Source organism: Phyllobates terribilis, unplaced genomic scaffold (genome assembly GCF_046119375.1).
Source record: "Phyllobates terribilis strain yellow unplaced genomic scaffold, ASM4611937v1 Scaffold_11__3_contigs__length_659146591, whole genome shotgun sequence".
Classification (NCBI taxonomy): Eukaryota; Metazoa; Chordata; class Amphibia; order Anura; family Dendrobatidae; genus Phyllobates; species Phyllobates terribilis.
Genome location: NW_027362771.1, coordinates 225,043,160 through 225,104,107, shown reverse-complemented (window position 1 = coordinate 225,104,107; position 60,948 = coordinate 225,043,160). Strand labels below are relative to the sequence as shown.

Below are 60,948 nucleotides of genomic sequence, written 5' to 3'. Positions count from 1 at the left end.
TGTACCAAGGGAGCTATCCTCGCCCTTTGTCACAAAGACATCCAAGAAGGGAAGTTTATCCTTCTTGATCTCGAATGTGAAGGAGAGGTTAATGTCATTAGAATTAAGATGTGACACGAAGGATTCGAATGATGTCTTTGTAGCTGCCCAAATCACAAAGACATTGTCGATGACACTTTTTTTGTTCTGAAATCCTCCTGACTCTGACCCCAGCTAGCCTGACTTCTGATTTCACTGAACACCTATCTGACCTCGGCTGTAACCCTGACTAAATTGGACCCTGTAGTAAGTGCAGATCCCTTTATGGTGGTTAAAGTGTGAAGGCTGGGGTTCCTCGGGGCTCTGTTAACTGGAATGGCTTGAGCCAAGTCTGTGCGAGGTAGCCTTTTTGGCAGACAGTTTCTGACAGACTTTAGATACAGTATATGAACAAAAGAATTTAGAAACACCCCTTAGTATTTCTAAACACTAAGTCATGCAGTCTGCCGCTACAAACATTTGTGAAAGAATGGGTCATAATAAAGAGTTCACTGAATTCAAGCATGGTCCTGTAATAGGATGACACCATTTTAACAAGTCATTTCATGAAATTTCTTCCCTAACATATATTTCACAATAAACTTTGAGTCATATTATTGAAAAGTTAATAAAAGAGAGTTGAATCAATTGGTGTGTTATACCCCTACATGAAATGTGCAGTGCAGATTATCTGCAACTATCACCGGGTATCCCAAACCACCATGGAAAAGGGTTCAGTACCAGAGAAACTCAATTTATATAAAAATAAAGTACTCAAGAACCAATATATAAAATGTAGAATATTTTATTAAATACAAAGAATCAACTAAAACACATAACATTAAAAGTTACAGTGGGAAACCACAAGATGGCAGCAAAAGCCCATAATAGTGACTACCTCTTGAAGCTCATCAAGAGAATGCCAAGAGTGTGCAAAGCAGTCATCAAAGCAAAAGGTGGCTACTTTGAAGAACCTAGAATATAAGACATATTTTCAGTTGTTTCACACTTTTTTGTTAAGTATATAATTCCACATGTGTTAATTCATTGTTTTGATGCCTTCAGTGTGAATGTACAATTTTCATAGTCATGAAAATACAGAAAAATCTTTAAATGGGAAGGTGTGTCCAAACTTTTGGTCTTTACTGTATGTACATAAAAAATAAATAACATGCCGAACATATCCACAAGATGCATACAGTGTGAATAGTGCATAAAAAGTGCACAGTACAGATCCATGAACTATATACAAGTGAAACCATATCGACATGCACATATACATATGTACATAACAAAAGTAACATGCCGAACACATATACCAAATGCATAAAGTGTAAATAGTGCATAAAAAGTGCACGGTGCAAATCCCTAAACTATTTAAGTGATGCCCTATCTACATCAGGAATATATCTATAACATATATGGTGCAAGTAAAGTGCACCATGCAGTACAAGCATATACTAAGACATAAAAGTGCACAGTGCAAATCCCTAAACTGTTTGAGTGATGCCCTGTCTACATCAGGAATGTATCTATAATATAAATGGTGCATATAAAATGCACCATGCAGTACGAGCATATACTAAATCATAAAAAGTGCACAGTGCAAATCCCTGAAGTATTTGAGTGATACCATATCTACATCAAGAATGTATATGTAATATAAATGGTGCGTATAGAGTGCACCATAGAATACAAGCATATACTAAGACAAGTGCAATAAAAAAAGGGGAAATGTCTATATAGACTAGGATATATGGTGCAAAGATCAGAAAAAATGGTCAAGTGTGTATGAATCTGACTCTAATACCGTTGGAACACATATAAACAGATATAAGCCGTAGACATGCACCATCCCACTACAATACCATTGAAATGCATATTCACAGGTATAAAAAGAAGACATGCATCATGATAGTAGATGACCAAGATACATATTATTATATGTATTACCCTTATATATTGATATACTACATACCTTCACGGGTATTTGCTATATGTTTTTAAGTATGTTTTAACTGGAGTGTGTTCCTAATAAAATTTCTCTATAATTTTTCAATCCTTGCGGTTTGATTTTTATTGCTTATCAAGAATACTTGGTGCCTAGCATATGTACCCCTTGTTCTCTTCAAAGTTTCCAGTCTCTCTTTGGGAGGTTACTGGCAGAGTATTCTTTTATTAAATATGTGGATCTAGAATTTTTTGTCTGTTATCTAGATGACCAAGATACAACACATGAAGACTTCTCATCCCCAAACAAAATTTATGTCTTTTATGAGTTCCAAAGATAACAATTGTGTAAGAGCTTGGGATATCGAATCCGGATGTATGTTTCATCTCGTATCTCTGATTCCTTATAGTGTCCCTGTAAAGTTACCTGCTCAAACAAAACAAATAAAATTAATAAATAATTCAAAACTGAGACAGACATATAAAAGGTGTGATAAAAATGAAGCAGATGAAATCAGAGGAATAGAGTGAAGCCAATTAATTCATTCAAGCCATGTGGTTGCATGGATTTCGGGGTCCAGATCCATTTGGTTTCTAGTTATGCAAGGGGACGACTGACTCTACCTCCATGTACCCCCAACACAACACAGTCAATTCCCCTCACTTTGAGCCCTTTAGGATCGCATTGATGATGTACCTTAAATTGTCTAGGAAGAGTTCGAAGTTGATCAACATTTGTCTCTTCCTTGGCGGCAATTATATCCCGTACATGTTCTCTTACTCTTGTTTTCAAGGCTCTAGTTGTCAATCCGACAAACATTTTGGAGCAAGGACAGATCACACAATATACATCTGCTTTTGTAGAGCACGTGATTGTCTGTGTGATTTTAAATTCTTTACTACCATCAGAAGAATAGAATGTGGTGGCACGCTCGATGTTTGGGCATGCAACACATTTCCCACATACTTTTATTGTAATGACTGCATGAGAGAATCACCTAGGTTTTTGCTACACCTTGCTGTAATGCTGGGTTTATGTGATAAATACAATTTCATAGTTTGATCTGCCAGGAGAATGGGCCAATATTTCGCAATACAATCCCTCATCAGATCCCATTGGGAATGATATTTGGTAATTAATCTTACCTTTCTATCTGTAACCCCCAAACGTGTAGTATGGATAAGTTCTTGTCGATTATGTTTCCGTGCTCTACTGTATGCTTGTTTGATTGATCTGTTACTGTATCCTCGTTCACGAAATCTATTCTTGAGCTCCATTGTTTTTTCTTTGAAATCTGTACCAGAAGAGCAAATATGACGAATATGTAAAAATTGTCCGGTGGGTATGGATTTTATAACTTCTTTAGGGTGGGCAGACTTATCATGTAAGACCGAGTTCACAGAGGTTTCTTTTCTATATAGATCCGTTTGTAAGAAACCATCCTGGTCACGTTTAACGGTGACATCAAGGAAGTAAATTTTTTCACGGCTAAACTTGTAAGTTAGCCGTATATTGAGATGGTTAGCATTAAGTTGTTGGAAAAAAAGAGGTAAGGTCTTGTAGACTTCCCAGCCAGAACATAAACACATCGTCAATGTACCGTGCCCAAAAAGGACACGGTCCATTGATGCGTGCCGGTCTGACAGGAATAGGTCCCTCTCCCACAGCCCCAGGAACAGGTTGGCATAGGAGGGCACAAAGACCGCCCCCAAGGCTATCCCCTGGAGCTGCAGGTAGAGGGACCCACCCAAAAAGAAAAAAATTATGTTGTAAAGCAAATTCAAGTAGTTCAACAATGAACTTAATTTCCATAGAAGTCATCGGTGTCATAGACAGGTAATAAGATATTGCTTTCAATCCATCTTGGTGTCGGATGCTGGTGTATAATGCTTCCACATCACATGTTACCAAGATGGCATCATCATCTACACGCAATGAGTCAATTTTTTGTAAAAAAATCCCCGGTGTCATGAATGTAAGATGGTAGAGCTTCTACTAAAGGTTTTAGTTGAACATCAATGTATTTAGACACATTTTCCACGAAGTTACCCACACCGGATACAATTGGTCTGCCTGGTGGTACCCTACAGTCTTTATGTACCTTAGGTAACAAATATAATGTTGATAATTTAGGTTCTGTCATTATGAGTGCGTCGTGGAATTGTTTAGAAATGACGTTATCCTCATATGCCAGAGCAATAATGTTCTTCAATGCTTCACTAAATGCCAGTAGTGGATTAAAGGTAAGTTTGCGGTAACATTGTTTGTCTCTTAGTAGGTGATAGGCTTCCACCTCACACATATGACAAGGCCAAATCACAATATTTCCATCCTTGTCTGCAGGTATATAAATGACATCCTGAAGCTATGCATAAAGAGCTCACTAAATTCAAGCATGGTCCTGTAATAGGATGACACCATTTTAACAAGACATTTCATGAAATTTCTTCCCTAACATATATTTCACAATAAACTTTGGGTCATATTATTGAAAAGTGTACGGTTTAGGAACTACAGGAACTTAGCCTCAAAGTGACAGACCATGCAAAGCAGGGATGTCAAACTGAAACACACAAAAGGCCAAAATTATAAATTTGTGTCAAGTCATGGGCCAACAAGTATACAGTATAATGGGTCCAACATAGTCCTCCATACATATTAATGGCCCCACATAGTCCTCCATACAGAATAATGGGCCCCACATAGAGGTGGTTGTCTGGTGTCGCCAGACAAATAATACAACCCTGCGGGCCAAATCCGACCCAAGGGCCAGAGTTTGACATGTATGATGTAAAGCTATAGAGAGTTGTCACCGAGTGCTGAAGTGCCTTGTGCATAATTTGCCAATACTCTGATGACTTCGTAACTACACAGATCCAGACCCCTTCTGGCATTAAAGATGTTTTCCAGCCCCAACATCCAAATTTTATTTTTTAAACTAACCTATGCTGTATTGTAATATAAAATACCATTATACATTTTGTTTTTTGCTTCTATATTCCGTTCCTCCTGAATTTCACTTCATTCCCTACACTCAGTTTCTTTACATTTGGCTCTACCAGACCAGGCAGCTTACTGCCAGATGCATACTTTTTTCTAAGCTCACAGCCAGAAGCAGCCTCTCCCCTTGCCTAAATGTCCAAGCCCGCCCACTGCCCACCCACTACACACTCATTGGCTGCTAGTATCCGCCCTGAGATTAACCTCCTTGATCCCAGCATTGGAAGTGACAGAGCAGGGACCTTGCTCCTCTCATCTATATCCAGCACCGGTAATACAATCCACATCATATCCACAGTAGTGACAGAGCCCCACATGTCCCCCACATTACCCCTAACATAGGAATACTGTGAAGTGAAAAGTCTATAGTCATGTGTGTATATATATATATATATCTCTACATACAATGGGGAAAATAAGTATTTGATACACTGCGAATTTTGCAAGTTTTTCCAACCAACAAAGAATAGAGTGGTCTGTAATTTTTATCGTAGGTACACTTCAACTGTGAGAGATAGAATCTAAAAATAAAAACTAGAAAATCACATTGTATGATTTTTACATAATTAATTTGCATTTTATTGCATGTCCTCTGCAGATCAGGACACAGAGTGGAGGGACCGCTATAAATTATGCACTCAGCACTTTAGCATCTATTTTTCCTGCAACATGATAGTCCCCTGAGGATTTCGCTTGGATGAAACGCGTAGGGACGCTATAAGGGAAAGTGCAGGGCCTCCATAATAGGGCTAGTTGTGGACTGCCCTTGTCAGGGCGGGAGCTCTGTGGGGATAGTTGTAAGCTTGAGCCTTAAGGGACAAATAGGGCCAGCCTGTACGACTATTTGATCCAGAAGGAAATCCCCTTCTCCTCCCCCCCGATGACTACTCCAGTCCCTGAGAAAAACAAAGAATGGGTGAGAGAATTCCATTTTATTGACACAATTATGTCTTGATTATATAGGATCTGCACTCGGACCTGTAATGCACATTAATTGTGTTTTTTCTCGTGAAAAAATCTGTCTCCTTTTTCAACTATTCGTTCTAGGAGATGGAGATAAGTGGCTCATCTATGATTTGAGGGGATTATTACAAATCTTTTTTCTCTCCCCATTATCATTTGACGTATATCTGGATCTGCAGGGAGGATCGGTGTCCTGGGGGAGAGTGATTTAACTGCTTCTATCCCTTGTATGCCTTCCGCTCCTTGCAGATTCTATCCAAAAGCTTGACCTTCATAACTGAAAATAGGAGCTTCTGTGTGTAATTTTACACTAATTTGGTAGAGAGACGGTCCTTTGACTTTGTTTATGGAAATGATCATTTCAGCAATGAGACATCTCTTTTTATGGGTGGCATACATGTTCTTAAATATAAATTATTAAAAGTTATGTTTTAGATTCTCACTTTAATGCTGTCTAATACATTTTATTGCATGAAATAAATATTTGATACAATAGAAAAATAGAACTTAATATTTGGTACAGAAACCTTTGTTTGCAATTACAGAGGTCAGTCATTTCTTGTAGTTCTTGACCAAGTTTCAACACACTGCAGCAGGGATTTAAGGCCCACTCCTCCATACAGACTTTCTCCAGATCTTTCAGGTTTCGGGACTGTCACTGGGCAACATTGAGTTTCAGCTCCATCCAAAGATTTTCTATTGGGATCATGTCTAGAGACTGGCTGGGCCACTCCAGGACCTTGAAATGCTTCTTATGGAGCCACTCCTTAGTTGCTCTGGCTGTGTTTTTTGGGTCATTGTCATGCTGGAAGGCCCAACCATGACCCATCTTCAATACTCTGAGAGAAGGAGGTTGTTGGCCAAAATCTCACGATACATGACCCCATACATCCTCCCCTCAGTAAGGTGCAGTCGTCTTGTCCACCTTTGAAGAAAAGCACCCCCAAAGTATGATGTTTCCCCCATTATGCTTCAAGATTGGGACAGTGTTCTTGGGGTGGAACGGATATGACCACATGACCTTGTCCCATGCCTTTTCTGGATCATCCAGATGGTCATTGGCAAACTTCAAACAGGCCTGGACATGTACTGGCGTGGCCTGAATACACCGATACCCCATATGAAGGGGGAAAACTACTGTTTGGGTGCAAGGCAGGGCATCTGAAAGAAACACCCCATAAGTAACCCCATTTTGGAAACTAGACTTCCCAGAATTTTACAATGTTGAACTGTGAAAATGAAAAAATTTGATTTCTCTCACAAAAATTTTATTTTAACCCCAAATGTTTCCATTTTCACAAGGATATCAGGAGAAAATGGACCCCAAAAATTGTTGTGCAATTTCTCTGATAGAATGGTCTGCGGGCGTCATGTCACGATTGGAGAGCCCCTGATGTGCCTAAACAGCGGAAACCCCCCACAAGTGACCGTATATTGGAATTGATCTAGTTTTTTCCTGGAATGTGAATTTTATAATGTGGTAGCATACTTACGTTGTGTAGAGAGCATCAGGTTGGCATACATAAGTTGTGTAGAGTACACCAATCTGGCATATGTGAATTGTGTAGAGTTTATTAGGTTGGCATACGTGAGTAGTGTAGAGTGCATCAGGTTGCCATTTGTGAGGTTAGGAAGAGAGCATCAGGTTGGTGGCATCCTTTCCCTCACTATCAGTGTTGGAAGCAAGGAAGGCATATGCCTCCTCGGCTGAATACCGTGATTGGGACGAGCGGGACATTTTTTCGCATGTGGGGTCTGTGTGTGTACCAAATTTTATTCAGGTGTGTGCATGTGAGTGTTTGGTATAAACTTTTTTATTTAGAAGACAAGAATCTAGAGAGCAAAAGATAAAAATATTTAGTAAAATAAAATTCAAACTTACTGAACGCATGTCAGTAAAAGAAAAATTGTAACTGGAAGTTCCTATTTCTAAGGGACTCTTTGACCTGTCTTAAAATATAAAGAAGTGCAAAAAACAAGGTGTGCTGCCCTCTACGATGTTCATGACAGAGTTTCAACAGTTGAATATATTTGGGTTTTTAAAAAACATATTGGTCCCGATTCATCAAGACCGGTGTTGTTCACGACAATCTTGAGAGTGTGTGCTGGAGTCACATGCTCCTGATTCATGAAAAGGAGTGCAGGACTAGTGGTATTCACTTCCGTGTGCACCTTGCCACAAATCCTACTCAAGTCCCTGCTGGATTAAGAGTTGTGGTGTAGCAAACTCTGTCACTCAGCTGCCTCTATTCCAGTGGAGTTGGGAAAAACTGACGTGAAGATGCCAGAAGTTGCAATGTTTAAGCCAAGCTCTGACTTACGCCTAAATTTTGCAACTTTTCAAAGCTTTTATCCCAGAATTCTGCCGTGAAAGCTTTGATGAATCAGGCCAATTCCATCCACTTGTGAAATAATTAAATATCAGAAACTGTGTGCCACGGTAAAATGATTACTATTATGAGAACCCATTATCGGTCTTCCACTGACAGCATTACTTCTAAAATACTTTACTATGGGGGGAGTAAAAGGTTCTGTACCTGTTGTTCTTGCACTTCTTGGGGTAATTACTTGTAATATTCAGAGTCTTGCTCAGTAAAAGTAAACAGGTCGTTGTTTAGCAGGCTGACCACCACTTTTTGCTGGTTCCATAATTATGTTTTAATCTTTAATTCCTTCTCCCAACACTGCAGGTTATTTCTGTATTTCCATTGTAATGCTATCAATAATGGAAAACAGCTGCCTTCTTGTCCACACAGCTCAACAAATAACTCATTTGTCTCTATCATGGAGACATAATAGGATCACAGCCATCTGTGCACAAGTGGACAGTGTTTGCTCGGAGGTACATTAGGGCATTGCTGGAGGTGACTTATTCCAGGCACCAGGCTTACGATAGTGGCCGGTCTCCAGGCAACCGCAGGATCTTATCATTCTCATTTTGTATTAGACTTATCTATTTGATTATTTGACATTTTCTATAGATTATGGATCCTTTTGTAACTCCCACTTTTCTGCAACCCAGATCAAAAATCTGCCCTTTGTGTATCTTACTTGTTTTGTGCAATTATTCATTTTTTATTTTTGCACTTGGATGATGCCCGTTCACATTAGATGTAAGTTTTCTAAACCTGCCTACTTAAGATGGAGCTACCTGTCTATCTAATACATATAGGGGTGTTCAGATTCTCCGTAAGCAACAGATATCAGAGAAAGTAAGGACAAAGCATTCGATTTCAACATGCCCGCCATCCCTTGGGAAATAGTCTGCTTCCAGGGATGTCAGGCATGCTTTATATGTGTACGAAGAGGGGGGATACGAGATTAGCTATTATTAGCAAATACAAGACTTCCAAAGGGTATAAGGTCATCTCCAAAGACCTTGGTATCCCAGTTTCAACAGTGCGCAATGTTATTAAGAAGTTTGCCAAGCATGGAACCGTCAAGAACCTCCCAGGACGTGGGGGAAAGAGGAAAATTGACAAGTGATGTCTTCGAAGTTTGCTATGAATGGTGGAAAAAACACCACGTCAAACATTCAAAGACCTGAAGGCCAACCTGGAACAGTCTGGGGTCATGGTTTCAACAAGTACCGCACACTAAACTAAGCAGAGCTTTATGGGTGAAGGCAAAGGAAGAAACCATAACTGAAGAAAAGACATAAAAAGGAACGACTGATCTTTGCCGAAGAGTACCTTAACAAACCACAAGCCTTCTGGGAAAACGTTCCGTGGACAGATGAAAAAAAATAGAGCTTTTTGGCAATGCAAAGCAACAGTTTCTTTACAGGCAGCGCAATGAAGGTTATAAGGAAAAGAACACCTTATCAACAGTTAAGCATGGTGGAGGATCCATAATGCTGTGGGGTTGCTTTGCTGCGTCTGGTACTGGAGGCCTTGACCGTATCACAGGAGTCATGAAATCAGAAAATTACCAAGAGATTTTAGAGCGAAATGTCCTAACCAGTGTAAGAAAACTTGATTTGAGTCGAAGATCATGTGTCCTCCAGCAAGAGAATGACCCAAAGCACACATCCACAAGTACACAGGAATGGTTGAAAAAAAAAAAGGGCTGTTTTAAAATGACCAGGAATGAGTCCTGACCTTAAGCCCTTTGAAAATTTTTGGTGTGAGCTGAAATTTGCCATTTGGAAAAATAACCCTGCAAACATTCAATAGCTTGAACAAACTGCAAAGGAAGAGTGGGAGAAAATTTCAGTTGAGAAGTGCAAGAAGCTTATAGATGGCTACAAGAAATGTGTGGAGTCTGTCAGCAATGTCAAAGGGTGTGCAACCAAGTATTAATTAGGGGTGCCTTTATTGCTACACATGCTGTTTATTTTGTTTCTTCTTTGAATTTTCAACATGAAAGTCGAAAAACAATGTTTTATTGTTGAATTACTTTGGACCACTAATTAAAAAATCCTGAGGATATAACTTTGGTACATTTCCATTTATTTCTGAAGATATTGTACAGTCTATGAAAAAATGAAGGGGTACCAATAATGGTGAGCAGTGGTGTACAATTGTACACTCCCATCTAGTTATGTTACATTATCTTATCTTGTATTAGCAGAATGCATGCAGCCATACTTCAGTGCTAAGTAGATTGTAGTTTAAAAACAACATGTCTGCATTGCAGGTAATGACTTATGACATTTTTTCTAAAGCGAAGGATGTCATCTTGAGTACATCAACAATAGTCTAACCCAGTATATATATACAGTGGTGGCCAAAAGTATTGGCACCCTTGCCATTCTGTCAGATAATACTCAGTTTCTTCCTGAAAATGATTGCAATCACAAATTCTTTGGTATTATTATCTTCATTTAATTTGCTTGCAAGGAAAAAACACAAAAGAGAATGAAGCAAAAATCAAATCATTGAGCATTTCACACAAAACTCCAAAAATGGGCCAGACAAAAGTATTGGCACCCTCAGCCTAATACTTGGTTGCACAACCTTTAGCCAAAATAACTGCAAACAACCGCTTCCGGTAACCATCAATGAGTTTCTTACAATGCTCTGCTGAAATTGCAGACCATTCTTCTTTGGCAAACTGCTCCAGGTCCCTGATATTTGAAGGGTGCCTTCTCCAAACTGCCATTTTGAGATCTCTCCACAGGTGTTCTATGGGATTCAGGTCTGGACTCATTGCTGCCCACCTTAGAAGTCTCCAGTGCTTTCTCTCAAACCATTTTATAGTGCTTTTGGAAGTGTGTTTTGGGCCATTGTCCTACTGGAAGACCGATGACCTCTGAGGGAGACCCAGCTTTCTCACACTGGCACCCTACATTATGCTGCAAAATTTGTTGGTAGTCTTCAGACTTCATAATGCCATGCACACGGTCAAGCAGTCCAGTGCCAGAGGCAGCAAAGCAACCCCAAAACATCAGGGAACCTCCGCCATGTTTGACTGTAGGGACCGTGTTCTTTTCTTTGAATGCCTCTTTTTTTTTCCAGTACACTCTATGTTGATGCTTTTTCCCAAAAAGCTCTACTTTTGTCTCATCTGACCAGAGAACATTCTTCCAAAACGTTTTAGGCTTTCTCAGGTAAGTTTTGGCAAACTCCAGCCTGGCTTTTTTATGTCTCGGGGTAAGAAGTGGGGTCTTCCTGGGTATCCTACCATACAGTCCCTTTTCATTCAGACTCCGACAGATAGTACGGGTTGACACTGTTGTACCCTCGGACTGCAGGGCAGCTTGAACTTGTTTGGATGTTAGTCAAGGTTCTTTATCCACCATCCGCACAATCTTGCGTTGAAATCTCTCGTCAATTTTTCTTTTCCGTCCACATCTAGGGAGGTTAGCCACAGTGCCATGGGCTTTAAACTTCTTGATGACACTGCGCACGGAAGACACAGGAACATTCACGTCTTTGGAGATGGACTTGTAGCCTTGAGATTGCTCATGCTTCCTCACAATTTGGTTTCTCAAGTCCTCAGACAGTTCTTTGGTCTTCTTTCTTTTCTCCATGCTCAATGTGGTACACACAAGGACACAGGACAGAGGTTGAGTCAACTTTAATCCATGTTAACTGGCTGCAAGTGTGATTTAGTTATTGCCAACACCTGTTAGGTGCCACAGGTAAGTTACAGGTGCTGTTAATTACACGAATTAGAGAAGCATCACATGATTTTTCAAACAGTGACAATACTTTTGTCCACCCCCTCTTTTAGGTTTGGTGTGGAATTATATCCAAATTGGCTTTAGGACAATTCTTTTTGTGTTTTTTCATTGAAGACAAATTAAATGAAGATAATAATACCAAAGAATTTGTGATTGCAATCATTTTCAGGAAGAAACTGAGTATTATCTGACAGAATTGCAGGGGTGCCAATACTTTTGGCCACCACTGTATACCCCCCAGGGGTAAATGTTTGTCAGCCCATACACTTAGTGCATGGGCATTACAAGTATAGGAGACCCGCTCCTTTCTAATGGGAACATTTTTTATGAGGCCCTCCTCCACGTCTCTTCGAAGGGGCATTTGAGTGCCTCCCAATTTTTGGCAACCCTTGCATTCACTGCATAGGCAAACACAATGGGAGACCCACTTCCTAATAATGGGAACATTGTTTTCAGGAGGCCCTCCTCTAAGTCTCTTCAAAGGGGTATTGGGGTGCGTCCAAATTTTGGGCAGCCCTGCCATTCACTGCATATGCAATAACAGTATAGGAGACCCACTCTTTAGTAATGGGAACAATAAAACATAGCCGGCTAATAGCTCTCTAAGAATAGTGAGGGCCGACTGCTGACCCTTTAAGAATAGTAAAGGCCGCCTGATGGCCCTATAAAAATAGGCTTTGTGACTTTCAGAGTCCCTCCTTCATAAATGAAACACGATGTGTCTAATGATATCTCACACACCACATGGCCAGATAAGGTTGTAAAATGCTAAAATGACATTTCCTGGTGAATGCATTTGTCACGGTTGAAAGCAATGCAAAAGTGCAAAAACGCATCAAAAACGCTAAGTGTGAACATAGCCCAAGGTGTGGAGGAGTATTTTTGTTAAGAAAATTAAATGGACCCCACCCCATTTTTTCAAAAATAAATACCTAAATTTGTAAGGATGTAAAACAACGCCTAAACGTTGTAGACTAAACTATATATGAAAAGACAATTTAAGGTCCTAAGTCATCACTGCTATAGCCCTACTTATGTATTTGAAATCCCCCTTTCTCAAAATCTTTATAATAAATTAAATTTACCCAAGATTATTGTGAAAATCATATACCCTTGAACATTACATTTAACCTTTTTTATCAGGTGGCAAAGAATAAAACAAGCAGATAGGAAAAAACAAACTGAATTTATAAAAAAAACAATCAAAATGGAATATTTCTGTCATGCGCCAAAACATGCAAAATAAAACAAATAAACATTACAAATTATAATAAGGTGTGGAACTGTAATCAGGGCCAGGATTGGGTGTTGAAAAATGTGGGGGATCAGCAACATGAGTGGAGACGTAGAGGGTAAGTGAGGGAAGTGGACTAAAGGGTTGAAATACACCATGGTCCGGAGGGTTTGGTAGGTATGGCTGGTCCTGGCCATAGATACCACCCTACTGCTGTGGTTCATTATCCCAGCCCAGGAAGCTCATCTTTTGGGACAAGGGATGTTATAAAGTGATCAAAAAAACAAGCCTCCACGGAAACAAACAACATGGCTCATACCACTGATGTCGAAATGATGCTGGTTCTGGTTCAGCAAAGGCCAGAATTGTGAGACAGAAAAGATGATGGCTATGGGGACCAGAGTCGACGGAAAGCACCGTGGAACTATATTTGCTGCCAACTATATCCTAATTTGGAAGGCAGCTCACAGCAGGTTCAAGATGATATAAGTATGGCAAATACAGACGGTATATTAGGATTGTCTGAATATGTGTTATTTTGTAGGTGAGCTTTAACACAAATAACTATTGAAGCCAGAACATTATGTGTCTAATTTTTTGTCCAAAAAATATCGCCACCAAAAGCGAAAATTTGGCAAGCAAAACTGTGGCGCACGGGCCACACCATACCCTCCCCTATCCCGATATCACTGCTATCTGCATCCTCAGGATACAGACTGTGCTGAATACGTTGGTGGAAGATGGAGCCACCGGTTTCTACTTCCACAGATCAGCTCGTGCGACTGACACAGCAAACATGACGATATCACTACATCACATCTGCTGTGTGGAGAGTCAGTGCACCGGAGACCAGAACAGACTGCGGGGGAACGAGAGTGAGGTGAGTATGTCTTCTTTTTTTTTTTTTTTTTCGTATGTGCATGGAATGTGTGCCTGCATATAGGGGGCTATGTGAGGACTCATATTGTATATAGGAGGCTATGTGAGGGCTCACACTGTATATAGGAGGCTATGTTAGGGCTCACACTGTATGTAGGAGGCTATGTGAGGGCTCACACTGTATATAGGTGGCTATGTGCGGCCTTACACTGTATATAAGAGGTTATGTGAGAATCATACTGTATATAGGAGGCTATTTGAGGGCTCATATTGTGTATATAGAGAGACTATGTGCAGGCTCATACTGTATATAGGAAGCTATGTGGATGTTGTGTGATGATTGTGCCCACTGTGTGTATGATGTCTGTGTGATGATTGAGCCCGCTGTATGTATGATGATTGTGTCCGATGTGTATGATGTCCATGTGATGGTTGTGCCCGCTGTGTGTATGATGTCTGTGTGTGGGTTGTGCCCACTGTGTGTATGATGTCCGTGTGATGGTTGTGCCCGCTGTGTTTATGATGTCCGTGTGATGGTTGTGCCCACTGTGTGTATGATGTCCATGTGATGGTTGTGCCCGCTGTGTGTATGATGTCCGTGTGATGATTGTGCCCTCTGTATGTATGATGTCTGTGTGATGATTGTGCCCGCTGTGTATGATGTCGTGTGATGATTGTGCCCTCTGTATGTTTGATGTCTGTGTGATGATTGTGCCCGCTGTGTGTATAATGTCTGGTTGATGGTTGTGCCCGCTGTGTGTATGATGTCTGTGTGATGGTTGTGCCCGCTGTGTGTATGATGTCTGTGTGATGATTGTGCCCACTGTGTGTATGATGTCTGTGTGATGATTGTGCCCGCTGTGTGTATGATGTCTGTGTGATGATTATGCCCGCTGTGTGTATGATGTCCGTGTGATGGTTGTGCCCGCTGTGTGTATGATGTCCGTGTGATGGTTGTGCCCGCTGTGTGTATGATGTCTGTATGATGATTGTGCCCGCTGTGTGTATGTCTGTGTGATGATTGTGTGATGATTGTGCCCGCTGTGTGTATGTCCGTATGATGATTGCGCCCGCTGTGTGTATGATGTCCGTGTGATGATTGCGCCCGCTGTGTGTATGATGTCCGTGTGATGATTGTGCCCACAGTGTGTATGATGTCCGTGTGATGATTGTGCCCGCAGTGTGCATGATGTCCGTGATGATTGTGCACGCTGTGTGTATGATGTCTGTGTGATGATTGTGCCCGCTGTGTGTGTGATGTCTGTGTGATGATTGTGTGATGATTGTGCCCGCTAAGTATGAGGTTTGTGTGATGATTGTGCCCGCTGTGTGTATGATGTCTGTGTGATGGTTGTGCCCGCTGTGTATATGATGTCCGTGTGACGGTTGTGCCCGCTGTGTGTATGATGTCGTGTGATGATTGTGCCCTCTGTATGTTTGATGTCTGTGTGATGATTGTGCCCGCTGTGTGTATGATGTCTGTGTGATGATTTTGCCCGCAGTGTGTATGATGTCCGTGTGATGATTGCGCCCGCTGTGTGTATGATGTCGTGTGATGATTGTGCCCGCTGTGTGTATGATGTCTGTGTGATGATTGTGCCCGCTGTGTGTATGATGTCTGTGTGATGATTGTGCCCGCTGTGTGTATGATGTCCGTGTGATGATTGTGCCCGCTGTGTGTATGATGTCTGTGTGATGATTGTGCCCGCTGTGTGTATGATATCTGTGTGATGATTGTGCCCGCTGTGTGTATGATGTCCGTGTGATGATTGTGCCCGCTGTGTGTATGATGTCTGTGTGATGATTGTGCCCGCCGTGGGTATGATGTCCGTGTGATGATTGTGCCCGCAGTGTGCATGATGTCTGTGTGATGATTGTGCCCGCTGTGTGTATGATGTCTGTGTGATGGTTGTGCCCGCTGTGTATATGATGTCCGTGTGACGGTTGTGCCCGCTGTGTGTATGATGTCGTGTGATGATTGTGCCCTCTGTATGTTTGATGTCTGTGTGATGATTGTGCCCGCTGTGTGTATGATGTCCGTGTGATGATTGTGCACGCTGTTTGTATGATGTCTGTGTGATGATTGTGCCCGCTGTGTGTGTGATGTCTGTGTGATGATTGGGTGATGATTGTGCCCGCTATGTATGAGTTTTGTGTGATGATTGTGCCCGCTGTGTGTATGATGTCTGTGTGATGGTTGTGCCCGCTGTGTATATGATGTCCGTGTGATGGTTGTGCCCGCTGTGTGTATGATGTCCGTGTGATGATTGCGCCCGCTGTGTGTATGATGTCCGTGTGATGATTGCGCCCGCTGTGTGTATGATGTCCGTGTGATGGTTGTGCCCGCTGTGTGTATGATGTCGTGTGATGATTGTGCCCTTTGTATGTTTGATGTCTGTGTGATGATTGTGCCCGCTGTGTGTATGATGTCTGTGTGATGGTTGTGCCCGCTGTGTGTATGATGTCTGTGTGATGGTTGTGCCCGCTGTGTGTATGATGTCTGTGTGATGATTGGGCCCGCTGTGTGTATGATGTCCGTGTGATGATTGCGCCCGCTGTGTGTATGATGTCCGTGTGATGATTGTGCCCGCTGTGTGTATGATGTCGTGTGATGATTGTGCCCTTTGTATGTTTGATGTCTGTGTGATGATTGTGCCCGCTGTGTGTATGATGTCTGTGTGATGGTTGTGCCCGCTGTGTGTATGATGTCTGTGTGATGGTTGTGCCCGCTGTGTGTATGATGTCCGTGTGATGATTGCGCCCGCTGTGTGTATGATGTCCGTGTGATGATTGTGCCTGCTGTGTGTATGATGTCCGTGTGATGATTGTGCCCGCTGTGTGTATGATGTCTGTGTGATGATTGTGCCCGCTGTGTGTATGATGTCTGTGTGATGATTTTGCCCGCAGTGTGTATGATGTCTGTGTGATGATTGTGTCCGCTGTGTGTATGATGTCTGTGTGATGATTGTGCCCGCTGTCTGTATGATGTCCGTGTGATGATTGTGCCCGCTGTGTGTATGATGTCGTGTGATGATTGTGCCCTTTGTATGTTTGATGTCTGTGTGATGATTGTGCCCGCTGTGTGTATGATGTCTGTGTGATGGTTGTGCCCGCTGTGTGTATGATGTCTGTGTGATGGTTGTGCCCGCTGTGTGTATGATGTCTGTGTGATGATTGGGCCCGCTGTGTGTATGATGTCCGTGTGATGATTGCGCCCGCTGTGTGTATGATGTCCGTGCCCGTTGTGTGTATGATGTCTGTGTGATGATTGTGCCCGCTGTGTGTATGATGTCTGTGTGATGATTTTGCCCGCAGTGTGTATGATGTCTGTGTGATGATTGTGTCCGCTGTGTGTATGATGTCTGTGTGATGATTGTGCCCGCTGTCTGTATGATGTCCGTGTGATGATTGTGCCCGCTGTGTGTATGATGTCCGTGTGATGATTGCGCCCGCTGTGTGTATGATGTCTGTGTGATGATTGTGCCCGCTGTGTGTATGATGTCCGTGTGATGATTGTGCCCGCTGTGTGTATGATGTCCGTGTGATGATTGTGCCCGCTGTGTGTATGATGTCCGTGTGATGATTGTGCCCGCTGTGTGTATGATGTCTGTGTGATGATTTTGCCCGCAGTGTGTATGATGTCCGTGATGATTGCGCCCGCTGTATGTATGATGTCGTGTGATGATTGTGCCCGCTGTGTGTATGATGTCTGTGTGATGATTGTGCCCGCTGTGTGTATGATGTCTGTGTGATGATTGTGCCCGCTGTGTGTATGATGTCCGTGTGATGATTGTGCCCGCTGTGTGTATGATGTCTGTGTGATGATTGTGCCCGCCGTGGGTATGATGTCCGTGTGATGATTGTGCCCGCTGTGTGCATGATGTCTGTGTGATGATTGTGTGATGATTGTGCCCGCTGTGTGTATGATGTCCGTATGATGATTGTGCCCGCTGTGTGTATGATGTCTGTGTGATGATTGTGCCCGCTGTGTGTATGCTGTCCGTGTGATGATTGTGCCCGCTGTGTGTATGATGTCTGTGTGATGATTGTGCCCGCCGTGGGTATGATGTCCGTGTGATGATTGTGCCCGCTGTGTGCATGATGTCTGTGTGATGATTGTGTGATGATTGTGCCCGCTGTGTGTATGATGTCCGTATGATGATTGTGCCCGCTGTGTGTATGATGTCTGTGTGATGATTGTGCCCGCTGTGTGTATGCTGTCCGTGTGATGATTGTGCCCGCAGTGTGTATGATGTCCGTGTGATGATTGTGCCCGCAGTGTGCATGATGTCCGTGTGATGATTGTGCACGCTGTGTGTATGATGTCTGTGTGATGATTGTGCCCGCTGTGTGTGTGATGTCTGTGTGATGATTGTGTGATGATTGTGCCCGCTAAGTATGAGGTTTGTGTGATGATTGTGCCCGCTGTGTGTATGATGTCTGTGTGATGGTTGTGCCCGCTGTGTATATGATGTCCGTGTGACGGTTGTGCCCGCTGTGTGTATGATGTCGTGTGATGATTGTGCCCTCTGTATGTTTGATGTCTGGTGATGATTGTGCCCTCTGTATGTTTGATGTCTGTGTGATGCTTGTGCCCGCTGTGTGTATGATGTCCGTGTGATGATTGTGCCCGCAGTGTGTATGATGTCCGTGTGATGATTGTGCCCGCAGTGTGTATGATGTCCGTGTGATGATTGTACACGCTGTTTGTATGATGTCTGTGTGATGATTGTGCCCACTGTGTGTGTGATGTCTGTGTGATGATTGGGTGATGATTGTGCCCGCTATGTATGAGTTTTGCGTGATGATTGTGCCCGCTGTGTGTATGATGTCTGTGTGATGGTTGTGCCCGCTGTGTATATGATGTCCGTGTGATGGTTGTGCCCGCTGTGTGTATGATGTCCGTGTGATGATTGCGCCCGCTGTGTGTATGATGTCTGTGTGATGGTTGTGCCCGCTGTGTGTATGATGTCCGTGTGATGATTGTGCCCGCTGTGTGTATGATGTCTGTGTGATGATTGTGCCCGCTGTATGTATGATGTCCGTGTGATGATTGTGCCCGCTGTATGTATGATGTCCGTGTGATGATTGTGCCCGCTGTGTGTATGATGTCCGTGTGATGGTTGTGCCCGCTGTGTGTATGATGTCTGTGTGATGATTGGGCCCGCTGTGTGTATGATGTCCGTGTGATGATTGCGCCCGCTGTGTGTATGATGTCCGTGTGATGATTGTGCCCGCTGTGTGTATGATGTCTGTGTGATGATTGTGCCCGCTGTGTATGATGTCCGTGTGATGATTGCGCCCGCTGTGTGTATGATGTCCGTGTGATGATTGTGCCTGCTGTGTGTATGATGTCCGTGTGATGATTGTGCCCACTGTGTGTATGATGTCTGTGTGATGATTGTGCCCGCTGTGTGTATGATGTCCGTGTGATGATTGTGCCCGCTGTGTGTATGATGTCTGTGTGATGATTGTGCCCGCTGTGTGTATGATGTCTGTGTGATGATTGTGCCCGCTGTGTGTATGATGTCCGTGTGATGATTGCGCCCGCTGTGTGTATGATGTCGTGTGATGATTGTGCCCGCTGTGTGTATGATGTCTGTGTGATGATTGTGCCCGCTGTATGTATGATGTCCGTGTGATGATTGTGCCCGCTGTGTGTATGATGTCCGTGTGATGATTGTGCCCGCTGTGTGTATGATGTCCGTGTGATGATTGTGCCCGCTGTGTGTATGATGTCCGTGTGATGATTGTACCCGCTGTGTGTATGATGTCCGTGTGATGATTGTGCCCGCTGTGTGTATGATGTCCGTGTGATGATTGTGCCCGCAGTGTGTATGATGTCCGTGTGATGTATAGTAAAGCGCTATATAAAATAGAGCAGGGGTGGGAGATTAATTTTCCCAAGGGGCCACATGAGAGACCGTGACTGTTGTGGAGGCCGAACCAATAGGTTCAAATTAATTCTGCTCAATATTAATATTAACATATTAATTATATATTTTTTGTATATTTATATTATCACTTAATATTAAGCAGATTTAAGTATGCTGACATCCCCCTATATACAGTATGAGCCCCCACACATCCCCGTACATACAGTATTAGCACACACCACCCCTACCTACAGTATGAGCCCTTGCATAGCCCCCAATATACAGTATGAGCCCCCACAAAAAAGCGAGATGTCGTATAATGAAGCTACATAAAGATGAGAAACTTCTGGCGGCTCCAACTGTGAATGAGGGAACAAAAAATAATCCTCAGGTCCCAACGAGAGATGAGCAGGACGCACAGATGACACCGCACTGCACCGGAAAATAGGAGATTCGCCGCCTCCAGTCCAGCCGCCAGGTAACACTGATCTGGACACTGGACTGGAGAGCCGTGAATCCATCCGCTTATCTCTAGTCCCAACTGTCCTGTTTACAGTGGACAGTCCTGGATTTGGGTCTGAGCCCTGCAGTCTCGGACGTCTCCCTCTCTGCCAGTGCCCCTCTGACAACTCATCCTACCGGGGGAGAAAGCTAATGCTAAATGGGTGGGAATTGGGGTGTGGCCAGGGGCGTGGCCAAAATGTGCCGCGGATAGCCTCTTTCTGTTCTTCAAAAGTTGGGAGGTATGAATATCTGATGTTTGTATCACAGTATATCGCATACCGTCACATATTATGCTGTATACTGGATGTGATGTACTTTGATACAGGCATCCAATGTTACACAGAGGATAATATGTCACTGGTGTAATATCTGATGTCTGTGCTCATAGTGTGGTATATAACAGTCACATGCTATCCTGTATGTAATATCTGATGTGTGTAGTCATAATATATCTTATTCCAGTACAGATGAGTGAATTGATTCGCAGGACACTGGTCAAACAGTCCCGTCATAGTCTGTGCCCACCAGACCGGAGCCCCGCGAGCCTCCGCCTACCTTCCGGCATCTTTGACTCCTTTTTTGATTATAGTCCTTGCATGATGTCATCTTTTTGGCGTGACACATACATGACATTGCGCCTGGCTACAAATCAAAGGATGAGAAAGAGAATGGTGTCAGGTAGGAGGCTCTCAGGGCTCGTATCCAGCAGCCACTGAATATTCATCTGACCACTGGACCAGGGTCCTGCAAATTAAGCTGCTCATCTCTATATACCAGTCATATATTCTCCTATGTATATTGTACTGTATGTGGTATAATATATTCACTGTGTGCACAGACATCAGATGGGACACACATGATAATTAGTGACTCGTACATCATATACTATAATGTGGAGTTGACGTCTACATTGATGATGTAGAGGAAGGAGGAGGAGGTGCATTGAGCTCCAGACAGGAAGAGGAAGAGGAGGAGCCTGTTGGTGCTGGGAGTTTGTGCTGCTGTAGGAGCTGGGAAGGAGGGAAAAACATCTCCAGGACTTTTTCATCTGACCCCTTCCCAGCTACAGAGAGAGCACGTGACCGGAAGTGAGAGCGCGCGCGGGGTGTGAGCACGTGGGCTGTGGTGTGGCTGTGGTGAGCGGCGGGCGGCGAGGTCCGACTCGGCTCGCGGCCCTCCGGCGAGGGAGCCAGGCGGTGGTGACCGAGTGGACCGGTAGGAGGCGACCGGAGGGACGAGCGCAAGAGAGTGCTGTGATAGCGTGCAGCGCTGGCCGGCGGAGGGCGCCAGGTGGTGGTGACCAGGAGGTGACCAGGAGGACCGGTAAGAGGCGACCGGAGGGGCGAGCGCGCTGTGATAGCGTGCAGCGTCCCTAGAGGAGGTGAGTGAGGGGCAGGAGGCCGCGATAAGCGGCCCTACTGAACCCGAGTGTGTACTGTACTGTACTGTATTGTATTTGTATTATATTTAAGTGCTCCCCCCCCGGCCTTATTTAAATTAATCCCCTGTCCATACTTGATCAATCTCCCCCCTATCCATATTTAATACAACTCCCCCGGCCATCTTTAGTGATCCCCCGGTCCATATTTAATTGATCACCCCCCGTCCATATTTAAATTGATCCCCTGATCACCCCCCGTCCATATTTAACTGATCCCCCTGACCACATTTAAATTGACCCCCCCGTCCTCATTTAATTGATCCCCCAACCACCCCCGTCCATATTAAATTGATCCCCCCGACCACATTTAACTGATCGACCCCCCCAGCCCATAATCAATTGATCCCCCTTGTCCATATTTAATAGATTCCCCCTGTCCACTTTTACTGATCCCCAGTCCCTATTTATTTGCCTTATCCCCATCCATATTTAATTAACCCCCTGTCCATAATTAATTGATTGATTCCCCAGTCCACAAATAATTATTTCCCTAGTCCATATTTATTGATCCCCAGTCCATAGTTAATTGACACACCGTCCATACTTAATTAATCCACCTGACCTACTTAGCTGATTCCCCCGTCCATACTTGATACTTAATTGATCCCCCGCCGATATCTAATTGATACACTTGCACATCCCTAATTGATCCCCGTCCATACACCTATATATAAATAATTGTGTTTTGTACTTGTATATATATACTGACTGTATCCCCATATTTAGAATGACGTCCATGTTGGCCGGAGCCGTGCAGTGTACATCTTGCGCAATGTATGCATTCCGTGAGCAACCGCTCGAGGATCCATACTGCTGCGAGAGATGTGAGCATATCGTGCACTTGGAAGCCCAAATTCTGGATCTAAGTGCTCAGATAGCGATACTGAGGAGCATCGACAACATGGAACGGAGTTTGCTGCTCACCGAGCAGACACTCAATGGGTCAATACTGGGGGTGGAGCATAGAGGGGAAGTGCAGGCTGAACAGGCAGGGAGCTGGATAACAGTTAGGAGGGATAGAGGGAAGAAGTATAAGAAGGCTGGTTCAGAACCGGCATTATTGGAGCACGACAGATCCTCTGACCGCCGGGGGAGTGTATGCCCCAGTAATGAGGGGGAGGGGGGAAGTGTAGGGCAGGCAAGACAGGTCCTGGTAGTGGGTGACTCTATTATTAGGGGGACAGACAGGGCAATCTGTCACAAAGACCGGGATCGCCGAACGGTGTGCTGCCTCCCTGGCGCTCGAGTCCGGCACATCGCGGATTGGGTTGACAGGTTACTGGGTGGGGCTGGCGAAGACCCAGCGGTCATGGTCCACATCGGCACCAATGACAAAGTGAGTGGTAGATGGAGGGTCCTTAAAAATGATTTCAGGGAAGCTTAGGGCAAGGACCTCCAAGGTAGTTTTCTCAGAAATACTACCAATCCCGCGAGCCACACAGGAGCGCCAATGGGAAGTTAGGGAGGTGAATAAGTGGCTAAAGAGTTGGTGCAAGGCAGAAGGGTTTGGGTTCATGGAGAACTGGGCCGACTTCGCGGTCGGCTACAGGCTCTACCGTAGGGACGGGCTGCACCTCAATGGGGAGGGTGCAGCGGTGCTGGGGAAGAAGATGGCTAATAGGTTGGAGGAGTTTTTAAACTAGAGGCGGGGGGGGGAACCAAGGAAATAGGTGGGATGTGAGGCAAGCAAGGGGGAAGGGGAGAAGTGAATATAATGAGGGTGGAGAGGGGGGTGGGGATAGTACAGTTAGATCGTTAGAGAAGAATAGGATGCTAAATAACCCCAAAGTTTTATCTTGCATGCTGACCAACGCAAGAAGCCTGACCAATAAGGCGGATGAGCTGCGGGCGCTTATATCGGAGGAGAGGTATGACATCGTAGGTATAACAGAGACTTGGCTAGACGATAGCTACGACTGGGCGGTAAATTTATTATAGTTTATTTAGAAGGGACCGGAAACAGGGGAAAGGCGGAGGAGTCTGCTTATATGTAAAGTCATGTCTAAACCCCAGACTAAGGGAAGATATAGGAGAGGGAGAAGAGGGGGTCGAGTCCATGAGGGTAGAGATAGAGGGGGCAAAAAATAATAATAAAATATTACTGGGGGTCTGCTATAAGCCACCAAATATAACAGAGGAGAATGAGAATCTGCTATTAGGACAAATAGACAAAGTAGCAAAACATAATGAAGTGATTGTAATGGGGGATTTCAACTACCCGGATATTGACTGGGAAACAGAAACCTGTAGATCTCAGAAAGGAAAAAGGTTCTTGACAAATATTAAGGATAATTATCTCTCCCAACTAGTGCAGGAACCAAAGAGAGGGAAGGCCGTGTTGGACTTAATATTGACTAATAGGCCTGATAGAATAACTGAGGTACAGATAGGGGGGCACCTAGGTAATAGCGACCATAATATTATCGACTTCAAAATGCCCTTCAGTAGGGTTATCAATAAGGGAACAACAAAAACATTAAACTTTAGGAGGGCGAAGTTTGATCAGCTGATAGAAAACCTTCAACTTATTGACTGGGACAAAGTACTTAATCAAAGGAATACGAATAGTAAATGGGAAACCTTCAAAAGAATTCTGAATACTCAGTGCGAGAGGTATATACCGTATGGGAATAATAGGGCCAGAAATAAGAGGAAACCAATATGGTTGAATAAGAACGTAAAAGGGGCGTTAAATAGCAAAAAAGAGGCATTCAAGAGATTAAAACAGGAAAACAGTAAGGAGGCACTAATGTGTTACAAGGAAAAAATGAGAACCTGTAAAAAACAAATAAAAATAGCGAAGGAGGAAACAGAGACGTATTGCTAGGGAAAGTAGATCAAATCCCAAACTGTTCTTTACGTATATAAATAGTAAAAGGATTAAATCGGATAATATTGGACCGATAAAAAGTGAGGAAGGCAAAATCATAGAGAAGGATGAGGATAAAGCTAATCTATTAAATAATTTTTTTTTGACAACTTTCACAAAGGAAATAGAACTAACAGGAGAAATGAGAAGTGACAAGCTTAATCCTCCACTAAGTATGACTAATCTAACCCAAGTTGAGGTACAGAAACGCCTCAGTAACATTAAAATAAACAAATCACCAGGACCTGATGGCATACACCCACGGGTACTAAGGGAACTAAGTAATGTGATAGACAGACCGTTATATCTTATATTTAAGGACTCTGTTGAGACTGGGTCTGTACCACTTGATTGGCGACAGGCGATTGTAGTGCCAATATTCAAAAAGGGAGCAAAAAGTGACGCCGGAAACAATCGGCCGGTGAGTCTGACGTCCGTTGTGGGCAAAATTTTTGAAAGCTTCATTAAAGAGGCAATTACGGAGCATCTTGATGCTAATAATCTTTTAATCCCGAACCAACATGGATTCATGAGGAATCGCTCCTGCCAAACAAACCTGATTGACTTCTACGAGGAGGTTAGCTCTCGAGTAGATCAGGGGGAACCAGTGGATGTCGTGTATCTCGACTTCTCAAAAGCGTTCGATAGCGTGCCACATAATAGGTTGGTATACAAAATGAGAATGATGGGGCTGGGGGAAAATGTTTGCAAGTGGGTAGCAAACTGGCTAAGGGATAGAAGGCAGAGGGTGGTTATAAATGGAATATACTCAGATTGGGTAAGCGTCACTAGTGGGGTACCACAGGGGTCTGTACTAGGCCCAATGTTATTTAATATCTTTATTAATGACATAGTGAACGGGATAAATAGTAAAATATCAATATTTGCAGATGACACAAAGTTATGTAAAACAATTAATACAAAAGAGGACAGTGCAGACCTACAGAGGGATTTGGATAAGCTGGGTAGATGGAGCATTAAATTGCAAATGAGGTTTAACGAGGAGAAATGTAAGGTCATACATATGGGAAGGAAAAATGGAAGTCACCAGTACTCACTGAATGGGAAATCATTGGGGAATTCAGAGATGGAGAAGGACTTGGGCATCTTGATTGATAGCAAACTAAATTGGGAGTGCCCAAAGTCAGGCCGCTGCTGTAAGGGCAAACAGGGTAATGGGATGTATCAGAAGAGGTATAGCTGCAAAGGATGAGAACATTGTTCTTCCACTGTACAAAGCACTGGTCAGACCACACTTGGAATACTGTGCTCAGTTATGGGCCCCAATATATAGAAAGGATATAAATGAGCTTGAAAAGGTACAAAGGAGGGCAACAAAATTAATAAAGGGAATGGAGGGACGGCAATACCCAGAGAGGTTGGCAAAACTAGGACTATTCAGCCTGGAAAAGAGAAGGTTGAGGGGGGACATAATAAATGTGTACAAATATGTTAGGGGACAGTATAGAGATCTTGCCCGGGATTTGTTCAAAAGGAGGGATATTACAGTAACAAGAGGGCATTCACTAAGACTGGAAGAGAAAAGGTTCCAGCACCAGCATAGGAAGGGGTTCTTTACAGTAAGAGCAGTGAGAATATGGAATTCACTGAGTGAGGAGACGGTAATGTCAGATTCACTAAACCAGTTCAAGCGGGGACTGGATGCATTTCTAGATACCAGGCAGATTTCAGCATATACTTAAAAATAAAATAAAATAGTAGGTTGATACAGGGATTTATTCTGACTGCTGGTTTCAGAGTCGGGAGGGAATTTTTCCTCAGGTGAAGATTGGCTAAATCATTTGGGGTTTTTGCCCTCCTCTGGATCAACTTTAGCAATTACAGAACTAACAGGTCGAACTAGATGGACGCAAGTCTTTATTCGGCTTTACAAACTATGTTACTATGACTTGCTCGATCAAGTATGTAGGAAAAAATACACAAAATAATAATTCATAGGTATCTATCTGGCAGACCTGTGCTTATGTGTGGCCACCTTTACTCTGTTTTTAGTAGTGTAGAAAAGCACAGCGTACCTTGGATTACTTCCATTACACCTCTAACAAGCTAAATCTGCTTTGTAGTGGTCAGACATTGTACATATTATGCTTATGTATTACCATTTTTAAATACTCTCCTGAACTGGACCAAGTGCTGTCATTTTTTTCCACGGGCAGCACTTAGACAATACGTTTTTGTGAATATAGCCTATAATAATAATAATCTTTATTTTTTTTTTTAAATAGCGCTAACATATTCGGCAGCGCTTTACATACATTATCGACGCTGTCCCCATCGGGGCTCATAATCTAGATTCCCTATCAGTATGTCTTTGGAGTGTGGGAGGAAACCGTAGAACCCGGAGGAAACCCACGCAAACACAGGGAGAACATACAAACTCCTTGCAGATGTTTTCCTTGGTGGGATTTGAACCCAGGACCCCAGCGCTGCAAGGCTGCAGTGCTAACCACTGCGCCACCGTGCTGCCCAGCCTATGAAGCTGCTGGTAATAAACATATTAAAGGGGTTTTCCAAGAACAAAAGTATATTTTAATCAATAGATCTTGGAATAATAATACGTTCCACAATTGGATGTATTTGAATAAAATGTCCCTGTACTGAGATAATCTTATCAATGTGTCCCTGCTGTGTACTGTGTAATGATTGTGTCTTAACAGGGACATGGTCAGATCATACCACAGCTCCTGGGCAGGAGAGGAAGTAAAAGAGTATATAGCGGAGATTAAATCACTGCACACTCTAGTTTCAAGATGCAAACAAAGGGTCGAAACGTTCATTTACTGTTGCATTATTCCCTGCACCCTAAATGTATCTTATTGCACGTCTTCAAATAGACCTTAGTTTGCATCTTGAAACTAGAATGTGCAGTGATTTAATATACGCCGATTCTGGGGATTCCACATCCTGTGTACTTGCACCTTGACCTACAGGCTGTGTGCACGCTAATCTTCTATATATAAAGAGAGTATATAGATATTACATCAGGGGATCACAGCTGAGTCTTTCTTTGAGCTAAAATATTGTTTAAAAACAGGCAGTGAAATGTTTTACTCACAAAAAGAATCAGCTGTGATCCCCTACTGTCTTGCCTGTATCCTCTCTTTTTCTGCCCCCCTGCCCAGGAGATGTGGTATGATCAGACCCTGTTCCAGCATAGCATGGTCAGACACAGCCACTACACAGTACACAGCAGGAGCACATTTATAAGATTATCTCAGCACAGGAACATTATTATATCACATCCAATTGTGGAAATTATTATTACTCCAAGATCTATTGATTAAAATATACTTTTGCTCGTGGGAAAACCCCTTTAAGGATGGGCCGCTACTCATGGACCACTGCTGTGTGCTTGCCCCCAAGGCTAAAATTTGCCAGCTAGCCCCTGCTAGCAGTGATATTAGAATACACACTATATATGTTATTACATATAGCATCCTTTACCTATAAAAATTTTATATAATCTCTTCCACTTTTCTTTCCAGTGGGTGTAGTGACAAGATTATGGAGCAGTTGCCGGGACCAGTGAAGCCGCGAGCAACAACAGGGTAGGAAGAGTGGTGATGTCGCTCTTAAAAAGAAAGGCCATACCTATATTATGACCGGTTCCAGTTTTTGACCCTAGTCCTAGATTTTCACCCGTAAGTGGCTATCTTTTTCAGTTTTATTTGTTGTAATGGTTTTATTAGGATTTTGCATACTAAAAGTGCTTTTTTCTCTGTCATCGCTGACCTTACAGATCTGACTGGGCCAAAAAGGGAAATACCTCTAGCTCGGAGGTGCTGGAGGCCAGAGAGGAATCTGAAGTGGAGGCCGGAGCTGGGGGCCAGAAAGAAGAAGAGCCTGCGGAGAGCACCAGTATACCACAGCCCCTCAACACCTCCCCTCATGCACTAATAAGCCAGAATTGCTACTGCCGAAGGAGGTTTACCCCACCATCACTGGCGTACGTGACATGGGAATGCCTGTGAGTGATAATGATGAGGAGAGTTTTTGTCTGAGCCTGGCCCATTATTTCAGGCATGTTCCCTTTTCATTGAGGCTGCAGACCAGGGCTGCCCTCCAAATTGTTTTGTCTTAAGCCGCGACACCAAATTCACCAATGGCCGTTTTTTAATTCCTCGAAAGGTAGCAGCTTTCTGAGGACAACAAAAACCGGTCATTAGATCCCCAAGAAGGGCACTCAGCAGACCCACCATCACGGCAGCCACCACCTCCAGTGCCAGCATCACAGCAGTCACCACCACCACCTCCAGTACCAGCATCACAGCAGCCACCACCACTACCTCCAGTCACAGCATCACAGCAGCCACCACCACCTACAGTGACACCATCACGGCAGCCACCTCCAGTGCCAGCATCATGGCAGCCAACAACCTTCTCACCAGCATGTCTCTTGCCCCAATCACCCTTGTCTTGTTGGCATGATGGCCAAAACACAGAAGACAAGGCCAGACAAAGATCTGAGACACAGGATTTGTGTGCTGAGATGCTGCCACAGCCATTGAAAGGTGTTACATAGATGCGTATTATACGGACGCTATACGGATGGCATAAGCATGGTCCGTGTGCTGTGCATTTTTTTCTCGCACACATTGACTTGCATTGGTGAGTCTCGTCTGATATATGCAGCCACTTGCAGCATGCTGCGATTTTTTTTTTTCCTCAGTCCGATCCGAGCTGGAAAAAAAAAAATCACAGATGAACACATAATCATTCAATAACAAGAGTCAGAGTGCAATCTGATTTTTTTTTATCGGATTGCACTCGTGTGATTTAAACGCAGATGAGTATGAGCCCTTAGGCTGAGTTCACACGATGCGTTTTTCATGCGTTTCCGCGGCGTTTTTGCAGTTGCGGAAACGCCGCGGAAACGCATGAAAACCGCATGGTAGAAGGGCAGCAATGTTCCCCAATGGAAATCCGCATGTGCTGTGCCCATGATGCGGATTTTTCCGCAGCGTAAACGCTGCGGTCAAAAATCCGCAGCATGTCAATTAATTTTGCGGAAACGCTGCTCTTTTGCCGCCATTGACTTGCATTAGACCGCATGGAATCCGCATCACTGTATATGTTGACGCGCTTTTCATGCGGTCTAATGTGCGGATGGTACCCGGGTGTGGATGAGAGGACTCTCATCCAGACCCAGGTACCATTAAAAAAAAAAGAATAAAATAAAAAATATATATATTCTCACCTTCTGACGGCCCGCGCTGCGTCCTGCCGGCTTCCCGCGCACTTCGCGGTTGAATGAAGGACCTTCGCCGACGTCAGAGTCATGTGACGGGTCACGTGACGCTGACGTCGGAAGGTCCTACAGTCTTCACTGCCGGCAGCCGGGACCGATGAAGCAGGACACCGGGGGCCATCAGATGGTAACGTATAGATTTATTTTTTATTTTTTGACATCACACACTATATAAATCCATGCCGGTTGCATGGATTTATATAGTGTGAAGTTGACAAGCACTTTCCAAGTGATGCTAAAATCGCTTGGGAAGCGCTTGTCAACCCGCATGCGGAAATGAAAGTGAAGACCGCTTCATTTCCGCATGTCCCTGGCAGGAAACCGCATGTACAATCCGCATGCGTTTTTTCCTGCCAGAGAGATGCAGAAACGCTCAGGAAAAAATCCTGAGCATTTCTGCATCGTGGGCACATACCCTTAGGGTATGTGCCCACGATGCAGAAATGAAGCAGAAAATTTCTGCAGCGTTTCTGCATGTTCCTGGCAGTCAAAAACGCTTGCGGATTTTACACGGGTTTTTTGACGCGTTTTTGCAGCGTTTTTACATGCGGATTTGACTTGCGTTTTTCAAGTGCATTGGGACCTCAAATCCGCATGCAGAAACGCACAAATAATGGACATGCTGCGGATTTTTCACAGCACGGGCACAGAACATGCAGATTTTCATTGGGGATCATGGGGCACGGATTACCAAGCATTTTTAAAACGTTTCTGCTGCGGAAATTCCGCATCAAAAACGCTTGAAAAACACATAGTGCGCACACAGCCTTAGGCTATGTGCCCACGTTGCAGAAATGAAGCAGAAAATTTCTGCTTCATTTCTGCAAGTCCTCTCCCGGAAAAACGCATGCGGAATTCCGCACGCGTTTATCGCGCGTTTTTCTCGCTTTTATCGCGCGTTTTCCACATGCGGAATTGCCTTGCGTTTTTTATGCATTGGACAAAGGCAATTCCGCTTGCGGAAACGCAAAATTAATTGACATGCTGCGGATTTTTGAACGCGGCATAAACGCTGCGGAAAAATCCGCAGCATGTGCATTGAAATTGCGGAATCCCAGTGGGGACCATGGGGTGCGGATTACCAAGCGTTTTACAAGCGTTTCCGCTGCGGAAATTCCGCATCAAAAACGCTTGTAATCCGCAACGTGGGCACGCAGCCTTAGACTCAACCAAAAGATTGTAGAAATAGAGATGGTGTTGCTAAAGTATATCTTATTGCTCTAATAGGCATCTAGTCATTCATCAGAGGCCATTAACTATATATTCTACATGCAGGGCTTGTGAATTGTCCATTATTAAAATAAACAGTATATAAAGCGCAGTGCAGGAGGCGGCAGTGAAGGACACAATAAATATTAATAACAGTATGTAAAATAATCACAGGCTGCAATTACCCACCATGGTTTTTTTTAAACAATGAAATCAACTTTTTCTTGCAGTTGTAAATTTGAAATGACAGTGATAGCTATGATGACATCGCAAGGCACATGACATCACATAGAATGTAGAACGTTCTGCACGGGAGCCATCTTGTGTCACTAGGACCTGACAGCTGGAAGGGGACGAGTCCAGGTAAGTAGCTCTTTACTTTTAAGCTTTGGTATACTTATAGCGCATCCACCGGATTTATCATGGATTGCCGGGAACACTCTGTAATAAGACATTTTCAGGACAACCCCTTGCCTAAATGAGAAATTGCTGACGATCAGTTGATATTAGGTGGGTGGGGGTGGTCAAGTTGGGGCATCGTTATGTGGCTCCATTTTTGGGTAGTTTTGCTATTTATGTGGACAATTTTTTTTATTTTCATTCTCTGTTGTCAGATCTTTGGTTCCTATTGAATTATGGGCTGACATTGGAGTTGTAGTTCACTGCGGTCAGGAATGGCAGTAAGGAGTCCTGTATTTTCTTTTAGTACATAGAGCAGTAGGTAATATAGATAAAATAAAAGGGTTTCTTTAAATCTGTGTCTTACAATTATAAAACGAGGTAGGGGGTTTTGTCTTTTTATACATTTCTTGTTAATGTTGAAAATTGGATCCATAAAAAACACAGTGACCGTTTTGATGATATCACAGGGCATGTATAGAGAAAACCTCGGGACTCAAAGGCTTATGTTCATTAGAAAATATAATATAATAGTAGTCCACAGTAGACCTTCATCAGTGACTGTAATATGAGAAAGAACAAAACATGACACAAACAATTCGCAATATACATAATAGCTAAATAAAAATTGGTCACAGTGTCAAGTTCACGGGTCAAAAAAACATATGTAGGCAAAGATAATAGGATGTACAGAAACAGCACCTACCCGATAGCTGGGAGTAGTATGGGCAAAGGAGAGTGAGGACGCAATGTCTCGCCCATACTACTCCCAGGTATTGGGTAGGGGTTACTTCTGTACATCCTATTATCTTTGCCTGCATATGGTTTTTTGGCCCGTGAACTCGATACTGTGACCAATTTTTATTTATCTATTATGTACATAACAAAATTGTTTAGGTCATGTTTTGTTTTGTTTTGTCTCATATTGCAGTCACTGATGACGGTCATGTTGACCGAAACACTTTTCTTTGCTGTGGACTGCTATTAAATTATATTTTCTGATGAACATAAGCCTTTGAATGCCGAGATTTTCTCTATACAATCACGGTATTGGACCCTACTCGTGCACCTTGGTCCAGTAGTGCAGTGTTTTTTTGCACTATCACAGGTCATGTAACATCATTGACATTCTATGACATTACAATTGGAATAGAATGTACAAATTTCTAAACCTGAATTATTTTGTGTCTTTAGACAAAAGGAACATCACAATTGGAGTAAGATGTATAAAGTTCTGCACGGGAGCCATCTTGTGTCACTAGGACCTGACAGCTGGAAGGGGACAATTCCAGGTAGGCCACTCTTTACTTTTAAGCTTTGGTATACTTATAGCGCATCCACCGGATTTATCATGGATTGCCGGGAATACTGTAATAAGACATTTTCAGGATAACTCCTTGCCTAAATGAGGAGTTGCTGACGATCAGTTGATATTAACGGGTATGGCAGCTAAATCTCCTAGCAATTAGCTGCTATATTGCTGAGGAAGTAATAACCCCTACAGGACACCTATAGTAGGAGGATGACAATGTAATAAAACATGTTTGTTAGGAGTCTTTCAGCTCTGTGCACTGGCTCCTCACTATGGAAGTCTTCAATGTAGCTCACCCTCTATGCAATCCCTATGCTCTTATAAGGCATGTAGAAAGTGGGTGATCAAGTTGGGACATCTTTATGTGGCTCCATTTTTGGGTAGTTTTGCCATTTACGTGGACAAATTATATTATTTTCATTCTCTGTTGTCAGCTCTTTTGTTCCTATTGAATTAGGGGCTGACATTGGAGTTGTAGTTTAACCCCTTAACGACCAATGACGTGTATACATGTCATAGGTCGCCTCCCCCTCTTTGGTGCGGGCTCCGTCGATGGACCCGCACCTTTTCCGGACCATCACAGCTGATCACTAATCTGATCAGCTGTCATGGGCCCCTAACAGCCATGGTTGGATTCACGATTCAACCGCAGCTGTTAGCTAGTTAAATGCCGCTGTCAATCTCTGACAGCGGCATTTAACTCGAGCAAACCGGATGTGCGTCCCTGTCACATGATCACAGGGCACTGATGGTTTGGCATGACCCATATGGTTCTCATTGCCAAACTGCCCGGTGGTTGGTGCTCATAGCAGATGAGCATTTTTGTTACACAAATGGTAACACAAGCGATCAGAAGATCGCAGCTTCTAGTCTCCCATGAAGACTATTGGAGGAGGTAAAAAGTAAAAAAAAAATATGTTTAAAAATATAAAAATTTCAAATCACCCCTTTTTGCCCTATTCAAAATAAATACAATTTAAAAAAATAAATACACATATTTGGTATCGCCGTGTTTAGAATCACCCGATCTAACAAAATATAAAAAGAATTAATCCGATCTGTAAACGGCATAACGGGGAAAAAAGTCAACACGCCAGAATTACTTTTTTTTTGGTCTTCGCAACATTGCATTAAAATACAATAACGGGCGATCAAAACATTGTATCTACCCTAAAATGGTATCAATAAAAACATCAGCTTTGCGCGCAAAAAGTAAACTCTCCCCAAACACCAGATCACAAAAAATGGAGACGCTACGGGTCTCGGAAAATGGCGCCATTTTTTTTTTTACAGACTTCGGATTTTTTTTCACCACTTAAATAAAAAATAACCTATACATGTTTGCTAAGAACTCAGTATGATCTGGGAATCATAATGTCAGGTCAGTTTCAGCAATTAATGCATATGGTAAAAAAAACAATTGTGGAATTGCACTTTTTTTTGCAATTTCACGGCATTTGGAATTTTTTTCCTGTTTTCCAGTACAAAATATGGTAAAAGAAATGGTGTAGTTCAAAAGTACAACTCGTCCCACAAAAAAACAAGGCCTCACATGGCCATATTGATGGAAAAATCAAAAAAGTTATGGCTCTGGGAAGAAGGGGATAAAAAACAAATGTAAAAAAAAATCCCATAGTCCTTAAAAGGTTAATGCGGTCAGAATGGCAGTAAGAAGTCCTGTGTTTTCTTTTAGTCCATAGAGCAGTAGGTAATATACATGAAATAAAAAGGCCTCTTTAAATGTGTATTATAATTATAGAAGGGGACAGGGTTTTTTGTCTTTTTATTAATTTCTTGTTGATCTTGAAATATGGATTCATAAAAAAGTGACAGTAATGATGACATCATAGGGCACGTGATATCATCAACAGTCCATTGCATCACTTGCCTTTGCACAGTGATCCCTTTACAGAAATACATTTCTAAGAAAATGTCTCTTGGGCCTCATTCAGACAACCAGGTTTGCTTTTTGCATCCAAGAAAAAATTCAGACAGACCAATTTTCAACCTGATCCATGTCTCTATTTCTACCATCAATATGGAAATGCTTTTTCTTTTATGCAAAAAAATGATGCTAATAACGTACCGGTAATATGATTTTCCTGAAACTTTGGAAGCACCTGAGAGAATGAGATCTGCCCCTATCACTGGACAAGAAGCCAAAAGCACAAAATAAAAAGATCACTCCTACTCCCTCCTTCAGGAGGACCCAAGGTGGGCAAACCCAACACATGACACACGGGGCCAGAGGCCAACCACGACACAAGCTTTATAGGGAATCTGTCACCCCCTAGGACTTATCAGACCTCTACTATGGGCATACAGGTGATAGAAATGTAAATCTATACTTACCTGTATGGCCCATAGTAGAGGTCTGCTTGCTTTGAAATATCTTTTTATAAAATTCCTATGCTTGGGGTCTGGGGGACGCCAAAAAATTCCTGCCTACCTACTTAATTTAAATATTCCCTCCTTCCCCTGCCATGGCTGCAGAACCCGCGCATGCGCAATGCGCCTATAACGCAAGGCGCGTTGTTTTTTCTCCCTTCCCTATTTTACACTGCTGGGCTCTAGTGCGCAGGCGCCGGGGAGTCACTGCGACTTCCACTCCAGTGACCTCCGGCGTGCTCAACAATAAGGTTCCCGACATGCTGATAGTTAAGAACTATATTGTATATATTTATACACGTGTATATACAATATAGTTCCTAACTATCAGGATGTCGGGAGGAAGCGGAGACCAAACCTTATTGTTGAGCACGCCGGAGGTCGCAGTGACTCCCCGGCACCTGCGCACTAGAGCCCAGCCGTGTAAAATATGCCAGAGAGAAAAAAATGCTCCTTACGTTATAGGCGCATTGCACATGCGCTGGATCTCCAGACCTAGACTGCACGTCACAGGGCGCTGTGCAGGGAAGGGCAGTGGAGGGGGGGGGGGGGGTATTTAAATTAAGTAGGTAGGAGAAAAACTCCCTTTCTTGCACGAGCGTCTGATCCACCTGAGCGACTTCAGCTGAAGTCTCCTCCAGGCAGGGATGGGGATTCCCCGGCTTCTCTGCTGTGCTGACGTCACTCTCCCGTGATGCAATGCATCAAGGAAAGTGAACGGCAGTCTGCGGGTCTGAGCCCAGGCACTGTGACTGAACTGGATGTGTTCAGTCCCTCGTGCGGCTCTGGGTATGTGCTGATTGTGCTCCATAACTCAGTGAGCTGGAGGCTTCTCCTGTGTTTCCTCCTTCACCCCTCCCCCCCACTGAAGCCTCCTGGAGTAGTGATTGTGCCCCTCCCCCATGTCACCACAACATGAGAAACTAAACGCTGAAGAAGCTACAAGTATGTGCCAGAAAAGAGGGGCGTTATTTATTTCATATGGTCAGTGTACGTATAATTGTGTAATTGTGTGTATACATGTGTGAAATGGCTGCATATATGTTAAAAGTGCAGCATGAGTGTGTATGGTGCGTTTTTGAACTGTATGTAAACATATGTGCAGTGTATATATGTAACTATATATATATATATATATATATATATATATATATATATATACTGTATGTGTGTGCAGTGTGTATTTTTATATATCTGTATGTATGTGTATATGACGCGCCCCTGGGCCTGCTGTGTCGCGCAGCATCTCGCGCACGGGGGCTTACCCGGAACCGGATCAGATGAGGGTTGTAGTCTCCGAGTGGCGGGGACCCGGTCCGTGCCCAGGGAGTCAAACTCAGTGTGTGGCAGTCTTGATAGATGTTATTTGAGTGTCGACTACGCCACCCGTTGATTTGCAGCTATGGAGCTGCCGCTGCAGGGCAGACCGCTGAGGCCGGTGTAGAATTGTGCAGCGTGATAGTATAACCCCCAACGGGAGGGGTATGGCCTCAGGGCAGCCGACGTGGAAGATGGGGGTAGCAGGAACCACTCAGAGACGGTGCGGTGTAATTCAGGGTCTTTACTGGTAACAACGATAGACCCTCCCGGAGTACTTGCTAGCGAACGGGGCCTGGTCAGTCCTTGAGCAGATGGGATCTCCCCTGGCCAGGCGGAGTTGTAGGCCTCCCAAACTGACTGTACTCTTCTGGCTACCTTGCTAGAAGCGGATATAAGTAGCCCATGTCCCTGAGTGTACCGTGTGGTGCTCACCCGTATGGCCGGTGACTCGGGGCCTTCTAATGGCTTCCGCTCCACGATGGCGGTGCTGGTCCCACGCGTGTGACCGTGCCTTCGGGTTTCTGGGCCTGAGGACCTGAAATCCCCTGCCGGTCGGCTTCTGCTGCTGGGTAAGAGTTAGTCCCCACAGCCTCGGACGCCGGGTCCGGTAAGAAAGCTTCTCAGTCAGGGCGAGCTCTGCAGCTGCCAGCCCCTGACTCGTAGTAGTATTGCTCCCACTGAGCTTCTGCTGTTTCTTCCTATGACTGTTTCTCTTCTCTACTTCTTCTCTACTCACTAACCCTGCCTCAGCCCTAGGTTTATATAGGGGAAGTTCTTCCCCTCCCAAGACTGGGCAGGAGGTGTGGCATGCACAGGATCCCTGACCAAAGGACCTCCCACCTGCTCTCAGACATAACATTACATTACTGTGGGAAACCAGACCCCTGGGGTGCCACATTCCCCCCTAGTGAAATTTAGTACTCCGGGACTAAACATATTTTAGAAAAACATAACAAGATATAACAACAATAACAGTACAATAAGAAGAAACACATAAAGGTGGTCACGGCATGTCCGTAACCGGGTGCAGTCTTTGAAGAAAAGCAAGGTGTCCATTTCACCAAAACAGGGAGGCGTAACCAGGTAGGGGTCTGTCCTACCCCGAGTCCTTAACAGTCTCTAGTCCATCCTGGGTTACGCTCCAACTATGTACAAGGATTCCCGGTAAATCCACCAAGGATTCCTAAAAATAACTGGAAACACAAAATTATACACAAGCACCAATACACAGATAAACATAAATAAAACAATTTATACACTTCAAATCCTCCAGCGTGCGGGTAACTGGCCTCTAGTGGCCCTAGTGGACCTACGGAGCTGACTGTCTGGCCCTGAACTACAGGGTGTAGGAGCTGTCAAGGGTAAACTGGGCAGCTGTCTACCGGCTCTTTGTCTCACTAGGGGTACGGCAGGCTCACTATAAGCAGAGGGTTGATCCTCCTGTTCTGCTTGTGTGGAGTCTTCTGCCTCCTGGACCGGCTGTTCTTCCAGCTCTACCTGTTGCTCCGTAGGTGCTTGGGATGCTGGTTGGAGGAAGGTGAGTACGGGTACCACAACTGCACCATTGACTTGAGTCCAAGACCGAGGGAAGTCCCCGAGCACAGTACTAACCATATCTTCCCTTTCCTCTACGGGTCGATGGTCTTCTTGTTCCTCTTCAGGGTTCCTCAGTTGTTCGGGACACTTCTTCAGGTGGTCCCGGGATACAATGGCTGTGGTTTCCCCTCCGTCTTTACTGATGGTACAAACCTTCGGGTTCTCGTGGCTTGAGGGCAGTACGGTGTACGGGTCCTTCTCCCACTGGTCATCCAACTTGTGGAGCCGTCTCTTCCTCTTCAAGACCTGCTCTCCGGGTACCCGTGGAACAGCGGGAGCATACTGGTTGTAAGTTTTCTCTTGTCTTTCCCTAGCCTGACAGAGACTTCGCTCCACGCTCTCCTGTACTCTCCGGTACTGCTGCTGCCTCTCTGTGTCCCAGTCTGTTTCTGGTGAAGTGTCCTCGGGTGTCAGGACTCCCATTTCCAGGTCAACAGGTAACTTACCAGGTCTTGCCCTCATTAGGTAAGCCGGGGTACAGTTGGTGGAACCTACCGGGATGTGGTTGTATAGGTCCACCAGATCGGGCAACTTCTCAGGCCACAGACTGCGTTCTTCCAGGGGCAACATTTTTAGAAGATCCATTACCACCTGGTTCATTTTCTCACAAAGTCCATTAGTTTGCGGATGGTAGGGTGTCGTCCTTATCTTCCGGCAGCCATACAGATTGCAGAATTCCTGGAAGACCTCCGCTTCAAAGGCAGGTCCCTGGTCCGTCAGCACTTGGTCCGGGTACCCGTGTGGACGGCAAAAGTGCTGCTGGAAGGCTCTAGCTGCTGTTTGAGCCGTTAAGTCCTTGACGGGGACGACAACCAGAAACCGGGAGTAATGATCCACGATGGTTAACGCGTAGCCACTTCTGCTTGGGGTCAGTTTTACATGATCCAAGGCTACCAGTTCCAACGGTTGCCGGGTGACGATGGACTGCAGGGGAGTCTTCTGGCTGGCACGGTCCTTCCTTCTCAGGTTGCACGGGCCACAGTCTCTGCACCACTTCTCGATGGTTCCCCTCATGCCTACCCAGTGGAACCGCTCGCGCAGCAGGAACTCCAGCTTCTTCCACCCGAAGTGTCCAGCTCCGTCGTGGTATGCCTCCATCACCATGGCTGCGTCTCTTCGTGGCACCACTACTTGCCAGAGTAATTCATGCGTCCGGGAGTTAACCATTCTGCGGCACAACTTCCCTTTGTAAAGGAACAGTCGACTCTTCTCTGCCCATAGTTGTTTGGCTTCCTCCGGAGCGTCTGGTTCAAGGCGAGCCTCCGGCCGAGTCAGCATCTCCTTCACCAGTCGGACGGCAGGGTCGCTGTCTTGCGTTTCCGCCCAGTTGTAGTGGGGTAAGGGGTTCAACGTAGCAGCCTGCTTACTCCTTACCCGGTGGGAATACTGGATAGTCCCATGACGGTGGAACGCAGGGAGTTCAACTTCCTCCAGTCCCTCCGGATCTTCTCCTCCGTCCGGCAGGTTGGGCATCCTGGACAGGGCGTCCGCGTTGGTATTGGAGCGTCCTGCCCGGTATTTGATTGTGAACTCGTAGTTGGACAGACGGGCCATCCACCTCTGCTCCAGGGCACCGAGTCTTGCCGTGTCCAGGTGTGTCAACGGGTTGTTATCCGTGTACACGGTGAATCGAGAAGAAGCGAGGTAATGCTTAAAGCGCTCGGTGACTGCCCATACTACGGCCAGGAACTCTAACTTAAATGAGCTGTAATTCTCGGGGTTCCTTTCGGTGGGTCGCAGTTTTCGGCTGGCGTAGGCGATTACTCGTTCCTTCCCCTGCTGGATCTGGGACAGTACGGCTCCTAGCCCGATGTTACTGGCGTCGGTGTAGAGGATAAAGGGCTGGCTATAATCCGGGTACGCCAGGATTTCGTCCCCCGTGAGGGCCATCTTCAGCTGGCGGAAGGACTCTTCTTCCAGCTCCTCCCATTTGAAGGGCGGCTTCTGGTTCTTGGCCTTCCGGGACTGGCCTATCAGGAGGTCCTGCATAGGTGCTGCCTTTTTGGTCAAACCGGGAATAAACCTTCGGTAGTAGCCTACCAACCCGAGGAACTGCCGCACTTCTTTTACGCTGGAGGGGCTTGGCCATTCCTTAATTGCGGTGATCTTATCAGGGTCGGGAGCCACTCCGTCAGCGCTCACCACGTGTCCCAGGTACTGCACCTTTGGTTTCAGGAGGTGACACTTGGAGGGTTTCACCTTTAGGCCGTAACTTGCCAGAGCTTCGAACACTTCCGCCAGGTGTTTCAGGTGGTCCTCATACGTCTTGGAATATACGATGACATCGTCCAGGTACAACAGGACCGTCTCGAAGTTTCTGTGGCCCAGACAACACTCCATTAGTCGTTGGAAGGTTCCCGGTGCGTTGCAGAGTCCGAACGGCATGCAGGTGAACTCGCTAAGTCCCATCGGGGTGGTGAATGCGGTCTTCTCCCGGTCCGCCTCTGCTACAGGAACCTGCCAGTACCCGCTAGTGAGATCCAAGGTAGAGAAGAAGTTAGCAGATCTTAAAGCAGCCAATGACTCCTCTATCCTTGGTAAGGGGTACGCATCCTTGTGTGTGATACGATTGATTTTCCGGTAATCTACACACATCCTCATGGTGTTGTCTTTCTTTCGGACTAAGACTAGTGGAGCTGCCCAGGGGCTACAGCTATCCCTGATCACCCCAGCCTCCTTCATGTCTCTAAGCATCCCCTTGGCGTGTTGGTAGTGGGCAGGGGGTACGGGTCGATACCTCTCTTTTATAGGAGGATGGTCTCCCGTGGGGATGTGGTGTTCTACCCCCTTAACTCGCCCGAAGTCTAACGGGTGTTTACTGAACACTCTCTCGTACTCCTGAACCACCCGATAGACTCCTTGTTTCTGGTGTGCGGGAGTGGAGTCAGTACCCAGATGTAGTTGCTGACACCAGTCCTCCATGTTTTTCTTAGAGCCGTTACCTTCCTCCGGGTGAGATGGAGGCAAGGGTTCCACAGATTGTATAGAATTTTGGTTAATGGTATATAATTTGGCTAGCGTGGCATACCGGGGCAGGTACACTTCCCTCTCCCCGATATTTATTATGCGAACGGGCACCCTCCCATGGCGTACATCAACCACCCCCCGTGCTGTCAAAATGGTGGGCCTACTGTCCGAGTAAACTGGTTCTACCATTGCCTGGTAATCTCTACCTCTCAGACCAATAGCTGCCCGGCACCAAATCATCATTTCACTTTTTGGGGGCATGGCAATAGGAAAAGGGTCACACATTCTTACGCTACCAATCTCACCGCCGGAGAGTTCCACCTGTTGCCGTCGCATCAGTGCCCGGATCTCTTTCTGGAGCACCCGCTGCTCGCCGGAGCTGGCGTTCTTGGCAACCTGCTGTAAAAGGAAAATCACCTCTGCAAGACAATTTTCAATTACATTAGTTCCTAGAGTTATTTTTGGGTGACTCTCATGCTTGTCAATATCTACAATAATCAGTCCCTGTGCTGCTAGTTCGACTCTACCAATTTTAATGGTCGCCTCTTTAAATCCGATCTGTGGCACGGGCTGACCATTGCTGGCGATGATACTCAAGTCGTCGTCAGGGTAGCGGGTTATATCCGAGTCATTCCAGTACTGCTTGAAGAGCACGTACGGGATGGTGGTGACCTGTGACCCGGTGTCCAGTAGGGCACTCATAGGGATGCCATTCAGTACCACAGGCAAGACTGGACGTCCTCCGACATATTTGTCGCGCCAGTTCGATGGGCCTGGTGATCTTTTTCCTGGGGGTTGGCCCTCTACCCCCAGGTTGTGCCAGTTTAAAGGACAGTACCTTGCCATATGTCCGGGTTGATTGCAGCGGCGGCAGATGGGTCGTCCGTCCTCGTTGTACCGGTCACTGGGTCTTCCTCTGTCCGGTGGGGTCCTCCTTGGTCGACGCCACGGGATGTTCTCCGGTCCGGATGCCAGCTGGATCTTCCCTGGAGTGGAAGCCTGTAAAGACTGCACAGTTCGGGTTAACGCAGCAACGCTTTTAGCTAGCTCTTGGACCTGATGGTGCAGGTCTGGAGCCGGGTCATTGTTCAAAGCCTGCGCATCAGCCCCTACAGGCCCTGCCGACAAGGGCGCCGCCTCCTGGTGGTAAGTGATAGCTGGGCGCCTGTGGGTCACAATGCCATCCGGTGCCGGTTCTCGGAGCACCCGGATGGCTCTGTCCTTGAACTGTGCAAATCCCAGATGAGGGTCCTGTAGGGCCATTGCCCGCAACTGGGTTCGGTGGGCATTGCAATATAAACCCTCTATAAATTGTTCAGTCAACAGCCTGTCCTCGTCTCCCACGCCGTCAGGGTCGGTCTGCTTAACGGCTCTCAGGGCCTCTTGTAGGTTCAGGGCATAGTCCCTTATACTCTCATGGGCCCGCTGTTTGCACCCGTAGAATCTAAGCTTGATCTCGGCTGAGGTGCGGGTATCAAAGGTGTCCCTCAGCCGGGTTAGTATCCCTGCGACAGTCCTCCCCCCAGGTGGCCAGGACTTTACCTCCCTTCGGGCTGCTCCGGTTAATTGGGCCACCAGGATGCTCACTTTTTGCTCTTCTGGGAGGGGGTACACCTGGAAGAGGCTATCCAGCCTTTCTCTAAAGTCCTGCAGGGTATGTGACTCCCCTGAGTACTGGGGTAGCCAGGCTGCCCCCGGGATATAGGGCATGGTGAAAGGCATGACCGCGACAGCGGTGGCGCTGGCGGGGGTTGAAGCGGTGAAGCTCTCCTCCGTATCCGACATCCTTCTCCCCCCTAGTGGACCGTGGCCTACCTTGCGATGATCCTCTTCCGTAGGCCGCGGCTCCGCAGTGGATCGTCAGGGTTGAGGACCTTCCGTCGCGCTCCGGTGACGTCGGCGTCTGCTGGGCTCCTTCCAGGACCTTACGCAACGTCCGGACGTGAGGCGGGGCTTCAGTTCTCGCGGGCTTTTCGGAGTCCACGCCCCTCTTCTTCCCGCGCGGCGTCCTCAAGATGGCGTCCAACGGCGGGAAAACTCCACGGATGGCGGGAAGAAGGCTGAAGATGGCGCCGGATGGCGGGAATCTTCACAGATGGCGGGAAGAAGGCTGAAAATGGCGCCGGATGGCGGGAATCTTCACCGATGGCGGGAAAACTTCACGGATGGTAAGTTTTAAAAGTCTCTTTTTCAGGCACGCAGTACCCGGTGGTTGCGGGCACGAAATCCTGCCGACTACGCCAAAGTTGACGCGCCCCTGGGCCTGCTGTGTCGCGCAGCATCTCGCGCACGGGGGCTTACCCGGAACCGGATCAGATGAGGGTTGTAGTCTCCGAGTGGCGGGGACCCGGTCCGTGCCCAGGGAGTCAAACTCAGTGTGTGGCAGTCTTGATAGATGTTATTTGAGTGTCGACTACGCCACCCGTTGATTTGCAGCTATGGAGCTGCCGCTGCAGGGCAGACCGCTGAGGCCGGTGTAGAATTGTGCAGCGTGATAGTATAACCCCCAACGGGAGGGGTATGGCCTCAGGGCAGCCGACGTGGAAGATGGGGGTAGCAGGAACCACTCAGAGACGGTGCGGTGTAATTCAGGGTCTTTACTGGTAACAACGATAGACCCTCCCGGAGTACTTGCTAGCGAACGGGGCCTGGTCAGTCCTTGAGCAGATGGGATCTCCCCTGGCCAGGCGGAGTTGTAGGCCTCCCAAACTGACTGTACTCTTCTGGCTACCTTGCTAGAAGCGGATATAAGTAGCCCATGTCCCTGAGTGTACCGTGTGGTGCTCACCCGTATGGCCGGTGACTCGGGGCCTTCTAATGGCTTCCGCTCCACGATGGCGGTGCTGGTCCCACGCGTGTGACCGTGCCTTCGGGTTTCTGGGCCTGAGGACCTGAAATCCCCTGCCGGTCGGCTTCTGCTGCTGGGTAAGAGTTAGTCCCCACAGCCTCGGACGCCGGGTCCGGTAAGAAAGCTTCTCAGTCAGGGCGAGCTCTGCAGCTGCCAGCCCCTGACTCGTAGTAGTATTGCTCCCACTGAGCTTCTGCTGTTTCTTCCTATGACTGTTTCTCTTCTCTACTTCTTCTCTACTCACTAACCCTGCCTCAGCCCTAGGTTTATATAGGGGAAGTTCTTCCCCTCCCAAGACTGGGCAGGAGGTGTGGCATGCACAGGATCCCTGACCAAAGGACCTCCCACCTGCTCTCAGACATAACATTACATTACTGTGGGAAACCAGACCCCTGGGGTGCCACATATATATAGTACAGACCAAAAGTTTGGACACACCTCATTTAAAGATTTTTCTGTATTTTCATGACTATGAAAATTGTACATTCACACTGAAGGCATCAAAACTATGAATTAACACATGTGGAATTATATACTTAACAAAAGAGTGTGAAACAACTGAAAATATGTCTTATATTCTAGGTTCTTCAAAGTAGCCACCTTTTGCTTTGATGACTGCTTTGCACACTCTTGGCATTCTCTTGATGAGCTTCAAGAGGTAGTCACCGGAATTGGTCTTCCAACAATCTTGATGGCGTTCCCAGAGATGCTTAGCACTAGTGTTGAGCGAAAATGTTCTGTTCCGAGTATGCTCGGGCGAGCTCCGAGTATTTACAGCTGCTCGGTGATATGCTTGAATCGCTCCCGTGTGCATGATTTGCAACTGTTTGACAGCTTTATTACATGTGAGGAATGTGTAAGAAATAGACATTCCTCCCATGTATTAAAACTGTCAAACAGTCGCAAATCATGCACACAGGAGCGATTCAAACATATCACCGAGCAGCTGTAAATGCTCAGAGCTCGGCCCGAGCATACTCGGTGAAAGGGTTAATAGAACATACTCGCTCAACACTACTTAGCACTTGTTAGCCCTTTGGCCTTCACTCTGCGATCCAGCTCACCCCAAACCATCTCGATTGGGTGGATACAAACAGTAGAGCCCGAGTGAAGCCAAGGCCAAAGCCAGTAGGGCCCCAGATAATCAGTAGTGCTTGAGACAAGCCAAAGCCAACAGTGCCTGAGACAACCAATAGGGCCCGAGACAGGCCAAGGCTAAAGCCAACAGTGCCTTAGACAAGTAGTAGGGCGTGAGACAGTCCAAGACTAATGCCAGCAGAGCACGAGACTGGCTAAACCTAAAGCCAGCAGGGCCCGCGACAACCAGTAGGACCCGAGACAAGCCAAGGCCACAGTCAAGAGGGCTCGAGACAACCAGTAGGGCCCAAAACAGGTCAAAGGCCCGAAACAACCAGTAGGGCCTGAGACATGCCAAGGCCAAAGCCAGCAGGGCCCAAGACAACCAGTAGGTCTTGAGACAAGCCAAGGCCAAAGCCAGCAAGACCTGAGACAAGTAGGGCCCGAGAAAAGCCAAGGCCAAAGCCAGCAGGGTCCGAGACAACCAGTATGGTGCAAGACAAGTCATGCCAAAAGCCAACAGGGCCCATGACAACCAGTAGGGCCTGAGACAGAAGAAGGCCAAAACTAGCAGGGCCCAAGAAAACCAGTAGGACCCGAAACAGCCAAAGCCAGAAGGGCCCGACACAGGCCAAGGCCAAAGCCAGCAGGGACCGGGACAGAACAAGGCCAAAGTCTGCAGGGCCCGGGACAAGCCAAAGACAATGCCAGCAAGGCCCAAAACAACCGACACAGGCCAAGGCTAAAGACAGCAGGGCCCGAGACAACCAGTAGGGCCCGAGACAGGCCAAAGCCAGCAGGGCACGAGATAGAACAAGGCCAAAGTCTGCAGGGCCCGGGACAAGCCAAAGACAATGCCAGCAAGGCCCAAAACAACCGACACAGGCCAAGGCTAAAGACAGCAGAGCCCAAGACAACCAGTAGGACCTGAAACAACCAGTGGTGCCCAAAACAGGCCTAGGCCAAAGGCCCGAAACAGGCGAAGGCCAAAGCCAGCAGGGCCCTATAAAAACCAAGGTCAAAGCCAGCTGGACCCAAGATAAAGAGTAGGGCCCAAGAAAAGCCAAGGTCAAAGCCAGCTGGACCCAAGACAACCAGTAGGGCCTGAGACAAGCCAAGACCAAAGCCAGAGGGGCCGGAGACAACCAGTAGGGCCTGAGACAAGCCAAGGTCAAAGCCAGCAGGGTCCGAGACAACCAGTAGGACCCGAGACAAGCCAAAGCCAATGCCAGAAGGGCCCGAGCCCACCGGTAGGGCTCGAGAAAAGCCAAGGCCAAAGCCAGCAGGACAGGGACATCCAGTAAGGCCCGAGACAAGCCAAGGTCAAAGTCAGCAGTGCCCGAGACAACAAGTAGGGCCCGATAAAAGCCAAGGCCAAAGCCAGAAGGGCCCGAAACAACCAGTAGGGCCTGAGACAAGTCAAGGTTAAAGCCAGTAGGGCCCACGACAACCAGTAGGACCCGAGACAAGCCAAGGCCAAAGCCAGAAGGGCCCGAGACAACCAGTAGGGCCTGAGACAAGCCAAAGCCAAATCTAGCAGGGCTCGAGACAGGCCAAAGCCAGGACGGCCCGAGACAACCAGTTGGGCCCAAGAAAATCCAAGGTCTAAGCCAGAATGGCTCAAGACAACTAGTAGGGCCCGAGACAAGCCAAGACCAAAGCCAGAAGGGCCCGAGACAACCAGTAGGGCCTGAGACAAGCCAAGGTCAAAGCCAGCAGGGTCCGAGACAACCAGTAGGACCCGAGACAAGCCAATGCCAGAAGGTCCCGAGACAACCAGTAGGGCTCTAGACAAGCCAAGGCCAAAGCCAGCAGGACCCGATACAACAAGGAGGGCCCAATAAAAGCCAAGGCCAAAACCAGAAGGGCCTGAGACAACCAGTAAGGCCTGAGACAAGCCAAGGTTAAAGCCAGTATGGCCTGAGACAGGCCAAAGCCAGGAGGGCCCGAGACAACCAGTTGGGCCCAAGAAAATCCAACGTCTAAGCCAGCAGGGCTCAAGACAACTAGTAGGGCCTGAGACAAGCCAAGGCCAAAGGCAGCAGGGCCTGAGACAACCAGTTGGGTCTGAGACAAGCCATAGCTTGCAGGGCCCAAGACAACCAGTAGGGCCCGAGACAGGTATAGTCCAAGCCAGCTAGGCCCAAGACAACCAGTAGGGCCCTAGACAAGCCAAGGCCAAAGCCAGCAGGTCTCCAGAAAATCAGTAGCTCTTGAGACAAGCCAAAGCAAACAATTCCCAAGACAACCAATAGGGCCCGAGACAGGCCAAGGCTAAAGCCCACAGTGACTGAGACAAGTAGTTGGGCCTGAGAAAGGCCAAGACTAATGCCTGCCGGGCCCGAGACAACCAGTAGGTCTTGAGACAAGCCAAGTCCAAAGCCAGCAGGACCTGAGACAACAAGTAGTGCCGAGAAAAGCCAAGGCCAAAGCCAGCAGGGCCCGAGACAAATAGTATGGAGCAAGACAAGTCATGTCAAAAGTCAGCAGGGCCCATGACAACCAGTAGGGCCCAAGACAGAAGAAGGCCAAAACTAGCAGGGTCCAAGAAAACCAGTAGGACCCGAGACAGCCAAAGCCAGAAGGGCCCGACACAGGCCAAGGCCAAAGCCAGCAGGGCACGGGACAGAACAAGGCCAAAGTCTGCAGGGTCCGAGACAGGCCAAGGCCAAAGCTAGAAGGGCCCGGGACAAGCCAAAGCCCATGCCAGCAAGGCCCAAAACAACCGACACAGACCAAGGCTAAAGACAGCAGGGCCTGAGACAACCAGTAGGGCCCGAGACAGGCCAAAGCCAGCAGGGCAAGAGACAGGCCAAGACCAAACCCAACAGAGCCCAAGAAAACTAGTAGGACCTGAAACAAGCAGTGGTGCCCAAAACAGGCCTAGGCCAAAGGCCCGAGACAAACGGTAGGGCCCGAAACAGGCGAACGCCAAAGCCAGCAGGGCCTGAGACAACCAGTAGGACCCGAGACAGGCCAAAGCCAGAAGGGCCCAAGACAACCAGTAGGGCCTGAGACTAGCCAAGGTTAAAGCCAGCAGGGTCTGAGACAACCAGTAGGACCCGAGACAAGCCAAAGTCAGAAGGGCCCGAGACAACCAGTAGGGCTCGAGACAAGCCAAGGCCAAAGCCTGCAGGTCCCGAGACAACAAGTAGGGCCCGATAAAAGCCAAAAGGGCCCGAGACAACCAGTAGGGTCTGAGACAAGCCATAGCTAGCAGAGCCCAAGACAATCAGTAGGGCCGTAGACAAGCCAAGGCCAAAGCCTGCAGGTCCCGAGACAACAAGTAGGGCCCGATAAAAGCCAGCAGGGCCCCAGACAATCAGTAGGGCTTGAGACAAGCCAAAGCCTTCATTGCCCGAGACAACCAATAAGGCCCGAGACAGGCTAAGGCTAAAGCCAGCAGTGCCGAGACAAGTAGTAGGGCCTGAGACAGGCCAAGACCAATGCCAGCAAGGTACGAGACTGGCTAAAGCTAAAGCCAGCAGGGCCTGCGACAACCAGTAGGACCCGAGACAAGCCAAGGCCACAGTCAGCAGGGCTCGAGACAACCAGTAGGGCCCAAAACAGGCCAAGGCCAAAGGCCCAAAATAACCAGTAGGGCCCGAGACAGGCCAAGGCCAAAGCCAACAGGTAACGAGACTGGCTAAGGGTAAAGCCAGCAGGGCCCACGACAACCAGTAGGACCCGAGACAAGCCAAGGCCACAGTCAGCAGGGCTCAAGACAACCAGTAGGGCCCAAAACAGGCCAAGGCCAAAGGCCTGAGACAACCAGTAGGACCTGAGACAAGCCAAGACCAAAGCCAGAAGGGCCCGAGACAACCAGTAGGGCCTGAGACAAGCCAAGCTTAAAGCCAGCAGGGTCCAAGACAACCGGTAGACCCCGAGACAAGCCAATGCCAGAAAGGCCCGAGACAACCAGTAGGGCTCGAGACAAGCCTAGGCCAAAGCCAGAAGGGCCGGAGACAACCAGTAGGGCCTGAGACATGCCAAGGTTAGAGCCAGTAGGGCCCCACACAACCAGTAGGACCCGAGACAAGCCATGGCTAAAAGCCAGAAGGGCCGAAGACAACCAGTAGGGCGTGAGACAAGCCAAAGCCAAATCTAGCAGGGCTCGAGACAGGCCAAATCCAGGAGGGCCCGAGGCAACCAGTAGGGCCCGAGAAAAGCCAAGGTCAAAGCCAGCTGGACCCAAGACAACCAGTAGGGCCCGAGACAAACCAAAGCCAATGCCAGAAGGGCCCGAGCCAACCGGTAGGGCTCGAGACAAGCCAAGTCCAAAGCCAGCAGGGCCCGAGACAACAAGTAGGGCCCGAGAAAAGCCAAGGCCAAAGCCAGCAGGGCCCGAGGCAACCAGTACGGTGCAAGACAAGCCATGCCAAAATCCAGCAGGGCCCGTGACAACCAGTAGGGCCCGAGACAGAAGAAGGCCAAAGCCAGCAGGGTCCGAGACAACCAGTAGAGCCCGAGACAGGCCAAGGCCAAAGCCAGCAAGGCCCGAGACAACCAGTAGAGCCCGAGACAGGCCAAGGCCAAAGCCAGCAAGGCACGAGACTGGCTAAAGCTAAAGCCAGCAGGGCCCAAGAAAACCAGTAGGGCCTGAGACAGGCCAAGGCCAAAGCCAGCAGGGTCCGAGACAACTAATAGAGCCCGAGACAGGCCAAGGCCAAAGCCAGCAGGGCCCGAGACAACCAGTAAGGCCCGAGACAGAACAAGGCAAAAGTCAGGAAAGCCCAAAACAACAAGTAGGGCTTGAGACAGGTCTAGTCCAAGCCAGCAAGACCGAAGACAACCAGTAGGGCCCGAGACAGGCAAAGGCCAAAGCCAGAAGGTCCCCAGACCATCAGTAGGGCTTGAGACAAGCCAAAGCCTACAGTGCCCGAGACAACCAATAAGGCCCGAGACAGGCCAAGGCTTAAGCCAGCAGTGCCCGATACAAGTAGTAGGGCCTGAGACAGGTCAAAGCCAGCAGGGCACAAGACAGGCCAAGACCAAAGCCAACAGAGTCCAAGACAACCAATAGGACCTGAAACAACCAGTGGGGCCCAAACCAGGCCTAGGCCAAAGGCCCCAGACAACCTGTAGGGCCTGAAACAGGCAAAGGCCAAAGCCAGCAGGGTCCGAGGCAACTAGTAAGGCCCGAGAAAAGCCAAGGTGAAAGCTAGCTGGACCCAAGACAACCAGTAGGGCCTGAGACAAGCCAAGGTCAAAGCCAGCAGGGTCCAAGACAGCTAGTAGGACCCGAGACAAGCCAAAGCCAATGCCAGAAGGGCCCGAGCCAACCGGTAGGGCCCAAGAGAAGCCAAGGCCAAAGCCAGCTGGGCCCGAGACAACAAGTATGGCCCGAGAAAATCCAATTCCAAAGCCAGCAGCGCCCGAGGCAACCAGTAGGGTCCGACACAGAAGAAGTCCAAAGCTAGCAGGATCCAAGAAAACCAGTAGGGCTTGAGACAGGCCAAGGCCAAAGCCAGCAGGGTCCGAGACAACCAGTAGAGCCCGAGACAGGCCCAGGCCAAAGCCAGCAGCGCCCGAGACAGAACAAGGCAAAAGTCAGCAAAGCCCGAAGCAACAAGTAGGGCTCGAGACAGGTCTAGGCCAAGCCAGCAAGGCCGGAGACAACTAGTAGGGTCCGAGACAAGTCTAGTGTAAGCCAGCAAGGCCCGAGACAACCAGTAGTGCCCTAGACAAGCCAAGGCCAAAGCCAGCAGGGCCCCAGACAATCAGTAGGGCTTGAGGCAAGCCAAAGCCTACAGTGTCTGAGACAACCAATAGGGCCCGACACAGGCCAAGGCTAAAGCCAGCAGGGCCAGAGACAAGTAGTAGGGCCTGAGACAGGCCAAGGTCAATGCCAGCAGGGTCCGAGACAACCAGTAGAGCCCGAGACAGGCCCAGGCCAAAGCCAGCAGCGCCCGAGACAGAACAAGGCAAAAGTCAGCAAAGCCCGAAACAACCAGTAGGGCTTGAGACAGGTCTAGGCCAAGCCAGCAAGGCCGGAGACAACTAGTAGGGTCCGAGACTAGTCTAGTCTAAGCCAGCAAGGTCCGAGACAACCAGTAGGGCCCTAGACAAGCCAAGGCCAAAGCCAGCAGGGCCCCAGACTATCAGTATGGCTTGAGACAAGCCAAAGCCTACAGTGCCCGAGACAACCAATAGGGCCCGACACAGGCCAAGGCTAAATCCAGCAGGGCCCGAGACAAGATGTAGGGCCTGAGACAGGCCAAGGCCAAAGCCCGCAGGGTCCGAGACAACCAGTAGAGCCCGAGACAGGCCCAGGCCAAAGCCAGCAGCGCCCGAGACAGAACAAGGCAAAAGTCAGCAAAGCCCGAAACAACCAGTAGGGCTCGAGACAGGTCTAGGCCAAGCCAGCAAGGCCGGAGACAACTAGTAGGGTCCGAGACAAGTCTAGTCTAAGCCAGCAAGGCCCGAGACAACCAGTAGGGCCCTAGACAAGCCAAGGCCAAAGCCAGCAGGGCCCCAGACAATCAGTAGGGCTTGAGACAAGCCAAAGCCTACAGTGCCCGAGACAACCAATAGGGCCCGACACAGGCCTAGGCTAAAGCCAGCAGGGCCCGAGACAAGTAGTAGGGCCTGAGACAGGCCAAGGTCAATGCCAGAAGGGTAGGAGACTGGCTAAAGCCAGCAGGGCCCGCGACAACCAGTAGGACCCGAGACAAGCCCAAGCCACAGTCAGCAGGGCCCGAGACAACCAGTGGGGCCCAAAACAGGCCAAGGCCAAAGGCCCGAAACAACCAGTAGGGCCTGAGACAGGCCAATGCCAAAGCTAGCAGGGCCTGAGACAACCAGTAGGACCCGAGACAAGCCAAGGCCAAAGCCAGAAGTGCCCGAGGCAACCAGTAGGACCCAAGACAAGCCGAAGCCAATGCCAGAAGGGTCCGAGACAACCTGTAGGGCTCGAGACAAGCCAAGGCCAAAGCCAGCAGGAAGCGAGACAAAAAGTAGGACCCGAGAAAAGCCAAGGCCAAAGCTAGCAGGGCCCGAGACAACCAGTAGGGCCTGAGACAAGCCAAGGTTGAAGCCTGTAGGGCCCGAGACAACCAGTAAGACCCGAGACAAGCCAAGGCCAAAGCCAGAAGGGCCATAGACAACCAGTAGGGCCTGAGACAAGCCAAAGCCAAATCTAGCAGGGCCCAAGACAGGCCAAAGCTAGGACGGTCTGAGCCCACCAGTTGGGCCCAAGAAAATCCAAGGTCTAAGCCAGAATGGCTCAAGAAAACTAGTAGGGCCCGAGACAAGCGAAGACCAAAGCCAGAAGGGCCCGAGACAACCAGTAGGGCCTGAGACAAGCCAAGGTCAAAGCCAGCAGGGTCCGAGACAACCAGTAGGACACGAGACAAGCCAAAGCTAGTGCCAGAAGGGCCCGAGACAACCAGTAGGGCTCGAGACAAGCCAAGGCCAAAGTCAGCAGGGCCCGAGACAACTAGTAGGGTCTGAGACAAGCCATAGCTAGCTGGGCCCAAGACAACCAGTAGGGCCCGAGACAGGTCTAGTCCAACCCAGCAAGGCCCAAGACAACCAGTAGGTCTTGAGACAAGCCAAGGCCAAAGCCAGCAGAGCCTGAGACAAGTAGGGCCCGAGAAAAGCAAAGGCCAAAGCCAGCAGGGCCCGAGACAACCAGTATGGTGCAAGACAAGTCATGCCAAAAGCCAGAAGGGCCCATGACAACCAGTAGGGCCTGAGACAGAAGGAGACCAAAACTAGCAGGGCCCAAGAAAAGCAGTAGGACCCGAGATAGCCAAAGCCAGAAGGGCCCGACACAGGCCAAGGCCAAAGCCAGCGGGGCCCGGAACAGAACAAGGCCAAAGTCTGCAGGGCCCGAGACAGGCCAAGGCCAAAGCTAGCAGGGACCGGGACAAGCCAAAGCCAATGACAGCAAGGCCCAAAACAACCGACATAGGCCAAGGCTAAAGACAGCAGGGCCCGAGACAACCAGTAGGGCCCGAGACAGGACAAAGCCAGCAGGGCACGAGAGAGGCCAAGACCAAAGCCAACAGAGCCCAAAACAACCAGTAGGACCTGAAACAACCAGTGGTGCCCAAAACAGGCCTAGGCCAAAGGCCCAAGACAACCGGTAGGGCCCGAAACAGGCGAAGGCCAAAGCCAGCAGGGCCAGAGAAAAGCCAAGGTCAAAGCCAGCTGGACCCAAGATAACGAGTAGGGCCCGAGAAAAGCCAAGGTCAAAGCCAGCTGGACCCAAGACAGCCAGTGGGGCCCGAGACAAGCCAATACCAAAGCTAGAAGGGTCTGAGACAACCAGTAGGGCCTGAGACAAGCCAAGGTCAAAGCCAGCAGGGTCCGAGACAACCAGTAGGACCCAAGACAAGCCAAAGCCAATGCCAGAAGGGCCTGAGCCCACCGTAGGGCTCGAGACAAGCCAAGGCCAAAGCTAGCAGGGCCCGGGACAAGCCAAAGCCAATGACAGCAAGGCCCAAAACAACCGACACAGGCCAAGGCTAAAGACAGCAGGGCCCGAGACAACCAGTAGGGCCCGATACAGAACAAAGCCAGCAGGGCACGAGAGAGGCCAAGACCAAAGCCAACAGAGCCCAAAACAACCAGTAGGACCTGAAACAACCAGTGGTGCCCAAAACAGGCCTAGGCCAAAGGCCCAAGACAACCGGTAGGGCCCGAAACAGGCGAAGGCCAAAGCCAGCAGGGCCAGAGAAAAGCCAAGGTCAAAGCCAGCTGGACCCAAGATAACGAGTAGGGCCCGAGACAACCAAACAACAAACAAAGAAGTAGGGTGCAAGACAAGCCATGCCAAAATCCAGCAGGGCCCATGACAACCAGTAGGGCCTGAGACATTAGTAGGCCAAAGCCAGCAGGGCCCAAGAAAACCAGTAGGGCCTGAGACAGGCCAAGGCCAAAGCCAGCAGGGTCCGAGACAACCAGTAGAGCCCGAGACAGGCCAAGGCCAAAGCCAGCAGGGCCCGAGACAACCAGTAAGGCCCGAGACAGAACATGGCAAAAGTCAGCAAAGCCCGAGACAAGTGGGGCTTGAGACAGGTCTAGGCCAAACCATCAAGGCCCGAGACAACCAGTAGGGCCTGAGACAGGTCTAGTCCAAGCCAAGAAGGCCCGAGACAACCAGTAGGGCCTGAGACAGGTCTAGTCCAAGCCAGCAGGGCCCAAGACAACCAGTAGGGCCCGATACAGGCCAAGGCCAAAGCCAGAAGGTCTCCAGACAATCATTAGGTCTTGAGACAAGTCAAAGCCTACAGTGCCCGAGACAACCAATAGGGCCCGAGACAGGCCAAGGCTTAAGCCAGCAGAGCCCGAGACAAGTAGTAGGGCCTGAGACAGGTCAAAGCCAGCAGGGCACAAGACAGGCCAAGACCAATGCCAACAGAGCCAAAGACAACCAATAGGACCTGAAGCAACCAGTGGGGCCCGAGACAACTGGTAGGGCCCGAAACAGGCAAAGGCCAAAGCCAGCAGGGCCCGAGGCAACTAGTAGGGCCCGAGAAAAGCCAAGGTCAAAGCCAGCTGGACCCAAGACAACCAGTAGGGCCCGAGACAAGCCAAGACCAAAGCCAGAAGGGCCCGAGACAACCAGTAGGGCCTGAGACAAGCCAAGTTCAAAGCCTGCTAGGCCCGAGACAACAAGTAGGGCCCGAGAAAAGCCAAGGCCAAAGCCAGCAGGGCCCGAGGCAACCAGTAGGGTGCGAGACAAGCCATGGCAAAATCCAGCAGGGCCCGTGACATCCAGTAGGACCCGAGACAGAAGAAGGCCAAAGCTAGCAGGGCCCAAGAAAACCAGTAGGTGCCTGAGACAGGCCAAGGCCAAAGCCAGCAGGGTCCGAGACAACCAGTACAGCCCGAGACAGGCCAAGGCCAAAGCCAGCAGGGCCCGAGACAACCAGTAGGGCTCGAGACAGGTCTAGGCCAATCCAGCAAGGCCTGAGATAACTAGTAGGGTCCGAGACAGGTCTAGTCTAAGCCAGCAAGGCCCGAGACAACCAGTAGGGCCCTAGACTAGCCAAGGACAAAGACAGCAGGGCCCCAGATAATCAGTAGGGCTTGAGAGAAGCCAAAGCCTACAGTGCCCGAGACAACCAATAGGGCTCGACACAGGCCAAGGCTAAATCCAGCAGCGCCCGAGACAAGTAGTAGGGCCTGAGACACGCCAAGGTCAATGCCAGCAGGGTAGGAGACTGGCTATAAAGCTAAAGAAAGTAGGGCCCGCGACAACCAGTAGGACCCGAGACAAGCCCAGGCCACAGTCAGCAGGGCCCGAGACAACCAGTAGGGCCCAAAACAGGCCAAGGCCAAAAGCCCGAAACAACCAGTAGGGCCCGAGACAGGCCAAGGCCAAAGGTAGCAGGGCCTGAGACAACCAGTAGGACCCGAGACAAGCCAAGGCCAAAGCCAGAAGGGCCCGAGACAACCAGTAGGACCCAAGACAAGCCGAAGCCAATGCCAAAAGGGTCCGAGACAACCAGTAGGGCTCGAGACTAGCCAAAGCCAGCAGGACCCGAGACAAAAAGTAGGACCCGAGAAAAGCCAAGGCCAAAGCCAGCAGGACAGGGACATCCAGGAAGGCCCGAGACAAGCCAAGGTCAAAGTCAACAGTGCCCGAGACAACAAGTAGGCCCTAAAAGCCAAAGCCAAGGCCAAAGCCAGAAGGACCCGGAAGAACCAATAGGGCCTGAGACAAGCCAAAGTTAAAGCCAGTAGGGCGTGAGACAACCAGTAGGACCCGAGAAAAGCCAAGGCAAAAGCCAGAAGGGTCCGAGACAACCAGTAGGGCCTGAGTCAAGCCAAAGCCAAATCTAGCAGGGCCCGAGACAGGCCAAAGCCAGGACGGCCAGAGACAACCAGTTGGGCCCAAGAAAATCCAAGGTCTAAGCCAGAATGGCTCAAGACAACTAGTAGGGCCCGAGACAAGCCAAGGCCAAAGCCAGCAGGACCCGAGACAACAAGTAGGGCCCGATAATAGCCAAGGCCAAAGCCAGAAGGGCCCGAGACAACCAGTAGGGCCTGAGACTAGCCAAGGTTAAATCCATTAGGGCCTGAGACAACCAATAGGACCCGAGACAAGCCAAGGCCAAAGCCAGAAGGGCCCGAGACAACCAGTAGGGCCTGAGACAAGCCAAAGCCAAATCTAGCAGGGCCCGAGACAGGCCAAAGCCAGGAGGGCTGAGACAAGCAGTTGGGCCCAAGAAAATCCAACGTCTAAGCCTGCAGGGCTCAAGACAACTAGTAGGGCCTGAGACAAGCCAATGCCAAAGTCAGCTGGGCCCGAGACAACCAGTAGGGTCTGAGACAAGCCTTAGCTAGCAGGGCCCAAGACAACCAGTAGGGCCCGAGACAGGTCTAGTCCAAGCCAGCAAGGCCCAAGACAACCAGTAGGGCCCTAGACAAGCCAAGGCCAAAGCCAGCAGGGCCCCAGACAATCAGTAGGGCTTGAGGCAAGCCAAAGCCTACAGTGACAAGTAGTAGGGCCTGAGACAGGCCAAGACCAATGCCAGCAGGGCACGAGACTGGCTAAAGCTAAAGCCAGCAGGGCCCACGACAACCAGTAGGACCCGAGACAAGCCAAGGCCACAGTCAGCAGGGCTCGAGACAACCAGTAGGGCCCAAAACAGGCCAAGGCCAAAGGCCTGAAACAACCGGTAGGGCCCGAGACAGGCCAAAGCCAGCAGGGCCTGAGACAACCAGTAGGACCCGAGATAAGCCAAGGCCAAAGCCAGAAGGGCCCGAGACAAACAGTAGGGCCTGAGACAAGCCAAGGTTAAAGCCAGCTTGATCTGAGACAACCAGCAGGATCCGAGAAAAGCCAAAGCCAATGCCAGAACGGCCCGAGACAACCAGTAGGGCTCGAGACAAGCCTAAGCCAAAGCGAGCAGGAACCGAGACAAGAAGTAGGGCCCGATAAAAGCCAAGATCAAAGCCAGAAGGGCCCGAGACAAGCAGTAGGGCCAGAGACAAGCCAAGGATAAAGCCAGTAGGGCCCGAGACAACCAGTAGGGCCCGAGACAAGCCAAGGCTAAAAGCCAGAAGGGCCCGAGACAACCAGTAGGACCCGAGACAAGCCAAGGCCACAGTCAGCAGGGCTCGAGACAACCAGTAGGGCCCAAAACAGGCCAAGACCAAAGGCAGCAGGGCCCAAGACAACCAGTAGGGCTTGAGACAAGCCAAGGCCAAATCCAGCAGGGCCCATGACAACCAGTAGGGCCCGAGACAAGCCAAGGCCAAAGGCCCGAAACAACCAGTAGGGACAGAGACAGGCCAAGGCCAAAGCCAGCAAGGCACGAGACTGGCTAAAGCTAAAGCCAGCAGGGGCCATGACAACCAGTTGGACCCGAGACAAGACAAGGCCACAGTCAACAGGGCTCGAGACAACCATTATGGCCCAAAGTAGGCCAAGGCCAAAGGGCTGAAACAACCAGTAGGGCCCGAGACAGTCCAAGGCCAAAGCCAGCAGGCCCCAAGACAACCAGCAGAGCTTGAGACAAGCCAAGGCCAAAGCCAGCAGGGCCCATGACAACCAGTAGGGCCCGAGACAGAAGAATGCCAAAACTAGCAGGGCCCAAGAAAACCATTAGGACCCGAGAAAGCCAAAGCCAGAAGGGCCCGACACAAGCCAAGGCCAAAGCCAGCAGGGCCCGGGACAGAACAAGGAAAAAGTCTGCAGGGCCCGAAACAGGCCAAGGCCAAAGCTAGCAGGGCCCGGGACGAGCCAACGCCAATGCCAGCAAGGCCCAAAACAACCGACACAGGCCAAGGCTAAAGACAGCAGGGCCCGAGACAACCAGTAGGGTTGCCAAATCCATGCCAAAAGGGACATGCCAAAGCCAGCAGGGCACGAGACAGGCCAAGACCAAAGCCAACAGAGCCCAAGACAACCAGTAGGACCTGAAACAACCAGTGGTGCCCAAAAGAGGCCTAGGCCAAAGGGCCGAGACAACCGGTAGGGCCCGAAACAGGCGAAGGCCAAAGCCAGCAGGGCCCGAGAAACGCCAAGGTCAAAGCCAGCTGGACCCAAGATAACGAGTAGGGCCCGAGAAAAGCCAATGTCAAAGCCAGCTGGACCCAAGACAACCAATAAGGCCCAAGACAAGCCAAGACCAAAGCCAGAAGGGCCTGAGACGACCAGTAGGGCCTGAGACAAGCCAAGGTCAAAGCCAGCAGGGTCCGAGACAACCAGCAGGACCCTAGACAAGCCAAGGCCAAAGCCAGCAGGGCCCCAGACAATCAGTAGGGCTTGAGAGAAGCCAAAGCCTACAGTGCCTGAGACAACCAATAGGGCCCGAGACAGGCCACAGCCGAGAAAAGTAGTAGGACCTGAGACATGCAAAAGCCAGCAGGGCAGAAGACAGGCCAAGACCAAAGCCAACAGAGCCCAAGACAACCAGTAGGACCTGAAACAACCAGTGGTGCCCAAAAGAGGCCTAGGCCAAAGGGCCGAGACAACCGGTAGGGCCCGAAACAGGCGAAGGCCAAAGCCAGCAGGGCCCGAGAAACGCCAAGGTCAAAGCCAGCTGGACCCAAGATAACGAGTAGGGCCCGAGAAAAGCCAAGGTCAAAGCCAGCTGGACCCAAGACAACCAATAAGGCCCAAGACAAGCCAAGACCAAAGCCAGAAGGGCCTGAGACGACCAGTAGGGCCTGAGACAAGCCAAGGTCAAAGCCAGCAGGGTCCGAGACAACCAGCAGGACCCTAGACAAGCCAAGGCCAAAGCCAGCAGGGCCCCAGACAATCAGTAGGGCTTGAGAGAAGCCAAAGCCTACAGTGCCTGAGACAACCAATAGGGCCCGAGACAGGCCACAGCCGAGAAAAGTAGTAGGACCTGAGACATGCAAAAGCCAGCAGGGCAGAAGACAGGCCATGACCAAAGCCAACAGAGCCTAAGACAACCAATAGGACCCAAAACAACCAGTGAGGCCCAAAACAGGCCTAGGCCAAAGGCCCGAGAAAACCGGTAGGGCCCGAAACAGGTGAAGGCCAAAGCCAGCAGGGCCCGAGGCAACCAATAGGGCCCGAGAAAAGCCAAGGTCAAAGCCAGCTGGACCCAAGACAACCAGTAGGGCCCGAGACAAGCCAAAGCCGATGCTAGAAGGGCCCGAGCCAACCGGTAGGGCTTGAGACAAGCCAAGCCAAAGCCAGCAGGGCCCGAGGCAACCAGTAGGGTGCAAGACAAGCCATGGCAAAATCCAGCAGGTGCCGTGACAACCAGTAGGGCCCGATACAGAACAAGGCAAAAGTCAGGAAAGCCCGAGACAACCAGTAGGGCTTGAGACAGGTCTAGGCCATGCCAGCAAGGCCCAAGACAACCAGTAGGGCCCGAGACAGGCCAAAGCCAGAAGGTCCCCAGACAATCAGTAGGGCTTGAGACAAGCCAAAGCCTACAGTGCCTGAGACAACCAATAGGGCCCGAGACTGGCCAAGGCTTAAGCCAGCAGAGCCCGAGACAAGTAGTAGGGCCTGAGACAGGCCAAAGCCAGCAGGGCACAAGACAGGCCAAGACCAAAGCCAACAGAGCCAACGACAACCAATAGGACCTGAAACAACCAGTGGGACCCAAAACAGGCCTAGGCCAAAGGCCCGAGACAACCGTTAGGGCCCGAAACAAGCGAAGACCAAAGCCAGCAGGGCCCGAGGCAAACAGTAGGGTCCGAGAAAAGCCAAGGTCAAAGCTAGCTGGACCCAAGACAACCAGTAGGGCCCGAGGCAAGCCAAGGCCAATGCCAGAAGGGCCCGAGACAACCAGTATTGTCTGAGACAAGACAAGGTCAATGCCAGAAGGGTAGGAGACTGGCTAAAGCTAAAGCCAACAGGGCCCGCGACAACCAGTAGGACCCGAGACAAGCCCAGGCCACAGTCAGCAGGGCCCGAGACAACCAGTGGGGCCCAAAACAGGCCAAGGCCAAAGGCCCGAAACAACCAGTAGGGCCTGAGACAGGCCAATGCCAAAGCTAGCAGGGCCTGAGACAACCAGTAGGACCCGAGACAAGCCAAGGCCAAAGCCAGAAGTGCCCGAGACAACCAGTAGGACCCAAGACAAGCCGAAGCCAATGCCAGAAGGGTCCGAGACAACCTGTAGGGCTCGAGACAAGCCAAGGCCAAAGCCAGCAGGAAGCGAGACAAAAAGTAGGACCCGAGAAAAGCCAAGGCCAAAGCTAGCAGGGCCCGAGACAACCAGTAGGGCCTGAGACAAGCCAAGGTTGAAGCCTGTAGGGCCCGAGACAACCAGTAGGACCCGAGACAAGCCAAGGCCAAAGCCAGAAGGGCCCTAGACAACCAGTAGGGCCTGAGACAAGCCAAAGCCAAATCTAGCAGGGCCCAAGACAGGCCAAAGCTAGGACGGCCCGAGCCCACCAGTTGGGCCCAAGAAAATCCAAGGTCTAAGCCAGAATGGCTCAAGAAAACTAGTAGGGCCCAAGACAAGCGAAGACCAAAGCCAGAAGGGCCCGAGACAACCAGTAGGGCCTGAGACAAGCCAAGGTCAAAGCCAGCAGGGTCCGAGACAACCAGTAGGACACGAGACAAGCCAAAGCTAGTGCCAGAAGGGCCCGAGACAACCAGTAGGGCTCGAGACAAGCCAAGGCCAAAGTCAGCAGGGCCCGAGACAACTAGTAGGGTCTGAGACAAGCCATAGCTAGCTGGGCCCAAGACAACCAGTAGGGCCCGAGACAGGTCTAGTCCAACCCAGCAAGGCCCAAGACAACCAGTAGGTCTT

The 60,948-nt window shown here is 48.5% G+C and overlaps 1 long non-coding RNA gene across 1 annotated transcript; it reads right to left on the bottom strand.

The window, feature by feature from the left end:
* Nucleotides 1–1,328: 1,328 nt before the first annotated feature.
* Nucleotides 1,329–35,496, bottom strand: LOC141165076 (uncharacterized). The gene is made up of 3 exons (XR_012251047.1): nucleotides 35,138–35,496; nucleotides 3,115–3,263; nucleotides 1,329–2,395 (listed from the first exon to the last, which is right to left on the bottom strand). It is a non-coding gene; the product is annotated as an uncharacterized lncRNA (long non-coding RNA).
* Nucleotides 35,497–60,948: the final 25,452 nt, after the last annotated feature.